Here is a 72,089-nt window from a genome sequence, read left to right on the forward strand (position 1 = left end):
CCTCTGCAGACCGCTGGGGGCAGCCGCATGAAAAATGCTCGAGTTTCCCATAGACTTACATTGGGCTCGTTGCTCGGGTCGAGCACCCAAGTATCCCAATTTGTTCAACCCGAGCATCGAGCATCCAAGCATTTTAGTGCTCTCCCATCACTAATTATTATGTGGGGCAATAAGAGGAAACTCTATCTGTGCTTCATAGCAGGTGCAGTAATTGGGAGACACGGCAGTAGCTGCTCAATTTTGGGGTATCAAGAGTAAGAGGAGATTGTGCAGGTTGGAAATAGATGAGGACAGGCTGGAAATATGAGAAGTCAGATGTGTCTGTGCTGTAATCTCTGCAGACAAGTCCTGTCTGGAGAAGTTGTCATGTCGGTCTGGGCCAGATGGAAAAGATGGGAAACGTGGACAACTTCATCAGAAAGAATTTCACCTGTAAGTCAATATGGTGATAATATTGGTGTTGGTCTTTTGTATAGTGATTCATTTTCAGAAACGCCATGGTTATCTGCTGAGGTTACCCTTTACCAATTTTTAGGGTATGCCACCGTAGTTGTAAACATAGTTACCTGGATAGGGGGCCCACTCAGACATTTCAACCCCCCCCCACCCAAGCTGAACTCTGCGTTATAGTAGAGGGGGATGATATCACATTGAACAGGCTGTGCTGGCGTAAATGAGAAGCCTTTTGTGTTCCAACATTTTTTTTATTGTCCCAACATGTTTTGGCACCAGAATAGCGCCATTCTAAACGTAAAAAACAAATAATTTCTAGATATGCCTCCGTGGCTCAGATGCGCATGATGGAAGACCAGCCCTGAGATGCTGAAGGAAGAATGTTTAGGCCACGCAGGCTGCTCATAGTATCAACAGCAACATGTGGCCTGGCATTATTGTGATGAAAAATGGATCACGGGACACTTTGGAGAAATGGCTGCACCACTGGCTCTATCACCAAATCAATCAATCAATTAATCAAGGTGTTAGTGTACTTGGAATGAAGAAAATGAAGACTAGAGGGGTCCAGCTGTCATACATTATACCACTCCATGCTGTAATCTCAGGAATAGAACCAGTGTGGTGATCCTTCAAGAAGGTTCCTTCAAGATATTGTTCAGATGGTCTCCAGATCGATCGCCGGTTGCATCCAAGACTCATCGCTGAAGAGGATGAAGACCTTAATTCCTACCATCTTGCTCTGCCCCACAATAGCCTTTGAAAGCTGTGTTTGAAGTCAATAGAACACATTCACAAAAGAATGTCACACCAGTCCTATCCCCGGGATTATGTTGTGGCATAAAGTATGATATTTGGACACATCTTGCCTTCATTCCAAAGACCTAAAATACCAAACACATTGACAATTTTAGTAACATTAAAAATTAAATATATAAAATGTTTTATGGTGATCAATAAAAAGTAAGAAATTATATTGAAATTTGCGTTTCTTTCGAAGGTCTCACTTTCATCTTGGATGCAGACTGCAATTGAACTGGAGAAGATCAGATGACCTACACCATGAAAAGGCCTTCACGAAGGAACACCACACTGGGTCTACTCCTAAGATTATAGTGTGGGTTTACATAAGGGAGAGAAAGCCATAAAACACTGAAGAAACTGTACAGATTGTGTGTGACGGCACAACAGTAAGCAACTGTTACCATTACAGAAGAGCAAAGCTTTTGAAACTCCAATTCACCAGTTCTGTTGAATTATTCATATTGAATTGATTTGCAGCAAATTGAAAGTAGTGCAAAGCCTCTAACTGTCTTAAAAATAAATATATTACACTCTGAGGTCTCCAAGAACTGAATCTAAACCCTTTTAAGTTCTTGTAAACACAGCCTTAGTTTCTTTTATGGATCCGGGTGGTTGAACCTCTGTGCTTTGATACAAGGAGAGACCAGAGGGGTGTAACTAAGTGCTTACCCAGACCAACCCTGGCCACATGGCGGCTTAGTCAACTCCGTGAATCAAGGAGGGACCGGGAAGGTGAACCAGGTGCCACTCTGAGACAGATCTTGTGTGAGAGCAGGCGACTCCCACGGGACTGATGGCCAAAGCCGACAGGCACAGCAAATGAGCACGGCTGGTAGACAGGCAGGTGATGCAGGTAGACAAGCAGGCGGGCACGGAAGATAGGCAGGTGGGCATGGCTGATAGACAGACAGGTGAGCACGGCTGACAGACAGGCTGGTGGGCACTGCTGATAGACAGGCTGGCGGGCACGGCTGATAGACAGGCTGGCAGGCACGAGAGAGTATAAGCACACAAACAACAATTTTGCACAGGCACCTCCGTTATGGAGGAGGTGCCTTAAGTAGGGGCAGTCCTTCGGCCATTAGCCGGGGACATTTTAGGATGGCGTGCGCGTCCCCTTTAAGAGGAAGGGAGTGCGCACGCGTGCCCTAAGTACAGAGACCGGGGACCTAGGCGCGGTGCGCGCACCCCGGAAAGACGCTGCCATGAGGCCAGCGGGAAGAGCGGGGAATGCGGGAGCGGAGCCACGGTGGTGAGTAGATCGGCGTCTCTGTCGGGCAGGAGGCTGAGACGCCGACGCTACAGTTTCTCAAAGTGATCTAAACAATAATGGCTATGTGTAAATGGATTTTAACCATTATCCCCCTGCCCTCGCCCACTATATGTACAGTTTCTTCGGTGATTTATTGCTTTCTCTGCCTATCTCTAAGGTTAATCGGTGAACTGTGATGTTCTCTCACTATCCAGATTCAGAATAAAATGGCTGCTGCATTCCCTGCCTCTGCTTTTATACAGGCTATGATAGTCCCACGATTGACTGTGCTATATCATGTGATGAGATAGCTACAAGATAACCTGTCTTGTTGCAGATAAGGTTTTGTGACCCTTGTCTGGCTGATGGAATTTTATATGTAAAAAGACGGCTGCCATTTTAAGCCATTCACGCAAATCAAATTGCAAATTCAGCGAATACTTAAAAATGTGACACAAATTCAATTTGATGATTTCTAGTTGCCATCAATTTTCCCATAGCCATGCATGATAAGATCACTTTGACATTAATTTAGCTGTGTGTGAGTTAAAGAGCTTGAAAGGGGTTGGACACAGTCCTAGGAGACCTCAGAGTGTTACATACATATTTTCATTGCAATTAAACCCTTTGAAGGACATTTGATTTACTGCAAATCAAATTTACTGCCAAAATACTGCAAAGCTGATGAATTCACATTTCAAATGCATCACTCGCCTCTAATGTTGGCTCTTCAATTTCATCTTTGCTGCCATATTGATTAAAAATTGTTTTATGATATTAAGAAAAAAAATCTAATAATTTTTCATCAGCCCACTAAAAAACGTTTTGTAAACATGTGACATAATTTATGTTAATGAAGCCGTACTCCTATGTATGCTTCAGTTTATTCTCTACTCTATGAACCACCACACCTTCTTCTATAGTCTTGACTTTCATACATGGAAATTGAGACCAAGTTTGTTGCTAGTTAATGATTTGCTCAATATGATGTTTTGAGAGATCTCCAGTAGCTTCTTATTCACGAAGATTCTCTAATTATCCTTTTTATTAGCCTTGAATAATTAATGTTCTCTGTGACGCATACATCTCTGTATTTTGCGATAAACTTTCTTTTACAGCTTTACAGAAGTTTATTATCCCACTTGGCCGTTGGGTGTTAGTATCAAAGATCAATTGGATATAAAGAGGTGCTCTTGGCAGATTTACACATTTCTCTTTGGACGTGTTGGATGTGAGTTTGGCATCGGAGAAAGCGCTAGATGATATGAGAGAGCGATGAAGATAGAAGGGAAATCAGTTCTTTTTATTGTACTTGGTGTTAGTCTTCTGGTGGCGGGTGAGTGATGAATATCAGTTTTATTTTAACTTTTCCTTTTTTTCACTTTAGCACTGGTGTATTAATAATAGTTAATAATAATATATAATTATATTGTGAGAAGAGATGATTCTACCTGGCAGTGGTTTAAAGTATATTTACTGACAATACCCATAAATGACCATAGAAGGTCAGCAACTGATCTTGTGAAGGATCAACTTCTCATGATATATTATAGACTAGGGTGCTCCACATATCCAGTCCCTTCATTGACGATGAATTCTCAGTAAGAGAAATACTGTACAAAACCATCTTGTAACCATGATAACTCTTTATGGCTAACCAAAATCATCACTTTTGAAACTTCTTAGGTCTCTTTTTAGAGCACAGTTACTTTGAGAGTGACGAGACTTTGTTGCTGATGGGCTTCCAAAGTACCAAACTTTTCTCTTTTGACACCATGGTGGAGGATCACACTTTACTTTGAGAGCGACGAGACTTTTTGCTGATGGGCTTCCAAAGTACCAAACTTTTTTCTTTTGACACCATGGTGGAGGATCACACTTTACTTTGAGAGTGACGAGACTTTTTGCTGATGGGTGTTCAAAGTACCAAACTTTTCTCTTTTGACACCATGGTGGAGGATCACACTTTACTTTGAGAGCGACGAGACATTTGCTGATGGGTGTTCAAAGTACTAAACTTTTCCCTTTTGACATCATGTTGGGGTGCCTCACATTTCGCGTATCATCATTGGTGTTGGAAATCAAATTTTCATTTATGAATGTAGAAGAAAGTCCACTGGCTGAAAAAAAAGCTGAATAACTTCCATTGACTGTATTTCTTCTGAAACCCACCATAATTCCACACTTTACGAACATTTGTGAAATTGATGCGTTCTGAGTTTGTTTGCAGAGGTTTATTTAAATAGGGGTGAGAATTTATTATTATTCCTTGCGTGTAGGTTTTAGTGTAGAGTTAATACCATTACCATCTTTATCATCTTCTATAGCTTTAGTGCCTCTATGGTAATCTGTAAAATTGCATGTACAGTATCAATAGATGATAAATGAGCCATAAAAAAAAAAAAGACGGATGTATTTTACAACCCTCTTTCCACGGAGGAAACAAATGATTTTCTGAAAAAGAAAAAAAAAAACTCCTTTACAAAACTAGTGGCTTTTGACGAGCATGATTCAGTCTAGTGAAAGCGATCTTCAGATGAGGGGCAATAAATGTGTTCACAACCTTCCTTCATTTACGAGTAAAACAGTTCTGGAATCTAGGAAAATGCGGGAACCCATTGTAGCTCAGGTTCTCTTATAATCCAAAGCTTCTATATCTCGTTGGACCTTTCTAGGTTTATTTAGGTTTTAGACAGATTATATTCATAAACGCTCATTTCGTCATTGGGATCCAACAGCTTCATTAAGTTAACCAATGGTACAAACTGAAGGTCCCTTTCTCAAAGCTGCTGTTGGTCACAGAGTTTCATCACGGTGCTCACTAGAGAGAAAATTAAGGGGCAACCCATGTAATATATGGCCACTCTAAATCCTCAGGTGTGAGAATTGCTCTGGACAATGAGGGTCTCAGACAGGACGTCCTAATAATTATGGTCTTCACTCTATACCTTTTGCTTCCTTCCTTGACTATCCAGAGCTCTAAAATTCCTTTACATACTATCTCTACTTCCATTGTTCAATCACTTTTAACATTGATGGTGGACCTCCACAGTTCATAAAATCATAGAATGGTAGAGTTGGAAGGGACCTCCTGGGTCATCTGATCCAACCCCCTGCTCAATGCAGGATTCACTAAACCATCTCAGTCAGATGTCTATCCAGCCTTGGTGGTGGATCTCCACAGATTTTGGCCCCAAAAGAGTTGCTTTGTCTATTACGTTGTTAATTACACACATATAGGCACAGATTGTCAAGATTCGGCAATTCCTTAAAGAATACTTACCTTTTTTTTTTTTTTTCTGTGTTATCCCCCTTTACACATTGTGCCTATTGGTAAGGGTTCGAATACTGAGACCCCCACAGTTTGAAAAAAAAAAAAAAAACACTCAGCTCTACAGACTCAATAGAAAGTCAAAACAAAGTCCGAAGAACAATATTGAGCCTTGGGCACAAGGACATTAATTGGTGGAGTCCAGATACAGTACAAAGTAAATCCAGCAGACTATGGATACAATGGGTATTTTATTGTTAAAAAGTAGCTTCAAATGTAAAAAAACACAACAATCAGGCATAAAGTTAGGCCATGCAACGCGTTTCAATGTTGGAGTGGCGTCTTCATTAGGCAACCTCTAACTTTATGACTGTTTGTTGTTTTTTATGCTTTTAAGTTACTTTGAACAATAAAATGCCCATGGTATCTACATTCTGCTGGATCTACTTCATTTTCTATCTGGACTTCACCAACCAAGGCTCAGCTATTTTTCTCTGGACTTCATGTTAACTATTTGCATGGATTCCCAAACATCACAAGCACTCTAGAGTGCCTGCTGCAGCTGGTGGTTCTTTGTGTACTTGGACCTTTACCATACGAGGACCCCCAATATTGTGACCATAGAACAACCTCCAAAGGTGACCGACTCTGTTATTTATTGGTAGTAGCTTGGGTTGGCAGTGAGGATCAGATTTATTCAAACAAAAACTATAAAAAATGCGTTTCGCAGGTGGATCAACTCCTTCAGGAGATAAAACATAGGAAGTTACACATAGGCAGAGGTACTACACTTTTACATGTACGTGTCCATCACATACACAATTTATTATAGGGAACTTTGCAAAATTGTAATTTAGAAACTCTCTTCTCCCAAAAGGTAAAATAATGTAATTTTTTTTGCCTGTAACGTACTTATGTAGAAGTGTAATTTTTTTTCTTTGGGGGTGGGGTGGCTCTACTTAAGGAGATGAGTTGGGTACTGAATCTGTTTGGTAATGCCCCATGGGGAAAAATGCAATCTATATCTCTCTTGGAAGGATTTAGGTCCACCAAGTCAATGATCCAACCATTGAATAATATCAATGGTCAGAGCTTCTTATTGATTTTCTGAGTCGCCATGTTTCAATCATTTTTTCCAATATAGCATTCGCAGAACCAGTCAATTGCAAAAGTTATCTCAAGGGCATGTCTTTCAGCCAACCAAACCCTGCCCTTGTGCAATATGGCATCTAACACACCTAATACAGCGATTAGAAAGGCTCATTAAATTTAGCAGTACCCTTTGGCAAGTAACAAGTGTTATTTGTTCCATGATCTCACACAGTTTGCACAACCCTAAGGCTTGGACCTGACTTTCAAACATCATTTTCCTGTAATAATATCTCAAAATTGCTTTTGTAAAGGAAATCCAGCCAAGAATTACCTTCTGATGTGTCATAGCTACAGAATGTTCTTTCTTATCTTTGTTCTTGGCTCAACATATCAAAGGATGTGTCACATGAGAGAACAAGCTTTCAGGAAAAAAAAAAGATTAGGTAATACTCTGTCATGAGATGTTTCTGCTATATATGTCTATGTTGCCACCCAGTGGTTATGATACCAAATGGCAAGCTGTCAAAGGTTTTGCTAGCATGTTGCAACATTGCATTGAGGTTTTTTTTTAATTAGAGCACAAAATTTTTCGCACATTTCACATAAATCTTAATAATGTTGCACAAATACTGATGAGTGCACAGAATTTTTTTTTTCAATGTGGTGGTGTTATAGATATATACTTCCATTATTCGCACATATACAAGTAGAAGCAAATAAAATAGAGACAATAGAGCGCTCTTAATATAAAGTATTTAATGTCACCATATTATATTGACTGTATAAATAATGCTGAAATAGAAATGATACTGATACACTATAAAAATAAAAAAGAATGCTTTCTTATAGGAAATAGAAAAAATACTGTGATATTCTAAAAATAAATAATGTTATACTATGTTATACTGTAAAAATAAAAAATGTTGCCACGCAAGAAAAACAGAAAAAGATGCTGAAATATTGTAAAAATAAATAATGCTGCTATATAATGCATAGAGATTAAACTGTTGTAATTTACAAATTAAAAATACTGTCCTACAGTACATAGAAACAATGGTGTTAAATTATAAAAATAAATACTACTGCCATACAGTCAACATAAATAATGATGTTACATTATCAAAATAAGGTAAATAATGCCGCTAAACTATCCACAGAAATAATGCTATTATATAAAAAAAAAATAATGTCATAAAGTACATAGAAATGATACTGCTGTACTATACCAATGAAAAATGCTGTTCTACAGCATATAGAAATAATGTTGTATTATGAAAATAAACGATGCTCCTATACTATAAAAATGAAAAATGCTGCAATAGTATAAAATAAGTAATGATTCTTTACTTTAACATAAATAATACTGCTATATCATAAAATAATTGATGTACAGTAGCTATACACACATCCATGTGAAAACATTCAAACTAACTTTTTTTAATAAACATCAGTACAAGCAGAGCTCCCCTATACAGCGAGTGAAATAGGTATTGAACATGTCACCAATTTTCTAAGCAAATCTATTTCTAAAGATGCTATTGACAGGAAATTCTCACCAGATGTCGGTAACAACCCATCCAATCCACGCAGGTAAAGAAATCACCATAGATGCCCATAAATTAAGTTCAAAAGCCAATGTTGGTGATGAAGCTTCAAGACACCTCCTATATGGAGAAATAAGTCGCAGGCATTGCTCAGGTGTGATTTTGGCCCATTCTTCTACACAAATACTCTTCACATCCTGAAGGTCCCATGGGCTCAGTCTATGAACTCTGAGCTTTAGTTCTTTCTATACATTTTCTATTGGATTCAGGTTCCTGTGATCGGCTCGGCCATTCTAGCAGCTTTATTTTATTTTTCTGAAACCAGTTGAGAGTTCCTTGGCTGTGTGTTTGGGATCATTGTCTTGCTGAAATGTCCACCCTCATTTCATCTTCATCATCTTGGTAGATGGCAGCAATTTTTTTTCAAGAACGTCTCGGTACATTTGTCCATTCATTCTTCCTTTAATCACAAGAAGTTTGCTAGTGCCGTATGCTGAAAAACAGCCCCACACCATGATGATCTCACCTTCACACTTCACTGTTGGTATGGTGATTTTGGTGTGATATGCAGTGCCTTTTGGCCTCCAAACATGGTGTGCATTATGCCATCCAAAGAGTTCAATTTTGGTCTCGTCTGACCAGACTACATTCTCCCAGTATTTCACAGGCTTGTCTAAATGTTGTTGAGCAAACTTTAAACGTGCTTTAACATGCTTTTTGTTCTCCAATGGAGTATTGCGTGATGAGCGTGCATACAGGCCATGGAGGTTGAGTACATTACTTATTGTTTTCTTTGAAACAATTGTACCTGCTGACTGCAAGTCTTTCTGTAGCTCTCCATAGGTGGTCCTTTGCTCTTGGACAACTCTTCTGATGATTCTTTTCACTCCTCTGTCTGAAATTTTGCGGGGAGCACCTGGTCGTGGACGGATTATGTGTAAATGATGTTCTTTCCATCTCCAGATTTTGACCCCAACAGTGCTCACTGGAATCTTCAGTAGTTTAGAAATTCTTTTGTAACCAATACCATCAGTATGTTTAGCAACAATAAGGTTAGAAAGGTCTTGAGACAGCTCACTGGTTTTACCCATCATGAGATGTTCCTCGTGTGGCCCCTTGGTAATGAGACATATTTTTATAGGCCATCAGATGAACCAGCTGATATTATTTTTCACTAAATGGCAGGATTGCTTTATAATTACTGATAGATCCCAGCCGGTGTCAGGACTTTCCATGGCTTTTTGCACCTCTCTTTCTGCACGCGTACAATATTTAGCAGTATGTAAGTATAGAGTCTATGTAATATTGAAAACAAATACTTTATTTGTCTTAAATATTATTTTAACATTTTCTGTTTTCACATGTAGAAAAGTAATAATAAAAATAAATATTTCACATTTTAAGACAATATATATTTTTTATTTTATTAGTGGCTGAATGGAGTCACCATGGATGGTTAGGTCAAGATCCAGAGAAATCAGATTTTACTAAACAAGTCAAGAGTAAAGGAGAAGAGCATAAAATATATTTGGAGAATACAGATCAAAATGAACAAAATATACAAGAAGATGAACAGGAATTGGAAAAGGAATACATCTTAGTGAGTAAAGATATAATTAATGAAAGAATAGGCAACCAAGTACCACATGAAGAAAAGTATTCTATTATAATTCCAAGCAAAAAAAAGACATTGCTCACCAAAGTGAATAATGAAGAACAAAAAAAGATAGATTCATATAAAAATTCCCTCTCTGATTCCTTTCATGTATTTGGAATGTCAAAAATATTTGAGGGGTCTGGAGATGTAGAGACATCACCCACACCTGAAGGATCTGGAGACACTGAAACATCTCCAACTGATGTGCCTGAAATATCTACAACACTCGAGGGGTCTGGAGACATAGAAACATCACCCACACCTGAAGGATCTGAAGACACTGAAACAGCTCCAACTAATGTACCAGAAATATCCACAACACTTGCAGAGAATGGGGACACTGAAGTGACATACACATCTGTAACTAAAATAATCACAACTTTAAGTATTGTAACTGAAATATCCACAACAATCGAGGGGTCTGGAGACATAGAAACATCACCCACACCTGAAGGATCTGAAGACACTGAAACAACTCCAACTGATATGCCTGAAATATCCACAACACTTGAGGGGCCTGGGGACATAGAAACATCTTCCACACCCAAAGTACCTGGGGACACTGAAACAACTCCAACTGATGTGCCTGAAATATCCACAACACTCGAGGTATCTGGAGACATAGAAACATCACCCACACCCAAAGGATCTGAAGACACTGAAACACCTCCAACTGATGTGCCTGAAATATCCACAACACTTGAGGGGACTGGGAACATAGAAACATCACCCACACCCGAAGGATCTGAAGACACTGAAACAACTCCAACTGATGTGCCTGAAATATCCACAACACTTGAGGGGCCTGGGGACATTGAAACATCTTCCACACCCAAAATACCTGGGGACACTGAAACAACTCCAACTGATGTGCCTGAAATATCCACAACACTTGAGGGGCCTGGGGACATAGAAACATCTTCCACACCCAAAGTACCTGGGGACACTGAAACACCTCCAACTTATGTGCCTGAAATATCCACAACACTTGAGGGATCTGGAGACATAGAAACATCACCCACACCCGAAGGATCTGAAGACACTGAAACACCTCCAACTGATGTGCCTGAAATATCCACAACACTTGAGGGGACTGGGAACATAGAAACATCACCCACACCCGAAGGATCTGAAGACACTGAAACAACTCCAACTGATGTGCCTGAAATATCCACAACACTTGAGGGGCCTGGGGACATAGAAACATCTTCCACACCCAAAGTACCTGGGGACACTGAAACACCTCCAACTGATGTGCCTGAAATATCCACAACACGCGAGGGGTCTGGAGACATAGAAACATCACCCACACCCGAAGGATCTGAAGACACTGAAACGCCTCCAACTGATGTGCCTGAAATATCCACAACACTTGAGGGGACTGGGAACGTAGAACCATCACCCACACCCGAAGGATCTGAAGACACTGAAACAACTCCAACTGATGTGCCTGAAATATCCACAACACTTGAGGGGCCTGGGGACATAGAAACATCTTCCACACCCAAAGTACCTGGGGACACTGAAACACCTCCAACTGATGTGCCTGAAATATCCACAACACTCGAGGGGCCTGGGGACCTAGAAACATCTTCCACACCCAAAGTACCTGGGGACACTGAAACACCTCCAACTGATGTGCCTGAAATATCCACAACACTCGAGGGGCCTGGGGACATAGAAACATCTTCCACACCCAAAGTACCTGGGGACACTGAAACACCTCCAACTGATGTGCCTGAAATATCCACAACACTTGAGGGGACTGGGAACATAGAAACATCACCCACACCCGAAGGATCTGAAGACACTGAAACAACTCCAACTGATGTGCCTGAAATATCCACAACACTTGAGGGGCCTGGGGACATTGAAACATCTTCCACACCCAAAGTACCTGGGGACACTGAAACAACTCCAACTGATGTGCCTGAAATATCCACAACACTTGAGGGGCCTGGGGACATAGAAACATCTTCCACACCCAAAGTACCTGGGGACACTGAAACACCTCCAACTTATGTGCCTGAAATATCCACAACACTTGAGGGATCTGGAGACATAGAAACATCACCCACACCCGAAGGATCTGAAGACACTGAAACACCTCCAACTGATGTGCCTGAAATATCCACAACACTTGAGGGGACTGGGAACATAGAAACATCACCCACACCCGAAGGATCTGAAGACACTGAAACAACTCCAACTGATGTGCCTGAAATATCCACAACACTTGAAGGGCCTGGGGACATAGAAACATCTTCCACACCCAAAGTACCTGGGGACACTGAAACACCTCCAACTGATGTGCCTGAAATATCCGCAACACGCGAGGGGTCTGGAGACATAGAAACATCACCCACACCCGAAGGATCTGAAGACACTGAAACACCTCCAACTGATGTGCCTGAAATATCCACAACACTTGAGGGGACTGGGAACGTAGAAACATCACCCACACCCGAAGGATCTGAAGACACTGAAACAACTCCAACTGATGTGCCTGAAATATCCACAACACTTGAGGGGCCTGGGGACATAGAAACATCTTCCACACCCAAAGTACCTGGGGACACTGAAACACCTCCAACTGATGTGCCTGAAATATCCACAACACTCGAGGGGCCTGGGGACCTAGAAACATCTTCCACACCCAAAGTACCTGGGGACACTGAAACACCTCCAACTGATGTGCCTGAAATATCCACAACACTCGAGGGGCCTGGGGACATAGAAACATCTTCCACACCCAAAGTACCTGGGGACACTGAAACACCTCCAACTGATGTGCCTGAAATATCCACAACACTTGAGGGGACTGGGAACATAGAAACATCACCCACACCCGAAGGATCTGAAGACACTGAAACAACTCCAACTAATATACCAGAAATATCCACAACACTTGAGGGACCTGGGGACATAGAAACATCTTCCACACCCAAAGTACCAGGGGACACTGAACCAACACCCACTGCTTCCCCTGAAATATTCACAACACCTAAAGGTTCTGGAGATGATGATACATATCAAACTTCTGTACCTGATATTTCCACAACACCTGAGAGTACTAGAAATATTGAAACAACAGTATCATCAGTTACTGAAATTTTCACAACACCAGAAGATTCTGAAAGTGTAGAAACAACAGCTACAGGGCTGCCAGGAACATACACAACGCCTGAAAATTCTGTAGATGGCACTAAAATAACACAAACTACAATATCAGAAAGTTCTGGAGATATTGAGACAACACCAACATCTGTAACTGACATACTAACTACACCTGTAGACATAGAGACAAGGTTCCCATCAACTAATATTATACACACAACCGTATTGATTACTAAAACGTCACCTGAAGGTTCTGGAGTCACTGACACAAGAGTATCTGGAGACATTGAAACAACACCATTGCCAGCAACTGATATCTCTACAACACATGATTTCCACACCACACATGTCAATCCTCCAGAACCTGGGTCCACGCCACATACCAACACTGGACCTGTTACTACAGGGGTCTCTGAAGAGTCTAAATCAACTCAACAAATAGTCACAACACCAGCAATAAGTGTCTCTTCAACAGGAGCAGTTACAATAAGTCTCACTTCTGTAGTGACCAATGACGTTGGCAAGACCGAAGGCTCAACTTATGCTTCTACGGGAAAAAAATCTACAGCTTTGTTTACGACTTTTGGAAAAAGTTCTACTGCTCAATTAACTTCTTCAGTAACAAAAATAACCACAAACTTCCAGACACCTGGTGACTTATCAACACCATATATCACAATATCTAAAGAATCATTGATGACAACAAGAGGTTCTGAAGAAACTTTACGTACCACAGTGTCTCTGTCTACAGAACCTCCAAGCTCAACAATTCTTGAGTCTTTGAAACCCTCAACCTCAGGTCCACTCACCACCATTTCTCCCACGACTGCAGACATAACTACAACCAGAATTCCAACTACAACCAAAATTACAGCAAACCCAAATGTACCTACAATACGTAAGTAAAAAATTTTTTTCTATTTTTTTTTAAGACAGGACATTATTGTTAGAATGTTAATAGTGTTTGTCTCATGAAGACAACATCTATACATATTCCCTCACAAGGCATGTAGATGACATAGAGTGGGACCCCTGCTCATTAAAATGGCATAATAACCAAGAGTGACTAGGTCCCCCTTGTATTACTTGCTCTGTAATTCCAGTATATGCCTGGTGTGTAATATCAGTTCCCCAAGAGATATAAATTGATCTCAGTGGTTTGTTCATCCAACTGTGATTGGCAGATGTTATTCAATGTAAAAATGGGTCCGTCTGCCAACACTACAGAGTAAAAAACACAGACCTATTCAGATTTGAACCCTGGTCTCCATTATTTAGCACATGTAGACCACAGCACATCTTGTGGTCGTATGCAGTATTGCAATAAAAATTTGTAAACATCATTAACCAAGTGATAGCCAATAAACACAATAATAAGCAAGTGACAGCAATCTGCTATGTTATCCATTACATACATTGTGTCATCTATTTGACTTCAATGTATGGCAACTGGTGACAACAGCAGATCACAATTGCAAATCTTCTAAATCTTTGGTTCCTTGTGTATGTCAGGAAACTCAATGCTATCATTAATTGATGAGACTAACAAACAAAATACATGCTTATCTGTGACCGTGAAAATACTATTTTACCCAATGGCTAATGCGCATGGGTAGAGTAGCTCAGTGTTATATTAGAGTCTGGGACCAAAGGGCGGCCCTGACCTCTGGCGGCCCTGGCCTTTGGCGGCTGTGTCAATATCTGATTCCAACAACAATGTATATATATATATATATACATATATATATGTTCACAAATAAATATTCATGAATGCATTATAACCTTATATCCCTTTTCTACAGAGCCATGTCACAATGGAGGCTTTTACGATGGAATAAAGTGCATATGTCTTGACAATTTTTATGGACCCTTTTGTGAACACATCATAGACAGAGTTGGAATCGGTAAGAAATTAATCTTAGACTACATATAGCGTATGTGATTTTGGAAATGTACATGATGGGTAAAGGAGGTGGGATTCAATAAAGAGGGTGGGATTGGTCTTCCCTGATGCCTATTGCTTTCAGCGATAATTAGAGATTCTTCTACTCTGAAAGTAGTAGCAGAGCACAGGGGATTTTTTTTATATATCTTCACTTTGTACCAATATTCATGCCATCATTCTCTCTACACAGGACCAAGTGTCACCACGACTATAAATGTGTTGCTACGGTTCATTCACTTGATTTTTAATAATAATTTAATAGACGATAAATCCGATGAGTATAAAAAGTTTGACACAGATTTCAAAAACGATGTAAGTATTTAGATATTTTTCATGGATTCTGCATATTCTGTAACCTACCCTTATTGAGGGGTCTTATAACTGAATACCACTAGTATACTGTATATATCTGCTCACCTGATTCTCTATGCCTTTGTGGGTTGTTAAAGAGATTGTCCCTTTTCAGAAAATCCCAGGCACAGTTTGTTATAATTGCTTAAATTGTATTACAGGCTAGACACAGCGAAGCAACATGTCTCCTAATAAATAAAACCCAATACAGGCATCCATTATACATCTCACATCTCATATTTCCAGATATGTCGATGCAGGATGTGAGATCATCAATGTTTTTTTTAAAAAAAAGATGAGTTTATGATACTCTGACAGGAGATGTCAAAGTTATATTTCTTAATACCTAGCTACCCGGTGTATGTCAAAGAAATGCTGGCTGCTAGCATTTAGCAAAATTAGATTACTTATTCCAATTTAATAAAAGGTAAGGCTAGACCCATCTGTACAACTATTGGTCTGTTGTGACTGTGACCTGATCCTAGTTTTGTACTTGTGGCCTTTAACTAGGTCATACAATTGAGAAATATGCAACTCAGCCATCATCCATGAATAAGCCTCCAAAATGTCAGAAGTTCTGTTAGGATCCCTCGATACCCAGAGAAATAATTATTTAGGACACCCCTTTACCCAGATACCGGTTATAGCTATTCTCAGAGGTGGGACCCAATATGATGGGAAGGGCTTGAAAATAGCCAATATCAATAAGTTCCACTACGGAAAGAACAATGAGCCGGGGAAGCAAAGTAAAAAAGGGCATAGGTTATTTACTGAGATAAGGCAGAGCCAAAATGTACAATGGTAGGAGAGGCAAGGACTAGTCAAATAAGTAGTCAGGTAATGAAGGTCAGCATAGTCGGAATTCACTGGGGCTCACTGGAGATCAAAGTGTAACCTTGCTCCCTTTATTTTCACCATAACAGATGAAAGTTGTCTACAAAGATGTTCCAGGTTATAAGGGTGTGAAAATTCTGTCGATCAGGTAAATAATTCCGTGATTGGAATGAAAGTTCTAAAACATTGGCCTCGCCCATAACAATGGTCTCCTCCATAATCCCTGGGGTTTGCTCAGGAGTGTATGGAGTTACAATAGTTGTAACACAACAAAATATTACATTAATGGTAACGTTAGCACTATAGGAAATGTTCGGATTAACATCTGACCATCAGCAGAGAATATGGGGCACAGTAGCTCGATTGTCCACAATGGTGGAATTCATATGATGGAATATGATGGATTCAAATGTTAGTTAAGCTTTTATGACAAGTATGGCAAGAAGTATCATGGAACTGTTGAGGTGATGAACTTTTTCAAGTTTTACCTCTTAACTTTACTAGAAAATTCTAGATCTGGATGGGATGCAATTTAGGGGTCCAGAAGTTGTGTTTCTGGTAGGATAACATGTTATACCTCTCATCCACAGTAATGGAAGTGTTGTGGTGGATTATGAAGTTATTGTCGAGATAGAATTCAAGTCCGACATTAATGTAACTCAGCAATATAAAGACGCCATCAAAGATGTAGAAGAAGGGCTGAGCAGTATCGTATGTAACAGTCCTGGTAAGTAAAAGCGTACAAGACCTGATTCTCTCGCATGAAAGCTCCAGTATGCGCCCTTCCTCCATATATCCGACACTGTGCAAAAGTTTCATGCAGGAGTGGAAAAAATTCTGCAAAGTAAGAATGTTTCCAAAACTAGAAGTGTTATTAGTTTTTTTTTCAGCTAACTTCTTCTAGATACACATGCACACAGTTTTTGAAAGAACTCAGCAGGGAGGTTGTTCTAAAAATCTTGGAGAACGGACCCCAGATCTTCTGTATATGAGGATTGTACAGATCCTTCGGTCTCTTTGTAAGGTGCCCCAGTGAGGTAGTCGTGGGTGAGCTGTGGCCCCTGCTCATTCTGGCACCCTACAGACAAGGTGTGTCCTCCCTCTGATGTGCTGCAGTGTATGTGGTGCTTTCCACGTACTTCTGACCAGCCAGTCGCATCTGTCTCCAGGCATTTCTCTTCTGGAACCAGGCAGCAATAAATTTAGTGGACACGAGGTTCATAACCATAACTGGGACTTTACTTGGGGAAACGGAAAATGTACAATATTTACAGGCAGATATAATGGATAAGGCCCAACGGGTTGTCATCTTCCCCACAGGTACTTAATACAACTTCAGCCCTGGTTCCCTCTTCAAGTGAAGCATCTCTGTTGCCTTGTTCTCTAGCCCTAGGGAATCTTCCTCACCAATGACAGTATATCCGGATCCTAGTTCTCCCCACATCTTAGGTTTGAGTCCTAACTTCTTCTGCAGCCTGCTGACAGAATGTGCCCCCCAGTCCTCAATGACTTTCTTGAGTTTCTCCGGCCGGCTAAGGGGACTCTTGTGGGGGTGATCTTCACTCTGATGATCCTACTGTCTGGAGTATGGGGCTCACGTCTGCCCTAGCAGCCACTACACCGAGGCAGCCCGTACTATCCCAGTACTACTCTCACAATGAACTGTCTCTGGAAACTCACCACAGGCTTCCTAAAGTGCCCACTCTCTATGGGCTGTATTCACACACAATTAACCCCTTCACTGTCATACATGTCTGCAATCCTACTGGCAGACTTAATCTGTAAACTGCACCCTGGACAGTGGCATCTTGTGGCTGGTTACCAATACTTCAGCCCACAAAGAAGCATATTCACATTCTATGCTCAACCAAAGCACTGGCTTCCCCTTTACTCTACTGGGCTGGATTATCACAGCTAACTCCTTAACTGGACCTAACTGCAGCCCAGAGAGATCTAACTATTGGGAATATTGTCTTTTAACTCTTTCAGTGCCAGAGGGAAGCTACGTCCTTCCCCACTACTACATCTTCATGTCATCCCAGATAGACGGGAGGATGTGAGATCAGGGCTCTGTGGGACCGGATCATCTTTTCCAGGGCTCCTTGTTCCTAATGAATTTTGCTGTATATTTGCTGTCGTTTTGCTGCTGCAGAAATAATTTTGACCTAAGCAGACACCTCTCTGATGATCTTACATGATGGCATGATGGATAAGTATCTACCTGTTTTTCTTAGCATTGAGGACACCAAGAAAGGGGCAACATTGAGGACTGCAGATGTAGTTGTAGGCCAAAAATCTTAGTACAGTAGACAAAAGACACATCTTGCTTTCTTGCTTCGGAAGTCTAAAGATGTCCAGTAGTGCCATTAGTTCAAAACTGCCAGCAACCAGTGTACTTGTATCTACTGTTTGGATATATCTGGCTAAATGTGGTCTTCATTGAAGAATTTGTGGCCAAAAACCAAACCTTCTATATAGAAACTTTGAGGACTCCAAGAATTGGCCAGCAATAATAGTTTCATTTTGACAGCATTCTTACTTTGCAGCATTTTATTTTTACTTTTGCACCGTATTGTACATAGTCTATCTGATCCTTGTCTATGTACAAATAGGCAAAATGCTCCTCCTCAATGAATTTCAGATGAAAATGACCTTTCAAAATGTAACCTGGACATATTAATAAATAAAGATGATATTGTCCCCTTCCCGCATCCAAAAACTTTAACTCATAATTTTTATTGTGAGCACCCAAGTATATGTAGCTGAAATAGGAACCCTAGAGAGAAAGATCCCATCTTGGGGTTAGCCTCCTTATCCAATCGAATACCCCTCTGTCTCTTTAGTAAAGGGTGAACTAAAGGAGCTATATTGTAAATGTTATTTCACCATACAGTTACATTGAAGGTAAATTACATTTATGAACCATATTGGGAGCAAGGACTTTGTTTTATTCTGTAGGTGAACAGTTGAATCAATGCTTTTTTTTTAATTAACAGGAGATTTGCCGATTGGTAATTGCATTTCTGATGAATTCCAAATTACAGAGACTGAAAATCTGGAAAGTGAAAAAGGTAAGCTCCGGCTCAGTCAGATTTAAGCTTCTGCGTTACCAGGACATGTTCTTTCATCCAAATAAACACCACCTAGAACTATAATCCCATTGTGGTGGCCACAGCTAGGGAAATATCTTACTAGAAAAGGGAACTCTATGGCAAAATCAGCTTTATACAATGTGCATGAGAACGCTGACCTGCAGCAATGATCTATTCCCTTGGAGCAGATCCTAAAGAGCTCATCTCCATGATGCTCACATTCTAGAAAGAGGTTATCTCAGCAAACACACCCCTTTAACCATGCTTTTAGCTAGGGAAAAGTCAAGTCCTTTTTTTAAAATGATGTCTAGAAGGTTGGGGAGGTAATTGACCTTAGTGCTTGAAAAATTAGGTGACGTAGCACTTAGCGAGGCACATAAGGATTGGTTATATTTTGCCTAAAATGTTTTGCTCATCTACAGAATTGTGCTCCCATAAAATCCCAACTGGTTTTCAAGACTTTTACGAACCAGTAGTTGATGGGACAGGACTGGTTTGCGTTTCTCAGTGTGACGCAGTGTCAAGAAAATATACAAATTGTCAAGATGGAAGCTGTCAAATCCTGAATAATACTGGTCCACATTGCCTGTAAGTCTCTGTTTAAAGGAAATATTCAATAATGAATTTTACTTGGCTTCAATTTGCGATTTAGTACCTAACTCTAACGCTGTACATTGTGTCTTCTCTTTGCCATCCTAACCATCCACTTACATAATTCTTAACTTCAGTCAGAACACTATGAACTTTATAATATTTATCATCATCCATATTTATGTACAGCCATGAGAACATATGAGCCCTTGGGGCTTCTTCAGTAGTACTATTTGGCTACTGTATATCTTCTAGTTTTAGCTTCAATGACAACTCATGTGGGAACTCTCATGGTGACCTTGATGGTTGTCAACCAAGCTGAAATCGGAAAAGATAGATCTCATGGACACTGTGATCACAAATATGCATGGTTATGTAGAGAAATGTCATATAGTGCCATCTCATTTCATAATTAGAAAAAGTTGCCATTGCGGTCTTCATACAGGTTGTTGAGATGCAACACATGTCATTGTATTCTAGTCTCCTCACATTCACTGCCTTCTTCATTCATCCACCCATCTCCGATGACTTTCCACTCCTCATTAAGTCTTCAAACTCCTGCCAATTTTTAAGAGAGTTGTCCACTTTGGATATTTAAACCTTGCTTTGGTTCCTTCTAGTGCCCCCACTGACCACCTGTAATCTATAGGGAAACCTGAAAGTAAATTCTCAATTTCGCTACAGCAACATCAGAGGGAAAATAAGACATTGTGTAATTCCGGTCAAATCAATGGGTTGTCAGTGTAGTGCAAGACAGAACTGGTCTTTCAGATTGAGAGATGTTCTTCAGAACTGTTCTGCACTCTGCCAAAAAGATGAGGATACTGATTAGGGAACATCCTTCTATTGACCCTAAAAGGGTTATGAAAATGGGTTTCCCGAATCAGACAATTCCTCTTTGTAAATTGTAGTTTATCCTAGCAGGAAGGTCTTCTCTACTAAATGTGTTAACTTGTGCTCCAATCATATTAAGGTAATGTACCACCTGCGAGGAACCCCTTAACATTGAGCAAAGAATCTCTGGTATCAATTCAGTATATTGTCAATGCCTGTTGGTAGCAGGCACATTACACTTTCGTCAAGGAATAGTGGATGATTGTTTTTTAGGATTTAAATTTAGACGTATCTAGAACTTCCATGTGTAGATTCCTAGATATTTTTCCATGCTTCAACATCCGTACTGTATTATTCCTATTTGCCTATTATATATTTAATCTCCTGGTGTCAACTCTCTCTAGATGTCCGAGAACAGATCTATACATCTACACGTCATCCAACTGTAACGGGAGGATATTAAAGTCAGGCGTCTATGGAGGGGTCGGAGCGGCCATCGTAGTCCTGTTGATTATAATTTGTGTCGCTGTTGTCTATTTCATTAGAATGAAAAGAAACAAAAAATGGTGAGTATGGCATCCAGAAGGAAACGTTGTATTTCACAAGTGAATTAAAAAATGAAAAGTTTGAATGCAAGAAGGGGTTACCAGTGGGATTTTGTTGTGTTGGAGATGGATTGGGACTACATAAATCAATCCTGTCTGGTGGATAATTGTGATCTGGGTGGAATTTCTATTGTCACCTTATGGTCAATATCTTGAGATGCTCCGGATAGGAATCAACCAATATTTATTTTATAAATCAACAATGCACATGAAAATAATAAACTCTGTAATATATCTTATCACAAAAATCTGCATCTTCCTCCTCTTCAACTGATCTTACGCTCTCAATTGATGGATAAAATCTGTATTCAGTGAATCAGTGAAGACAGATGTTCCCATTACCGAGAAAGGTAATGTCATCTCCTTTCTGTTATGTTCTGCTACCAAAGCTAAGGAAAGAGAGGAGATCTGTCCCTACTATGAGACTCAGCTGAATCCCTACGATGTAACAGGGAACCTGATCCTGCGATCAGACCTGCTAAAGTCCTAATCTAGTCTGTACGAAGACCTATAGATGTGGGGAGGGAATCCCTACAAGTACTAAGGACTGGGAGGAATATGGGACACCTCCTAACAGAAATAGTAGCAGACAGACGAACAAACAAAATAGATAGAACATAGAGGTCCGTAGACCAAGCAAACTAACAGAGCAAGACACAGAGCACAGGCTAGCTAGAAAGTAGATATACAATGAAGTCCAGCAAAGCCAGAAGGGCGGAGCAGGACTAAATAGGCCAACAAGGTCATGTGACCAGCAAAGGAAAAAAAAACTAACAGCAAGGTTCTAACAGTACCCCCCCTTCTAAGAGGATCCTCCGGATCCCCTAGGACCAGGCTTATCAGGAAATCTCCTGTGAAACGCTCTGATAAGTCTGGACGCGGAAACATCATCTGACCTCACCCAAGAGTTATCCTCGGGTCCGAAACCTTTCCAGGCCACAAGATACTGCAAACTACCTCTATACCGTCTAGAGTCAAGGATGCGAGAAATTTCATATTCCCCGTCCTCCACCACCGGAGGAACAGAGGCAGAGGCGTCACCATCCGACACAACAGCTTTTTTTAACAGAGAGACATGAAAGACCGGATTAATTCTCCAGGAGGTAGGAACCTCCAACCTAACAGCAGATTGGTTGACAACCTGAAGCACCTTAAAGGGCCCTACAAACTTGGGACCCAATTTCTTAGAAGGAATCCTCAACCGCAGATTCCTAGAGGACAACCAAACCATGTCACCAACAGCGAACAAAACCTCCTGTCGTTTCCTATCAAAGTAGTCTTTAGATTTTCTGTTGGCCTCCTGAAGATTACCACGCACATCCGTCCAAACTCTTTCCAAATCACCGGAAAAATTCTCCTCCTCAGGCACGGCAGATCCCAACTTGGAGAACGACCCAAACGACGGATGTCTCCCAGAACAACAAAAAAAAGGCGAACAACCAGCAGAAGAAGATGTATGATTGTTCAGAGCAAATTCGGCAAGTGGCAGAAACTCAGACCACCCCTCCTGATTGTCTGCCACAAAACAACGCAAGAACTGCTCAACATCCTGGTTTTTCCTTTCTGTCTGGCCATTAGATTCAGGATGATATCCGGACGAAAACGACAAATGAATTCCCAACCTGTCACAAAAGGCACGCCAAAAACGAGCCACGAACTGAGGACCCCTATCAGAAACAATGTCAGTAGGAACGCCATGAAGTCTGACAATTTCCTTGACAAAGGCCTTAGCGAGAGTTTTAGCGCAGGGCAGTTTGACGAAGGGAACCAAGTGACACATCTTGCTAAAGCGGTCCACGACCACCCAGATGACAGTAAAACCCTCAGAGGGGGGAAGGTCAGTTATAAAGTCCATAGCCAAATGTGTCCAAGGAGCACTGGGGACCTCCAAAGGACAAAGCAACCCCGCAGCAGGAGTATGTGAGGACTTAGATCTAGCACATATAGTACATTGGCGCACCCACTTAATGACTTCCTTCTGCCATCCAGGCCACCAAAAACTGCGACCCACCAGTCTCTTGGTCTCAGAGATTCCGGGATGACCTGCCAACCGAGATTCGTGACACTCAACAAACAAATCTCTCCTAAAGGTCTCAGGCACAAACAACCTCCCATGAGGAGTGTTAGATGGGGCATTCTCCTGAGCTTTAAGAATCTCATCTTCCAAAACGGAGTCTAAAGCAGCTATCACAACACCTTCTTGTAAAATGTTTTCCTCTTTCTCAGCACCGACTATGGGAGAAAAACTGCGAGACAAGGCATCCGCCTTAACATTCTTAGTACCAGGGATGTAAGCAACGGAGAAATTAAACCGCGAGAAAAACAGTGCCCACCTAGCCTGACGGGCATTCAGGCGCTTGGCAGCATCAAGATATATCAGATTTTTATGATCCGTAAGAACCTGAACGGGAAATTCCGCACCTTCCAAGAAGTGGCGCCAGTGTTCAAATGCGAGTTTAATAGCCAATAATTCCCGATTACCAATATCGTAATTCAATTCAGTCTCCGAAAATTTTTTTGAAAAAAAGGCACAGGGATGTAATCCATCCCCGTTATCCTGAGACAATACTGCGCCAACCCCCACAGAGGAAGCATCAACCTCAACCAAAAACGGCCTAGTAACATCAGGCTGCATAAGGATGGGAGCAGAGGTGAACCTCTCCTTGAGATACACAAAAGCTTCAATGGCCTCAGAAGACCACTGAACCGCATCAGCACCTTTCCTGGTGAGATCAGTCAGAGGTTTGACAATACTAGAAAAATTTTTTATGAACTTTCTATAGTAATTGGCGAAACCCAAAAACCTCTGTATCGATTTCAAACCAATAGGCCTAGGCCATTCCTGCACAGCCTGAACCTTAACCGGATCCATCTCAAAACCTTTGCTGGAGATAATGTAGCCCAAAAAACTAATTCTCTGTACAGCGAACTCACATTTCTCCAGCTTAGCAAAAAGCGAATTGTCCATTAATAACTGTAATACCTCACGCACGCTCCGCCAATGAGACTCCAGATCTGGCGAATAAATCAAAATGTCATCCAAATACACAACCACATTTTTACCGATCAAAGGTCTAAGGATGTCATTAATCAGATTCTGAAAAAATGCAGGAGCATTAGTGAGACCAAAAGGCATAACCAGATTCTCAAAATGACCCACAGGAGTGTTAAAAGCAGTCTTCCATTCATCACCCTCCTTCATGCGCAACAGATTGTATGCCCCCTTAAGGTCAATTTTAGAGAACCACTTGGCCCCCAATAACTGGTTAAACAGATCAGGAATCAATGGCAGTGGGTAAGGATTGCGTACCGTAATTTTGTTAATCTCACGAAAATCCAGACAAGGACGTAAACCGCCGTCCTTTTTTTTTACAAAAAAAAAATCCAACCGCCACAGGAGACTTAGAGGGCCTAATGTGACCGGCGGCCAAGCTTGTCTGTATGTATTCCTCCAAAGCCTTCCTCTCAGGAATAGTAAGGTTAAATAAACGACTCTTAGGAAGAGTCGCTCCAGGGACAAATTCAATAGAACAATCATAGTCTCTATGGGGAGGCACAACCTGCGATTCCTTCTCAGAAAAAACTCTCCAAAAATCCTGAATAGGAACAGGCAATTCTCCCCTATCCAAAGCTGCAATACGCCCGTTACAACACTTGTCATAACATTTATGGCTCCAGGATTTAATTTCACTGGTAGACCAATCCAGTACAGGATTGTGAAATTTTAACCAGGGCAAACCCAATATTACTGGAGAAGGCAAGTTATTCAACACTACCAAATCCAATTTCTCATGGTGAACACCATTAATAGTGAGAGGAAATTCACTGACCTTGAGAGTAATATTCTTCAAAGGAGAGCCATCCACAGAAACCACAGCAATGGGGGATGACAAAGGTTCAGGTTTTAAATTGAGTTTTTCCACGAATCCCCCATCAATTACATTCAGTGTAGACCCGCAATCAACAAACACCCGAAATTCCATTAATTTTTCCTGAGCAATCGTGGAAGCAGCTAAAAATATACCCTTGGAATTTAAACAGGCAATACGGGCGTGACTGACCATTTTTTTTTCTTTCTTCATACGAAGCTCACAGCCTTTAATCAAATGACCAGATTTTCCGCAGTAGAAACACAAGCCTTGCGAAAAACGACGGTCTTTTTCTTGGGAGCGAGGTGCCACCGATCCAATCTCCATCGGTTCACCACTGTTAGTACACACATTATCATAACCAGAAACTGACATAGCAGAGGATTTGCTCTCATTAACCCTAGCACGCAGTCTCCTATCCACCCGTATAGCTAATTGCATAGCCTGTTGCAAATCCTCAGGTGTAGGATAAGCAATTAGCAGGTCTTTAACCCTTTCACTGAGCCCAGCAAGAAATAGACTTTTCAGAGCAGAATCGTTCCACCCTGTTTGAGTGGACCAACGACGAAAATGTGTACAATATTTTTCCACATTACCCGATCCTTGTTTTAGACGTCTCAACTCAGTCTCAGCTGATGCGACACGGTCAGGATCATCATATAATAGTCCCAAAGCAGAAAAAAAACTATCCACTGATCTGAAGCATGAATCACTAGGTTGCAAAGAAAAGGCCCACTCCTGAGGCTCTTTGCGCAAAAGTGACATTATGAACCCTACGCGCTGGGATTCATCCCCAGAGGACTTAGGTCTCAAACGAAAATACAATAAGCAAGCATTTTTAAATGAAAAAAATTCTCGGTGTTCACCAAAAAACAAATCCGGCAAACATACCTTAGGCTCCAAGAAATGTGCTCCAGGACAGTTACTCACGTGCTGACGGAGCTCGGCCACTTCCAGAGAGAGTCCCTGCAGGCGATGAGCCAAATCCTGAACCGACACCATGATGGAACAGAAAAATCTTTCCTTAGAGAATTTGCTGGCTGGACTTACTGTTATGTTCTGCTACCAAAGCTAAGGAAAGAGAGGAGATCTGTCCCTACTATGAGACTCAGCTGAATCCCTACGATGTAACAGGGAACCTGATCCTGCGATCAGACCTGCTAAAGTCCTAATCTAGTCTGTACGAAGACCTATAGATGTGGGGAGGGAATCCCTACAAGTACTAAGGACTGGGAGGAATATGGGACACCTCCTAACAGAAATAGTAGCAGACAGACGAACAAACAAAATAGATAGAACATAGAGGTCCGTAGACCAAGCAAACTAACAGAGCAAGACACAGAGCACAGGCTAGCTAGAAAGTAGATATACAATGAAGTCCAGCAAAGCCAGAAGGGCGGAGCAGGACTAAATAGGCCAACAAGGTCATGTGACCAGCAAAGGAAAAAAAACCTAACAGCAAGGTTCTAACACTTTCTCAGTAATGGGAAGATCTGTCTTCACTGATTCACTGAATACAGTTTTTATCCATCAATTGTGAGCGTAAGATCAGTTGAGGAGGAGAAAGAAGCAGATTTTTCTGATAAGATATATTGCAAAGTTTCTTATTTTCATATGTACTATTCATTTATTCAATAAAAATTAAAACAACGGTTGCGCACTAACTCCCTTTAATACCACCGGGCCGTCCATAGACTTTTTACTTTCTATTTCTAGTGACTTTCTAAAATATCACTATATAATAATGCATTTTCAATCGATCATACACTACTACAAAGTTTATTACTGTCTCTGCCTTCTCTTTCGCTGCCTTCACAGTGCTGAACAAGCACTGTTTATACAGTATAGGAAGCACTAATGGTGCTGACTTCACCGGAACCAGTGGTTATGTGAATGCTGGGTGTAAGGAGGGAAAACAACCCTACTAAATCCTAGGAGGCCCAGTAAGCTCTGCTATGCAGTCAGTAGGCTGCATATCCACTGTAACTGGGGCTAATATACTTGTCCCAGTTACAGGGGATATCAAATTAATAAAAAAGGTTTATTGTATTTAAAGTTTGAAATGCCCCTGTCAAAACAACACCCGCCTGCCACCAATTTGTCAGAGAGATCACGACGATGTTCCACCATTGCCACCAATTTGTCAAAGAGTTCAGAAAGATATCCCACTGCTGCCACCAATTGTCAGGACAATCACACAATTGACTGACGATTGAAAGACAAGACAATGGCTTCTATTGTTGCTACTGGGCAGATTATTGGGCACTTTCAAAGTGAATGTATATTATATACACATCTGATTCCACCCTTGTCCAGCAACTGACCAGAGATGATCCAAAATATGGGTATATATATATATATATATATATATATATATATATATATATATATATATATACTTCGGTATGGTCACTGCCAAGTTTCGCAATAACAAAAAATAACCTAGCTGCCAAAATCAAATTGTTTTATTACATGCCGATTGGACATGATAACGTTGAGCCTTACGAGGCTTCAGTGGTGCAACTTGTAGAGCAAGAGGAACAAAGCTATTACATTTTATATATTTATTCTAACAAGTAGGCAGTGCTTATAAAAATATACAAGAGATGTTACAAAAGGGAAAGGACAATACAGTATATACAGTCACATCAAAATAAAAGCGATAAAGATAAGAAAGTTACTAGTCCTGTGGTCACAGGAATGGTGGAGATCTTGCAAAGGGGAGCACTCAGTTTGGAGAATGCCGCTGTCTTTACAGCGCACTGTATCATCCAGTACTGAACATGGGTTCTAGGTCAGAACCTGCTTTACCTAGTACCAGCCATTACCACCTACCTTCCCCAGTAACCACAGATGGGGCTGGCAAATGAGATGGGCATCAGCTTTACCTTTGTTGGAGTACTGGTTCTCCAAATTTATATAATTTATAAGCATTTCTAATCCTGACTGCCACAAGTAGAAAGATGAAGGTTGACCATCTCTACCAATAATACTTGGGGTGGGTTCATGTTCCACTGTTAAAATGAGATGTTTACAAGGGATCTCCACTTGGGACAATCCCTACTTGTTTAGAAGAGCAAATAATCTATATACTGTATATAATTGTCTAATTCTGTCTGTTTGTCTGTAACGAAAATCCCGCATTACTGATTGGTCACGCCAGCCGCCCGCGACCAATCAGGGACAGGCGCAGTCCAGCTGCGAATTAGCGTGGGATTTGAACCATGCTTCGCTGATTGGTCGCGCCCGGCCGGCCACGACCAATCAGCGATATTGGCGCGGCTACTTTAAATTAACCCCCCAATGTATCCCCCCGGGGCCCCTAATGAATTTCGTAAATACCTCATGTTGCCAATACTGCCTGTGCGCGGCGCTATCGCTGACCGCGCACAGGCAGCATGTGACCCCTGACTGCAGCCGGCTCTTGCTTCCGCTTACGTCACGAATATTTGGGGCTGCAGCCAGGGGTCTCCTGTTCCCCGTTCCACGGTGAGTGACAGGTTGTGGACGGGGTTATCCCCCATCGTGTCACACCCAGCATCCACCACGCGCTCTATCAATGAATAGACGCGGATATTGGCGCGGAATTTAACCCCCTGGAAAATCCTGTGTGTTCATTGCATTATTCTTAAATCTTCATAAATAAACTACATACATATTCTAGAATACCCGATGCGTTAGAATCGGGCACCATCTCTACATTGGGAGTTAATTTAAAGTAGTGGACAACCCCTTTAAACCCTGCTTCGCTGATTGGTCACGGCCAGCCGGACGCGACCAATCAGAGATATTGGTGCGGAATTTAACCCCTCGGAAAATCCTGTGTATTCATTGCATTATTCTTAAGTCTTCATAAAAGAACTACATACATATTCTAGAATAACCGATGCACTAGAATCGGGCCACCATCTAGTAATAATATAATAAGCTGATCCCAAATTATCCCCATGATTGGACAACTAGCGATCAACTGAGATCTGTGGGGAAATCAGGCAGTGATTGTTCAATATCCCTACAGTGCCATCACATGGGATGTGAAGAATTACATAGTGTCCATTCAGATCAATGGTTTTTATGTGAATACAGGACAGGACAGGTTCTCTAGTGCAGAAGACACTTTTTGCTACCATGCATGACGCGTTTAACTCAGAATTCCCTAGTAGGGTATATGAAAGAGGGTTTTCTAAACTGAACTATCCCTTTAACTATTCTATTTGTATAACCATTTGGTTTAGTTATTTATTTTGTTGGATTTATGACATCATTTCAGGGATCCATTTGCAAATGATGAAGAAGAAAACTGGTATGATGACACAGTAGAAGACTGGCATGTTGGTATCAACAATCTGGACGTCAATGTAGATAACATAGATCAAGGTACAGTTGCCTCATTATTTATCATAAAAGGATCCTTCACTTTTTAGAGGGGAGAATGTAAATTAATTGGTTCCTTTGCTGTGTGAGATCCCATACACTTATCAAAAACATCATCTGATTTGATTAGAACAAGACCATTTTGTTTAGGTTTAATATAAAGAGGATCAAATCAATTTGATGCACATCGAATTCTCCAAAAATTGGGTTTCACCTGAATCCAAATTTTCTGTGACTTGCTTCATGCTAATCCAGGAAGATGGCAGACGTCCGCCATTTTGCTGAACTGCAGAGGGCCAGAAAAGGGGTTAAAAAGTAAAAAAAAACAACTTTTTTTCACCTCATTACTCACCTCTCTCGCTGTCACAGCTCCACACTGGTGCTACTCTTGCTTCATCTGCTCTCTCTGTTCTTTATGGCAATACTCTGTTCCAGGCTGAGTAAGGCTCCGGCAACAAGTATCATGATGTCGCAACATCATGACAAGTCTCACCCCCGATGCTGACTAGGTCTTAGGCAATGCATCTTAGGATGAACAATAAAACTTCCTATATAAAAATAAAAATGTTCTCCTTAAGATGGAGAAGCATTCACGATCTCCCTATCTATGAAGCCACCTGAATGTTTTCTTCATCTTCACTTCTCTGCAGATTCTTCCAAGGACAGTTTTTCATCTAAGAAGGAGAAATTTAAGCCCAATTTAGAAATGATCGATACCACACATGAGGTGAGATCATTGGTCAATGTCTTTGCTCTATCTCATGTTCATCAAGTTGTCTCCTGGTCTTCTTAACTCTTTACACTTTAAGACTTCAAGTAAATAGTCACCCGTCCAATGGTGCCAAGCCCTGGCCTTTTGTGACCTCCATGTGGTTTAATAGGGCATATAAAAAAGTGGCTACCAGCTTGAGACAAGACCTCTTAAACTTAGTCTGTATATTGAATCTATATTCTTTGAACTTTTTATCTAAACATTTTTAGTTGATCTTTTCTCAAAAACTCATATTATTTATTTTTTCTCTAGGTCAAGATTCAAAGACCACAGGTGACTCTTGGCTAAAGTGACCTTCAGGACAGTATGGGAATGGAGTCCAAAACTGCTAGTTATTTACAACATTCCTTAGTAATGGACCATATTACATGTCAATAACCAGAACTGGACTGATCTACCAGGACACCACACAATTATCAAGCTCTGACATATTGTCCAAAGGCCACTAGTCAACATTCTCTTTTGGAATTGACTTTGGAACCATTCACTTGTCATTAAGCTCTATTTGTCATGGGTAAATCCACAAATAAGTAATTAGACCCTATTAATAATTGTGCAAGAACAACCACTAAAATTATAATGGAAATCAGGTGGCCATCTACATGTTTTTCTTTTGGATCTCCTCTGGAAAGCCCAATGAACAGCGAAACCAACATTGGCAATACCAATAAGTGTGAAGGCTCAACCACTGAGAAGGTCAATTCTACAACAATAATGTCTTTTTCTTAAATGATGTCTTACGTCATCAGTTGGGAGGGAACAGTTCATCAAAGTCCTGAATTGTGTTAGATACATTTCTAGCCAACTTTTACACCATAAGACTACATTATAGCCTTAGTACAAAGGTTTCATAGTCACCAGAACAGAGGTAGCCAAACCATCGCACTGTAGCCAAATTATAATAAGGCATCTCAACTGATTATTCCATTTCTTCTCTTCTTTGACTGAATATTTCCTCCGTGACATGTTCTACATCGCTTTGGAGTATACTTTTGGACTTATTTTTCAGTTCACGGACTCTCCTCTCACATGCCAATATTCCATCCCGTCCTGTCCTGAATGATCTCTTATGCTCCTATCACTTTACCTCATTTTTATTTATTCCTTATTAGTGTAAGGCTTTTAATTTATTTGATTTTCAATATTCTTTATATTAAAGAAAGGCTCACAAAGCTATTGGCTGTGAATTACTGTAAGACAAAACCTAAAATGCATCTCTTGAATATTTGTATCTAAGATACATTGAGGGGAAAATGAACCAAAAATAAAATAAAAAATAAATACCATCTAAATGCCGCCAGGATATTTTATTTCCTATATTTAGAAGAATCCAATTTTTTTTTATTAGACTTGATGTAAATAATTGTATGTTCAAAAATGACAAAAGTATTCTCGGTGTGATACCTTTGTCATTTTTTGGGCATAAAAGTACTTACATCGAATTTTCTGGCTAACACAGTGCCACAATATAATTTTATTAGACTCATAACATATATTATAGATGTTTGGATGGATCTGATTACGGTAGGAGTTATGGCCTCAAAGACAGAGTGTAGACGATGCCAATTCAAACCTTAATTTAAATATTCTGAAAATGAAAGAAAACCTGTAACCAAAAAAAAACATTGCATTGCATGCAAGATAATTGTCAATTCTTCTAACGAGCGCAGTAATCAGCTTTTACACCCCAATACGTGGACCTTTTATCTCAATTGTTTTGGAAAAAATTAAAATCACAATTAAATGAGCAATGGGGGAATAAAATCAATATAATGCAATGATCGTTGTGGGCTTGTGTTGTGATATTAAGATGAAGTTTAAATATCATTAACTACTTCCACAAACTAAGTTTGGATGGCGTAAAAGTGTTAGACAATGAAGGCGTAAAAGTTTACCTTGGATTAGTGATGAGCGAGTATGTTCTGTTAACCCTTTCGGCGAGCATGCTCGGGTGCTCACCTAGTATCTTCAGCATGCTCAGGTGTTACGTTTTAGTCGTGCTGTGTGCATGATTTGCGACTGTTTGACAACTTTAATACATGTGAGGAATGCCTAAGAAACAGTCATTCCTCACATGTATTAAAGCTGTCAAACAGTCACAAATCATGCACACAGCGCGACTAAAACATAGCACCCGAGCACGCTGAAGATACTCGGGAAAAACCCGAGCATGCTCGTAAATCTCGAGTAACGAGCATGCTCACTCATCACTACCCGGGATATAAAAATAGCCTTTGTTGAAAAAGTTGTCATCTTCCTCAAATTTACTTGTTTGTATTGTTCTGAAAATGTAATCTAGTATAAAACATGCAAATGAATGGAGCAGAAGGTGATTCTGAGACTGCATGCTGTGAGAGGGAAAAGGGAGGAGGGATATGGAAATGTAGTTCCCTTTTCTGTGGCTGTGAGACTGCATGCTGTGAGAGGGGAGGGAGGAGTAGAATTGCTGTGACATCTTATTGGCTTAAAACAGACAGCACAGCAGAAAGATCCTGGTCAATCAGGAGACAGGAAGAGAAAAAAATGCATTTTTAAAGGACTGAGGCAGAACTGTAGTTATACTTGTTTATGGCCCTATTTACATATTTAATTTCCCAGATAAGCATTGCATGGCTTATAAGCCTCCTCACACTGTCATGTCAAGCATCTCATTCTAGACATGGAGAAAAGTTACCCTTTGGCCTTGTTTCTAAAACTTTGTGGTCAAGAGAAAGTGACTTGTTGATACCACCTCTGGCACCAAGGACATGTGCCCCCTGAAGCCTCGCCTAACTAAGCCCGCTATTCTACAAATGAACTTAGTTATTGAAGGTTTCCAGGGCACATATATTAGAAGAAGAATGAGGAAAAACTAGATGGGCATAACTAGAGATGAGCGTTGTTCTACTCGAACTGTTCGCCAATCTCAAATTCGAGCTGTTTTGGGCGGTGTTCGAGCCGTTCGGAGAACACGAACAATTTGAGAAAAATTCGGCTGTGCGAGGTTATGTTCGATAACTGTTCGTGCACCAAAATCATAACTGGATTTTTTCTCAGTAATGATGAAAATTAATGTTAATACGCAGTTTGAGTGTACAGCGGGGCGGGGGGAGGGGCAGGGGATGGATCTCTGCAGGAACAATGAAGATCTCCATTTTTTTTTTCTCTTTCCCGCATTTACAGTGGGGAGGTGCAATCTGTCAGCCTATCAGCAGCGCACACACGGAGCGAAGTGCTTTTTTTCACACAAGCAAGGGCATGTGTCATTGGCAGTGTATGTCACATGTCCTTGCCCTATAAGACCAAGCCATTTTCCCCGTCGCCACCATTTTCTCACTGCTGCAGCTGCGTGTTAGACGGCACCGCTGTTGCTGTGTGCGCTATACCTTGTTAATTTCAAGCCAATTTTCGCACAAATCTACAGATAGCTTGGGAGTAGGGAATAGTTGTGATTGCAGTCCTTTTAAGGACTAGGTTACAGCATTTCCTACGACTTTTATCAGGCAGGTCTGTGCTCTTAAATAGATAGATTGTGGGAGTAAAGACTAATTGTAATTGGAGTCCTTTTCAGGACTAGGTTACATCAGTTCCTATCAGTTTTTGCCAGGCAGGTCTTTGCCAGTGCTGTGCAAGTTTTTTTCACAGCATTTGGCTGAATCTAGCAAAGCTAATCCTTTTTGGCCTATTGCAGAGTGTGTTAGTCAGTGGAGTAGCCTATCTGTGTTGCAAGATATACCACCTGTGTATAGAATACCAATTTTTTTACTGCACCTAGTGAAGTAAAATCTTTTGGGCATAGCATCATTCTATTAGTCCATCTATACTAACCTCCATCAGGTTGCAAATTGAATATAATTTTTTTCTGCATCTAGCTCTGAAAAAATATTGGGCTTCTAGCTGTGTGTGGGACTTGTTCTATTAATCCATCTATACAGACCTCCATCAGGTTGCAAACTGAATATATTTTTTTCTTCATCTACCTCTGAAAAAATATTGGGCTTCTAGCAGTGTGTGGGACTTGTTGTATTAGTCCATCTATATTGACCTCCATCAGGTTGCAAACTGAATATATTTTTTTCTGCATCTACCTCTGAAAAAATATTGGGCTTCTAGCTGTGTGTGGGACTTGTTCTATTAATCCATCTATACAGACCTCCATCAGGTTGCAAACTGAATATATTTTTTTCTGCATCTACCTCTGGAAAAATATGTGGCCTTCTAGCAGTGTGTGGGACTTTCTCTATTAGTCCATCTATACTGACCTCCATCAGGTTGCAAACTGAATATAATTTTTTTCTGCATCTAGCTCTGAAAAAATATTTGGCCTTCTAGCAGTGTGTGGGACTTTCTCTATTAGACCATCTATACTGACCTCCATCAGGTTGAAAATTAAAAATAATTTTTATCTGCATCTACAGTACCTCTGAAAAAATATTTGGGCTTCTAGCTGTGTGTGGGACTTGTTCTATTAGTCCATCTATACTGACCTCCATCAGGTTGCAAATTGAATATAATTTTTATCTGCATCTAGCTCTGAAAAAATATTTGGCCTTCTAGCAGTGTGTGGGACTTGTTCTATTACTCCATCTATACTGACCTCCATCAGGTTGCAAACTGAATATATTTTTTTCTGCATCTACCTCTGAAAAAATATTGGGCTTCTAGCTGTGTGTGGGACTTGTTGTATTAGTCCATCTATACTGACCTCCATCAGGTTGCAAATTAAAAATAATTTTTATCTGCATCTAGCTCTGAAAAAATATTTGGCCTTCTAGCAGTGTGTGGGACTTGGTCTATTAGTCCATCTATACTGACCTCCATCAGGTTGCAAATTGAATATAATTTTTATCTGCATCTAGCTCTGAAAAAATATTTGGCCTTCTAGCAGTGTGTGGGACTTTCTCTATTAGTCCATCTATACTGACCTCCATCAGGTTGCAAATTAAAAATAATTTTTATCTGCATCTAGCTCTGAAAAAATATTTGGCCTTCTAGCAGTGTGTGGGACTTTCTCTATTAGTCCATCTATACTGACCTCCATCAGGTTGCAAATTAAAAATAATTTTTATCTGAATCTACAGTACCTCTGAAAAAATATTTGGGCTTCTAGCTGTGTGTGGGACTTGTTCTATTAGTCCATCTATACTGACCTCCATCAGGTTGCAAACTGAATATATTTTTTTCTGCATCTACCTCTGAAAAAATATTGGGCTTCTAGCTGTGTGTGGGACTTGTTGTATTAGTCCATCTATACTGACCTCCATCAGGTTGCAAATTAAAAATAATTTTTATCTGCATCTACAGTACCTCTGAAAAAATATTTGGGCTTCTAGCTGTGTGTGGGACTTGTTCTATTAGTCCATCTATACTGACCTCAATCAGGTTGCAAATTGAATATAATTTTTATCTGCATCTAGCTCTGAAAAAATATTTGGCCTTCTAGCAGTGTGTGGGACTTTCTCTATTAGTCCATCTATACTGACCTCCATCAGGTTGCAAATTAAAAATAATTTTTATCTGCATCTAGCTCTGAAAAAATATTTGGCCTTCTAGCAGTGTGTGGGACTTTCTCTATTAGTCCATCTATACTGACCTCCATCAGGTTGCAAATTAAAAATTATTTTTATCTGCATCTACCTCTGAAAAAATATTTGGGCTTCTAGCTGTGTGTGGGACTTGTTCTATTAATCCATCTATACAGACCTCCATCAGGTTGCAAACTGAATATAATTTTTTTCTGCATCTAGCTCTGAAAAAATATTTGGCCTTCTAGCAGTGTGTGGGACTTGTTCTATTAGTCCACCTATACTGACCTCCATCAGGTTGCAAATTCAAAATAATTTTTTGTCTGCATCTAGCTCTGAAAAAATATTTGGCCTTCTAGCAGTGTGTGGGACTTTCTCTATTAGTCCATCTATACTGACCTCCATCAGGTTGCAAACTGAATATATTTTTTTCTGCATCTACCTCTGAAAAAATATTGGGCTTGTAGCTGTGTGTGGGACTTGTTCTATTAATCCATCTATACAGACCTCCATCAGGTTGCAAACTGAATAAAAATTTTTTCTGCATCTACCTCTGAAAAAATATTTGGGCTTCTAGCTGTGTGTGGGACTTGTTCTATTAGTCCATCTATACTGACCTGCATCAGGTTGCAAATTGAATCTAATTTTTTTCTGCATCTAACCCAGCCAATAGTTTTGGCCTAATACCACAGTTTGGCCACTCAGCTCTGCTCGGTTCCCATCCATTGTTTTTTTGTGCAAACAACTCCAGAGTTGTGAATTAGTTAACCACCAAAATGAGTGGAAAAAGGCCTGCTGCTGGTGGAAAGGGGAATAGGCGTGTTGGGAAGGGGAAAAAAGGTTGTGTCCGTGGGGTAGGTGTTAAAGCAACAGTAACATCTGCAGAAGAAAGACCATCTTCCAGCCAAACTAAAATGTCTACTTCTTTTAGCGGACAATGTGAGAAGATCCCTTTCTTACGGCCACGCCAATCGCTACAAATTCCAGATGAGGCACAAAAACAGCAGGTGCTTCAACGGATATCAAGTGCTCCTTTAAGTGGGCTCTCCTCCACATCAACTTCAACATCACAAATACTCCAGTCCTCAAAGGTGTCACCCCAATCGCACTTGCTTCCTCACAGCTCCCAAATCTCCAGCTGCCCGTCTGAGTATGAGGTAGAACAGATGGTTGAGTCTGCAGAGCTGTTTACTCATACTATAGCCTGGGAATCAGAGGTCGACTCCAGCGCTTCTGTGAATCCAGACGAGGAAATGATCTGCACTGATGCCCAGAATCTTTATGAGTCGGATCCAGGACCAGACGCAGAAGGTTCTGACCATAATGTAGACCCTCATTCCCAAACTGTAACTCCTGTTGGTGGAGACAATGAGGAAGACGATGAAAAGACTCAAATACCTGATTGGAGCGACAACTTTAGTTTTTTGTCAGGGCAGGAACAGGTTGGCTCTGAGGACGACGGGTGTGATAACGCACAGGGTGATGATGATGAGGTTGGAGATCCCACTTACTGTCAACCCACAGTCAGCCAAGAGATGAGGTCAGCAGAGGAGGTGGAGGAAGATGCTAGTGACGACGAGGTCAGGTTGCGCCTTCCTGGACAGAGACGTAGTACTGGAAGCACGTCAACAACTGCATCCTCAAACACAACTCTGCCTCTCACCACAAGTCGTGGTGGCTCTTCAGGTCGCATGGGTGCTAAGCCTTGCATAGCCTGGGCATTTTTTCAGATCGATAAAGATGACCCAACTCGTGTTATCTGTAACATTTGTCAGCAAAAACCTAAGTAGAGGCCAAAAAATACACAGTTTGAGTACTTCATGCATGAACCGGCACATGGACATGAAGCATAAGTTGCAGTGGGAAGCTCAGTGTGCTACAATGCGGCCTAGCCGGCCGGGCCAACCACCGTCTGCCATATCTTGTGCATCCGCGGCCTCTTCATCCTCTGTGACTGGGGGGACAGCAGTCACACCTGTTTTGGGGCGCAGACCTGCCACCTCTTTACCCGCAACAGCCAGCGTGATTGGCAGGTCATCATTTTCTTTGGAGGTGGTAACACCAGCTGGTGTTGAGCGCTGTCCGACATCGATAGGACCACCTTTGGATCAAGGCAACCTAACATGTCCGCCTGCATCTTCCTCACAGACCAGCAGTTTGCCGGGGACACCCTTATCAACCCCGTCTAAGCACAATAGCAAGCCCTCGGTCCCTCAGATGTGGACAAGTAAAAGACCATTTCCTCCTAGCCATGAGAAAGCTAAGAGGTTGAATTTCACCATCTGCAAGCTCTTGGCTACAGAAATGCTGCCTTTCCGCCTGGTGGACACAGAGGATTTTCGAGACCTTATGTCCGTCGCAGTGCCCCAGTACCAGATGCCCAGTCGGCACTACTTCTCAAAGAAAGGTGTGCCTGCGCTCCACCAGCATGTCGCACACAACATCACCGCTTCTTTGAGAAACTCTGTGTGTGACAGGGTGCATTTCACCACAGACACTTGGACGAGTAGGCATGGACAGGGGCGTTACATGTCGCTGACTGGGCACTGGGTAACTATGGTGACAGCAGGACAAGGGGCTGCTGTCCAAGTCTTGCCATCCCCACGAGTTGTGCGTCAATCCTCTTTATGTCAAAGTTCCTCCACTGCTTCTGCCTCCTCAACCTCCTCTCGGTCTTCCACCTGCACCCAAAGCCTGTCTGGTCATGCCACAAGCTTTCTAACTGCGCAGAAGGGATCCTGCATACCTCCTTACTATGCTGGCAGTAGGGCTCAACGTCATCAGGCGGTTTTTACATTGAAATGTCTGGGAAATGTGAGTCACACAGCTGAGGAGTTGTGGTCAGCTCTGGAGAACCAATTTCATGAATGGTTGTCTCCACTGGACCTGAAACCAGGGAAGGCCGTGTGCGACAATGCTGCAAGCCTGGGTGCGGCCCTTCGCCGGGGCAATGTCACACACGTGCCTTGTATGGCTCACGTGTTGAACCTGGTTGTCCAGCAATTTTTAGCCCACTATCCCAGACTAGATGGCCTTCTGCAGAGGACACAGTCGCTGTGTGCTCACTTCCGCCGTTCGCATCCCGCAGCTCAGCGACTTACATCTCTACAGAAGTCGTTGGGCCTGCCACTTCACCGGCTAAAATGCGATGTGCCTACCCGGTGGAATTCAACTCTGCACATGTTGCAGCGACTGTGGCAGCACTGACAAGCCCTGGTGCAATACGTTCTGACGTATAGCCTGGGCCAACGAGATCCAGAGGTGGGGCAAATCACGCTGGAGGAGTGGTCTCAGATCAGGGACCTATGCACCCTTCTGCACAGTTTTGAAATGGCGACGAAGATGTTTAGTGCTGACGATGCCATTATCAGCATGACTATTCCAGTGATTTACATGCTGGAGCACATGTTAAACAGAATTCGGAGTCAGGTGGTGGCACAAGAAGAGGTGGAGGAAGTAGAGGAGGAGGAGTTGTATGCAGAAGTGCTAACATCTGCAAGGTCCAGACGGTCGGCAGCACCAAGGCGGCAGGCATGTGAGGGTGGGGGAGATGGTTTTACCAGGGCGCATGGTAGCAGCCAAACTAGTGAGGAAGGTGCAGGAGCCCAGGAAGAAGTGGAGGACGAACTGATGGAAGACTCATCAGATGAGGGAGACCTTGATCACATTTCTGTTGTGCGAGGTTGGGGGGAGAGGACAGAGGAAGGAAGCATGATTGTTACCTCGCCACCAACACAACAGGGACTTGGTGCTCCTGGATGCGCAACACACATGAGTGCCTTCTTGCTGCACTACCTGCAACATGACCCTCGAATTGTGAGAATTACAAATAATCCTGACTACTGGGTTGCCACACTGTTAGATCCCCGGTACAAAAGTAAATTTGCAGAAATTATTCCTGCCATAGAAAGGGATGCACGCATGCAGGAGTATCAGCAGAGACTGTTGCAGAATCTTACATGTGCTTTTCCACAAAACACCAGTGGTGCACGTAGTGAATCTCACAGTTCCAACTTGCCAACCGTGGGACCGTCAAGTGTTCAGCACTCAAACCGTAACAGAACCACAGTATCTGCTGGTAACATCAATTTTGCGGAATCATTTCACCACTTTTTTAGCCCATCCTTTGCAAGGCCACAGGAGACAAGAAGTCTGACACATAGTCAATGCCTAGAGACGATGGTACAGGAGTATCTCCAAGTAAACATTGAAGCCATGACTGTGTCACTGGACCCTTGCTCTTTTTGGGCTTCCAATCTGGATAAATGCCGGAGCTAGCCACTTACGCCTTGGAGATCTTGTCATGCCCCGCAGCCAGCGTTCTGTCTGAACGTGTGTTCAGCGCTGCTGGTGGTGTGCTGACAGATAAGCGCACGCGGCTCTGCACTGATAATGTAGACAGACTCACGTTCATAAAGATGAACAAATCATGGATCCGAAACGACTTTTCTACCCCTGTGTCATCCTGGGGAGAATAAAAGCTTGATGATTGGTTAAAATCACCCTACCAACCGTTTTAATCTTTCAAATTACTAATCATGTTTATCTGTATCTTGGCTGGAAAATAATTTGGGCTTTGTAGCAGTGTGCAGCACTGATTCTATTAGGCCATCTATAATAAGCTCCACCAGATTTAAAATTACTAATCATGTTTAACTGTATCTTGACTGGAAAATAATTTGGGCTTTGTAGCAGTGTGCAGCACTGATCCTATTAGGCCATCTATACTAAAGCTTCACCAGATTTAAAATTAATAATAATTTTTAGCTGCATCTAGCCTGGAAAATAATTTTGGGGCTCCGAGATGCGCAAGACACATAAGTGCCTTCTTGCTGCACTACCTGCAGCATGACCCTCATATTGTCAGAATTCGAAGTAATCATGACTACTGGGTTGCCACACTCTTAGATCCCCCAAACTTTTCGATCAACCTTTTCATTTTAATAAAGACCAAAAAAATGGTCATTTTTGAAATTATAAGCATTAGCAGGTTGTTAGAAACTGAAATCAAACAGTTTTCAACTCAAAAATTTATTCTAGGTGATGTTATATTTTCACATAGGACCCCTTGTTCGAAAGGAGCTTCTGAACTCTCTCGTCCATTGAATTTGTCAGGTTTTGGATGGTTTCTGCTTCAATTGTTTTGCATGAGGACAGAACACCCTCCCAGAGCTGTTGCTTAGATGTGAACTGCCTCCCGCCATCATAGACACTCCTTTTAATGATGCTCCAAAGGTTCTGAATGGGGTAGAGGTCAGGGGAGCATGGGGGTCACACCATAAGTTTGTCACCTTTTATGCCCATATCAGCCAGAGATGCAGATGTTTTATGTGCAGCATGAGATGGTGCATTATCATGCAAAAAAATGATCTTGCTGTGAAATACACGGTTCTTCTTCTTGAACCATGGCAGGAAGTGCTGTTTGAGAAAATCCACATACATTATGGAGTTCATCTTTAGCGCCTTCAGGGATCCTAAAGGGGCCGACAATCTCTCTCCCCATGATTCCAGCCAAAAACATTACTCCACCTCCTCCTTGTTGGCGCTGTAGCCGTGTTTGCGTGGAGTGTCCATCAACCAGCCATCCTCCACTCCATCCATCTGGACCATCGAGCGCTGCACGGCACTCATCCGTGAACAAAACAGTTTTGAAATCAGTCTTCATGTAATGTTTGGCCCACTGGAGCCGTTTCTGCTTGTGTGAAGTGGATAGAGGAGGTCGACAGGATGGCGTATGCACAGCTGCAAACCTCTGAAGGACCCTGCATCTTGTTGTTCGGGGGACGTTGGAGGCACCAGCAGCTTCAAAAACTTGTCTGCTGCTATGACAAGGCTTTTTTGCCGCTGCTCTTTCAACCTGACGTAATTGCCTGTAGGAAAGAGTCCTCAATTTGCCCTTATCAGCACACACACGTGTGTACTGTGAATCAGCTACATACTTCTTGATTGCCAAGACACTTCATCCTGATCATCGCACAATGTTGATTGTAGTCATGCCTTGACCTAAACACTCCACAATTTGTTGCTTCTCAGCAGCCGACACATCCTTTTTCTTTCCCATTTTGGCAGAAAATGTAGGCTGCTTAATAATGTGAGACAGCCTTCTTAAGTAGTCTTGCCTTTCATTGGACACACCTGCCAAACTAATTAGCACAGGTGTCTGCAATTGCTTACAGTGATATAAAGAGCCCTGACACACATCACCATCAATGAGTTTAACTGACAAACAAACAAATTCTTCCCTTATCACTCCTAAACACTTTTTGCATAATAATTTGGAACACAGTGTACATGTGCCTTTCCACAAAACACCAGTGGTTCACGTAGTGAATCTTACAGTTCTAACTTGCCAACCGTGGTCTGTATGGAGTTGTTCAATAAAGGGCCCAAAATTAAGATAACATAGATGGGAGAGGTCTCTATGAATAGGAATTCCTAAGTATTTGATACCCTGTGAGGGCCAGGCAAAGGGAAAGTTGGACTGGATGGAATCCTATATGGATTTGGGGAGGGAGACATCGAGGGCCTCAGACTTCGCTGCATTGATTTTAAAATTTGACCATGTAACAAAGTGATCTATTTCAGCCATAACAGCATGGATGGATATATGTGATTGAGTGATATATACTAGGACATCATCAGCAAATAGAGAGCACTTGTACTCGGTGCCTCCCACCTCAATCCACCTAATATTGGGGTTATGGCGAATTGATGAGAGCAGGTGCTCCGTCACTAGGATGTATAAGAGAGTGGACAGAGAACATCCCTTCCTTGCCCCATTGGTGATTGTGAAAGGTGATGAAAATGTTCTGACGCGCCCCCTGGGCCTTGGGACACCCGGAGCCGGACCCTTTTTGGTGGATGCTGGTGGTTGTAGTCTCCGTGGCGGCGACCCGGTTCCGTGGCTCAGGGCGGTCAAACCAGTGGCGGAACTATTTATGTGGTTTTGATGTTTAAATGTCCGACTACGCCACCCGTGGATTGTGGTCAGAGTGAACCGCCGCTCCAGGGCAGACCGCTGAGGCTGGTGTTGTGGGTGCAGCAGAGCGTAGCATAACTCCCCACGGGAGGAGTATAGCCTCAGGGCAGTGTATGCGGAGGATGGGGGTGATGGTGCAGGGCAGCAGCAGTAACGACACGGAGTCAGTGATGCAGTCCAGGGCCTTTACTCACAGTTCTTATTATCCAGACCACGTCTGCAGGTAACGGCTGCCCACGTCGTACTGTGCTCACCAGGTGAGGGGCTCAGACAACTCCCAGATAACTTTGGAGCGCTTCACAGGACCCCCTTTGTGTGTCCTTTGTCTGGCCTTTCTTACCAACCCTTCTGTCCGGCTGCCTCGGGCCTCCTCTTGGTAAACTTGGTGCCAGTTTCCCTGACCCTATGTGGTGCCTTCCTAGCGGGTGTAGCGAGGGGCTGCGCCACATAAAATGTCACAGCCTCCTGTTTCTAGCTGAGGGTCGTTTCCTGCCTCTACTAGTTTCGGGGACCGGTCTCCGCCTTTGGCCTGACCCCTCCACGCAGGTGGATTCGGGCGTGCGGTGGCGACTCGCCCGTCCGCACCCCTGGGATCCCTTCGTTCCTCGTTCCTGGAGCCTTCTCCGCTCCTCTTCCTTCCTTCTCCCTCTTCCAGGCCTGGGCCTCTGTTACTAGGCCCGCCTCCGGAGCAGAGCTCATGCAGAGCCCCTGCTCCCTGCCACTTCTGCTCAGACTTCTCTGCACTGAACTAAGATGGTGCCCACCTTTTATACTCCCTTCTCAATGCACCCAGGAACTGCTTCCTCCCTGGTCCTGCACTACAGGGTTCCCCTTCCTTAGTGTTCCCTCCCCCCACTCCAGCCAGGGACAGGGACTGTCGTGCCCATCTCAGGGGCATATTGGTCGCCCTGCCCCACGGCAATGTGGTGTAATGCATGCAGGTGTCGGGTCCTGATCCACACTACATCCTTACCTGAGAGTGAGATATCACACCTCTGGGTGAGGTGCAATACCTCTGTAGCAACCGAGCCCTCAGGGTGCTACAGTTCCATTTATCTTCAGCCTAGGTGACGTATTGCGATACAGGGCCATGATTTTGGCTATAAAAGGGTCCCCTAGACCCCTACCCCAAGCTTTTTAAGAGAATCATATATGGCGTGCCAGGAGACTCTATGGAATGCTTTCTCAGCATCCAACGAGAGTATCTAATTACAAATTTTTAACTGCATCTAGCCCAGGAAACACTTTGTGCCTAGTAGCAGTGTCTGCTAGTCAGCGGATTATCCCGGCTGTTAAGCAAGCTACACCACCTGTAGTTTGGACACTTAATTTTTTCAAAGGAAATGCTTCGGGACCACGGATACTCAGTGAAGAGCATCAGGAGGCACCCCAAGGCATAGGGGCTGGGACTGGCAGTAGGATGCCTTGCGGTGGACAGCCGAGCTCGATCCTTATAAAAGCTTTTTAACTGCAGCAGCTTTAGTGGACGCTACTGGAGCTGGAATTACGCGGCTGCTGGCATGAGACTTGCCCTCCAATAGATCCTTGTAAATGGATTTAAAGTGTATTCATTCAAATTAGAGAGACAATTTAAATTAAAAAGCTTAGAGCTGCCTCCACCACAGGGGGGCTCGCTCGACCCACCAGCGGACAGGCACCAGTATTGGGAGAGGGGGGCTGGCCGTCAGGGTTCACCGCGGCTCTGGCACAAACCCGGCGACGCGGAGGTGGCACGGGCAGGAGCGGACTGAACGTGTCGGCTTCTCGCTTTTTGGATTTTAGAAGGGCATGACATGCCTATATCTGTGTCTCCCCCTCCTTTTACTCCTCCACCTCTTTTCTTTTCGCATGACTATATGTACTTGTCACTTTTCCATGTGTTAGTTGTGTCTTCAGAGCAGTTTGTCAGCTTTTGGACACCTTTGAAGGTGTTTTCTATGTGTTTCTATGTGTTTTTGTTTGCCTGCCATTGGTTTTAACAGTGTTCGAAGGTGTTCGACGAACAGTTCGACGAACAGTTCGGCGAACACACGGGTGTTCGACGAACCGAACCGAACTCGAACACTACGGGGATGGCTCAGCACTAGGCATAACATGACAAACTTGCAAAAATCAGAAAAAAATAAAATACCTCCAAAACTGTGACACTATTAATTCTTCACTCAGAGTATAAAATTATAAATCTTTATAATAAATATAAATCTACAAAAACCTTAAAATATGAGAAAATAATGTAAATTAAAAACTATAATGTGAAAAAACTAAAAAAAAAGCCCTGAAATAATTAGGAAGAAGTGATAGCCAGGTCTGGTCACGTGCTCCACCACAAGCAGTCACTTTGGGAACAGAAGCATTTGTTGGAGGGCCTAACAATGGTCCCAACTAGTGTTGAGCGAGCATGCTTGACACTGCTCGGTACTCGCTCGAGCATCTCACTACTCGAGATGTTCGGCGAGCACCGAGCATTTCCGGGTTACTCGGGCGGCAGCTCGGGTCTCCACCCTGCATGTTTGGCGCTCTTTACAGAACATGCAGGGATTGCCAGCCAGTCACTGTAATGCTGCAGCCATGTTGGTTGTGGGCATTACAGTGATTGGCTGGCCGCACAGCGTCACCTCGAGTATTTAAAACCAGGCGCCGCCATCTTGGACACAGTCGCTCCGGATCAGACAGTGTAGGGAGAGTGGTGCAGAGCTAGGGAGAGATTTATACTGTGAAATAGGTAGTGTAGGGTCTCTAAAGCCTGCAAAATCAAACAAACAGTCCTTCTGAGGACTAATATCCATCCCAGATATCAGGCAGGCAGGATGTATAGGACACGCAGTGGTTATACAAACAAACACTGCATTACAGTCCTGTGTGCTACCACTGCTCAAATTGCTAGACTTAGCCCCAGGTCTCAGGGGCCAGGAAAAATCCTTTTTTTTTCATCTAAATCCTCTTTTTTTTTTTTCCTCAGTCAGACTGTACAAATACCCATCTTATTAACCTTTTGGTGTCCCCACCCCCCAAAAAAAAATTTGAGTGCGTCTGTGAGTGTTCAGACACAAATATATCTGTTTAAAAGAGTCTGGTTTCGGCCAGATAACTAGAGCTGTGGTTTTGCAGTTCCACGGTTCAAATCTCTGTATTATCTACTTTTTTGCCTTTTTTTCCATAAAAACAAACAGTTTGAGTGTCTCGCTGACTGTTCAGACACAAATATATCTGTTTAAACGATTCTGGTTTAGGCCAGAGAACTAGAACTGTGGTTTTCCTCTTCCACCGTTCAAATCTGGGTGTAATCCACCATTTTGCATAAAAAAAAAGTTTCAGTGTCTTGCTGACTGTTCAGACACAAATATATCAGTTTAAAAGATTCTGGTTTAGGCCAGAGAACTAGAACTGTGGTTTTCCTCTTCCACGGTTCAAATCTGGGTGTAATCCACCATTTTGCATAAAAAAAAAGTTTCAGTGTCTTGCTGACTGTTCAGACACAAATATATCAGTTTAAAAGATTCTGGTGTAGGCCAGAGAACTAGAACTGTGGTTTTCCTCTTCCACAGTTCAAATCTGGGTGTAATCCACCTTTTTGCCTTTTTTACATTTAAACAAACGTTTCAGTGTCTCGCTGACTGTTCAGACACAAATATATCTGTTTAAAAGATTCTGGTGTAGGCCAGAGAAATAGAACTGTGGTTTTCCTTTTCCACGGTTCTAATCTCCTTGTTATTACCCTTTTGCCATTGATAGTGCGAGTGTAAGCTATTTTACTTATTATATATTATTATATTTGGGCCCCTCGCCTGCTCCGCTTGAAGTGGTGGAAGAGGAGATCCCATGTAGCGATGGCCAAATATTTGAACAGCCACGGCCACAGGAAGGCGACGCTGGCAATTTGTCACAAGACGTGGACGATGACGAGACACAATTGCCACGAAGTGAGGAGGAGGACCGTGGTGCGGAAGTGGAAGAGGAGGAGGAGGTGGTGTATGATCTAGTAACTGACCCAACGTGGCAGGAGGACACACAGAGCGAGGCCAGCAGCACACAGGGGGAGAGAGGCAGAGTACCCCAACAGACAGGAAGAAGCATTGTGGTGGCCGCACACAGAAGGCGAGCAACCAATCGCCGTAACATCAACACAAGGGACGTAGCCAGTACAACCTGTAGGTCTTCCAGAGTCTGGAATTTTTTAAAGACTCTGCTGATAACCCCAAAAAGGCCATTTGTACCACCTGCCAGGCCAGCATCAGCAGGGGTGACAAAACTACCAGCCTGACCACCACCAGCATGATCAGGCACAGGGCAGCAAAGCACCCGACTTTGTGGGGCGAACCCCAGGGTCCACGACCAGTGTCAGCGAGTGTCACCACTGCTTCTTCCGCTGTTGTACGTGTAAGAGAACCCCCTGTTGTGCGTGCAAGGCAATCCCCTGTCCATACTGCATGCAAAGATGCCCCCTCCTCTCAGTCTTCACTTGTTATGGCAGTTTCTCAAGAAACAGTATCAACGTCTGTTGGGGTACTTTTTGGGGTTATCAGCAGAGTCTTTAAAAAATTCCAGACTCTGCAAGACCTACAGGTTGTACTGGCTACGTCCCTTGTGTTGATGTTACGGCGATTGGTTGCTCGCCTTCTGTGTGCGGCCACCACAATGCTTCTTCCTGTCTGTTGGGGTACAGTATCAACGTCCACATCCACGTCCCACAGCAGCATTCAATTGTCCATATCTCAGACCTTTGAATGAAAGCGGAAATTCGCAGCTAACACCCCACATGCCACAGTCCTAAATTCGCACATTTCATGACTGCTTGCATTGGAAATGCTGCCTTTTAGACTGGTGGAGCCGGAATCCTTCCGCAACCTTATGGCGGTGGCCATCCCTCGGTACTCGGTCCCCAGCCGACACTAATTTGCCCAGTGTGCCATCCCCGCACTACACAAGCACGTGTCCCAAAACATCTGCCGTGCCCTCAACAACACAGTTACTGTGAGAGTCCACCTGACGACGGACACGTGGACAAGTGCTTGTGACCAGGGATGGTACATCTCCCTGACGGCACACTGGGTAAACATAGTGGAAGCCGGGACCCAGTCGGACCTTGGGACGGAAAACATCCTTCCCACACCGAGGATTGCGGGCACTATGTCAGTCAGAGTTGCCCCCACAGTGTACAGCTCCTGCGCATTATCCTCCTCTTCCTCCCCATGGTCAGCCTCCATCTCAGATATGACCACATCAGTTACAAGCTGGAAGCACTGCAGTACTGCCTCAGCCAAGCGGCAACAGGCTGTGCTGAAACTCATAAGCTTAGGTGATAAACCTCACACTGCTTGTGAGTTGTGGACAGCTGTGAAAGAGCAGGCAGATCTGTGGTTGAGACTGTTGAACCTACATCCGGGCATGGTCATGTGTGACAATGGCCGTAACCTGGTGGCAGCTCTGAGGCGAGGCGAGATCACACACGTACCATGCCTGGCTCATGTGCTTAACCTCGTGGTTCAGCGGTTTCTTAAATCGTACCCCGAGTTGCTAGATCTTCTCGTCAAAGTACGCCGCCTGTCAGCTCATTTTCGCAAGTCGGCTACAGCTTCCGCCGCCCTTGCTGTGTTGCAGCAGCGTTTGCAGTTTCCGGCACACCGACTAATGTGTGATGTCCTCACACATTGGGACTCTACCCTCCACATGTTGCAAAGGATTTGTGAGCAGAAGAGAGCAGTTGTGGAGTAACAGCTGCAACAAGGCTGTCGATATTCAGGTCAGACTCCACACATAAGACCTCAGGAGTGGACCTGGATGTCTGACATATGTACCATCCTGACAAACTTTGAGGAGTCCACCAAGATGGTGAGTGGCAATGATGCCATCATTAGCGTCAGCATCCCACTTGTCTGTCTTTTGCAACGCTCTCTGTAGAGAATTAAAGAGGAGGCATTGCAGCCAGAGTATGATGAGATTGATCAAGAAGCCGTAGCGGGCGATTACACACAGCCCAGCCTCATCTCATCCCAACGTGCATTGGGGGACAATGAGGGTGAGGAGGAGGAGGAGGAGGAAGAACAGAAGCTGGTATCATGCGCTGCAGACGGTAGTACCTGTACAACTGTCATACCGTCGGTTCAGCATGGGTGGCCTGAGGACAGGGGGGAGGAAGAGGAGGAGGAGAGCATGGTCAGTCATCATCTTTGTAAGGACACGGAAGTCTTGCCTGTTACCAGTCTGGTATGCATGGCTGACTTTATGTTACGCTGCCTTAACCGTGACCCTCGCATTGTCAAAATGTTGGGTGACAGTCATTACTGGTTGGTGACACTTTTAGACCCCCACTACAAGGAGAACTTTCACTCTCTTATTCCTGAGGTGGAGAGGTCTACAAAAATGGAGCAGTACCAGAAGGTCCTTGCTGCAGAACTTTTAAAAAAATTCCCATCTGAACACGCTAGCGGCAGAGGTCACAGTTCATTGCCCAACCAAGGCATAAAGGCGAGAGAGACACAGCTCCAATCCAGCAGAGGCAAGGGAGCACTGTCAACATTCTGGGACAGTTTTCTGTGACCCACCAAGCTTACAGGCCCTGAGGCGCAGTTACTCTCACAAGGAGTGGAAAGTTTCAAAAGATGGTGAGGGAGTACCTTGCCGACCATACCAGCGTCCTCCATGATTCCTCTGTTCCTTTTAATTATTGAGTATCCAAGCTGGACACTTGGAGTGAACTCGCTCTGTACGCCTTGGAGGTCCTGGCCTGCCCTGCCGCTAGCGTGTTATCGGAGCGTGTTTTTAGTGCCGCTGGGGGAGATATAACTGATAAGCGCCCTCGCCTGTCAACTGACAATGTTGACAAGCTGACCCTTATCAAAATGAACAAGGGCTGGATTGGGCCAGACTTCTCATCACCACCAAATGACAGCAGAGTAACATAAAGTCAAATCCACTTTGTTATTTCGGAAGATGTATTCCCATGCACCGCTTCACACCCACACATGGGTATACTCTTCCTCATTTCGGCTGTTTTTTGCTCTTCTCCTTATCCTCATCCTCCACCACTATACCACCAGGGTGACCGTGGTCCGTTTTGCCAGCATTTCAAGTTCCTCCGTCCTAATTTTTGGCAGCTTTTGCTTGGAAGCCATAGACAAAGACTATGGGAGACCCACTCCCCAATAATGGGAATAATGTTTTAATATGCTGTACTGCATGGCTCTTGTAAGGGGCATTGCAAGTTCCTCCATCCTAATTTTTGGCAGCTTTTGCTTGGAAGGCATAGGCTAAGACTATGGGAGACGCACTCCCCATTAATGGGAATAATGTTTTTAATATGCAGTACTGCATGGCTCTTGTTTGCCAGCATTGAAAGTTCCTCCGTCGTAATTTTTGGAAACTTTTGCTTGGAAGGCATAGGCAAAGTCTATGGGAGACCCACTACCCAATAATGGGAATGATGTTTTTAAAATGCTGTACTGCATGGCTCTTGTAAGGGGCATTGCAAGCTAATCCATCCTAATTTTTGGCAGCTTTTGCTTGGAAGGCATAGGCAAAGACTATGGGAGACCCACTCCCCAATAATGGGAATAATGTTTTTGTGGCGCCCAGCTGCGCTGGGCACCACAGATCCTAGAAGGGTGTATTACTGGAATCCTCCACAAGAGGCCCCCATAAACATTCACACATCTCCACCTTCCACCTCAGACCAGCAGAGGGAGCCCGTTATTGATATAAATAGGGAAGGTGGAGCTAGGCAGTTCAGTTCCTAGCCTGCTAGAGTACAGAGTGATTCAGCAGTTCCTCTGAAGAGTTCCTGCAGTAGAGAAGCCTGAGAAAGTCTGTCTGCAGTGGAGCTCATTCTAGTTTTGAGAACTCAGTTGTAGCTCAGTTAGAGCTTAAAGTGTGCCGACGCCATAAGAGCGGTGAAGAGCGGCAAGCTGCCGTTAGTGTGAGTAGCCTAGTGAGGGCCCGAACGTGGCCGAACGCGAGTGGAGAGTGAGTAGCAGTGGGGGCAGAGGAGCTTACCCAGCTCACCCCGAAACATATACCGGACACCGGGTCCGAGCTTACCAGGATCTCTACGACCCAGTAAGGCATAACCGGAATCCCTGGAGAGCTACAGGTCCCAGGTTCACCAAAGAGCTGATACGTAACAGAGCCAGGAGACTCATAGGCCCCGCAAACTGGGAGCGTGCACTCCAAGAGAAGGCCCTACCACGTCAGCCAGTGCAGGACAGAGATAAAGTTAGGCCTAGCTTCAGGCAGGTCAGAAACTTACTATGCAGAGGCAGGAATCAGGAGGCCCTACACCCGCTCATTGGGGAGAATCCTGATATGCACCCTTCACCCTACAGTGCTCCAGGATGTGCCTGAACTACCACCAGTAAAAGGTACTGAAGTGACTACCATGTCTGTCCCTGTTCTTGCTCTGACCCGGTTGGGTCTCACCTGTCCTGCATCCCCCTCTCCGTACGCTGCCCTGAGGCCTAGCTCCACCTGTGGGGAGCTATACCATCGAGCTGCCTTATCACCGGCCTCAGTGGACTGCCGCAGCGCTGGTGATTCTCACCAGAAACCACAGGTGGCGTCACGAACTTTCATAGAGTTAACAAATAATCCCTTTTTAAAAGCTGAACCCAGGGTACGGGCCCAGGAGCCCCAAGGCCAGGCAAAGGCCCGGGTACCAAGTCGTCCCCATCCCCCTGGGCATGTAATTTTTAATATGCTGTACTGCATGGCTCTTGTAAGGGGCATTAAAATCATCTTGTTAAGCTACTGTGACCTCCACGTCTCTTCCAAGGGTCATTGATATTGTCTTTTTATTGAACTGTGACCTCCACGTCTCTTCCAAGGGGCATTGATATTGTCTTTTTATTCCACTGTGACCACGTCTCTTCCAAGGGGCATTAAAATTGTCTTGTTAAGCTACTGTGACCTCCACGTCTCTTCCAAGGGTCATTGATATTGTCTTTTTATTCCACTGTAACCTCCACCACTCTTCCAAGGGGCATTGATATTGTCTTTTTATTCCACTGTAAACTCCACCACTCTTCTAAGGGGCAATGATATTGTCTTTTTATTCCACTGCGACCTCCACCACTCTTCCAAGGGGCATTGATATTGTCTTTTTATTCCACTGGGACCTCCACCACTCTTCCAAGGGTCATTAAAACAGTCTTGTTAAACCACTCAGAACTCCACAGCTCTTCCAAGGGGCATTGAAATGTTGTTTTTAATTACCTCTAACCTCCACGACTCTTCCAACGGGCATTGCATTTCCTCCTAATTTTAGTCAGCTTTTCCTTTTCAATGCATAGGCGAACACTAAGGGAGACCCACTCCCCAATAATGGGTAGAAGGTTTTTAGTACGCTGTAATCCACGTCTGTTTCAAGGGGCATTGCAGTTCCTCATAATCTTTGGAAAGCCTTCCATTAATTGCTTAGGTTAACAGTGTACAGGAGACCCAGTTGCTATAAATGGAAAAAACGGTTTAGTTAAGGCTCTTTGACCTCCATGTCACTTCCAAGGGGCATTGGAGTGCCATGAAATTTTTGGCAGGCATTGCACTCACTGTATGCCCTATAACTGTGTAGCCGAACCGCTCCTTTTGGTACAGAAACATATCCTACAAGATATGTGTGGTTGACTGGCCTGATATTGATGTGAATGGTCCCTGTTCCTCCTGCTCTTTCTCCTTTGCCACCACCTCATCCATCATTCATCACCTGAAGCTTTGTTTTAACGGGAGTCATAGAACTGGGATAGTAGCAGGAAAACATCCAGCAATCCTCGGAGGAGGTAGGATATTTGCCAAAATGCTGACCACCTCAGGCCCAGCCGCTACTACATAAATGCTCTTGCATTACAAGAAACAGAAAGCTTAGGAGATGGATGGCCTCATAATCATGAATAATTTACTCGTTGTGTAGGAGGCCGACCACTGCTGCTGCCTACCTTCTGAACTTTGTGTTGAAGCCTGATTGACCCAGGACATGCAATCCTCTATGTCTGGAGGATGTGTTGCATCCCAGTGTCCAACTGTGTCCTGGCTTCCACAATACTATCCCAGTGTGAAGGCTTCAGTGAGATGGACCATCCCTGGCCACATTCACTTGTTCACGTGTTTGTGGTTAGGCTGTCCTTCCCACTAAATGCACTGGGGAGAGCACAGGTAATGTTTTGGTATGCATGCTTGTGTATAAGGCGCACCGGGACAAATAGGGCGGCTGGGGACCGTTTATGGACACCCGGCCACCCACAGGCGGCTGGGGACCGTGTGTGGGCACCCGGCCGTGGGGCGGCTGGGGACCAAGTATGGACACCCGGCCGCCCCCTGGTGGCTGGGGACCAAGCGTGGACACCCGGCCGCCGGGCGGCTGGGGACTGAGTATGGATACCAGGCCGCCGACGCAGCCATGACGTGGTGGTCAGATTCCGCCTCCACATGCCTAATAGGTCCAATTTCAAGTGCAAGCAAGCAAGCAGTATGGTATTGCAGCCTGGGGGTGGGTGGGTGGCAGGATACATACTTGCGCTTGCATTGCAAGGAATGGGGGAGGTACAATTGCCCTGGGACAAGGACTTGCATGGGGATAGTTGCAAGTCTGCATCTTCAGATGCGTCAAGGATCACTTCTGATGGGTACACTTTTAGGAAGTGACCTGGGTGTCAGAGATGCTTCTAGGGGTCTTCCCCATGCTGTTCCCATGTCTTTTCAGCACTGTATGCATGTGTTACCCAGCACATGGCCAGATAAGGTTGTAAAATGTTGAAATGACATTTTCCAGTTAATGCATTTGTCACGGTTGAAAGCAATACAAAAGTGCAAAAACGCATAAAAAATGCTACTTGTGAACAAAGACCAAGGTGTGGAGGAGTATTTTTGTTTTGGTTATTTATTTTATCTTATACACAAGTCTTTACCCTGGAAAAGAACTTCCTTAACATATTTCACAGGAAAACCGTTTCAGTTTCGTTTTTGAACGTTTTATTGTGAGCCCGCAAAAGTGGCTTAATACCTCTGACCACGTTGTTGACAGCAGTGACCTGGGGGTCAGAAATGCTTCCTGGGGCGATCCCCATGCTGTCCCCATGTCATTTGAGCACTGTCACTATCGTTTTGGGCACTTTTTATGCTTTCTACAGACTGCCGGGGGAGCCGCCGCAAAAATGCTCGGGTCTCCCATAGACTAACATTGGGCTCGTTACTCGGGTCGAGCACCCGAGTATCACAGTGAGCTCGGCCGGAGCTTCGAGCACCCGAGCATTTTAGTGCTCGCTCAACACTAGTCCCAACAAGTTATGAGTCAAGCTGCTGAAATTTGAATACAGCAGATTTGCTTGAATTTGAACGAGAAATGTATTTTGCATGGTGAATTTATTTGGAAAAATGTGAGGGCTGAGCGAATTTATTTTTTGACCCCTTCCCTTTTCTCTCTATAAACTAGAAAAATAACGGCTACCATTTTGCTGGATTTGCTCTGCAGCAATTTGCAAAAAAATTGGATTCTGATGAACCTGAATTTTTTTTCCTTATCTTTTGTCACAACCGCCTTCTGGCATAAAAAAAACACACCACACTTGCAAATTTTACAATTCTCATTTGTTGTATCAATATAAACAATCCATATGTACAGAAATGATGTTTCGACCAGTGTAGACCTTTATCGAATGATACATGATAGACCATAACAAAAAAGCATGGAATTTCAGAGAGTAATGCAGTATGTTCATAGAGGTAGAGGAGTAACATATGACTTAGTAGTGTAGAGTCCCTTATGAGAATTGCGATACCACCAAAAAACCTTAAAGGGTTATTCTTAACTTCTGGGTAAAATTGCAAAGTGCTTGTCAAAATAAGCAACTTTGCAGAGTATGCGTTATTAAAAATCATTCCTATTCTCAATAAGAGAGAGATTTTTCATGGCAGTACTTACTTACTTCTATGTTACCGGACACCTGTGCAGTCTATCAGTTGAGATCGGTCTCCTAGGCAAGGAGTGTAGCTCTTACAAGCTCTTTCTGTGCAGCTTGTAAGCGCTGCTCTGAAGCTAGCTGGACATAATAGAAAAATATAATAGAAAAATAGAAAAATATACTTTTTTTGTAAATATTTTCCAAAAAGCGTCAGGAATTTGAGTTTAGGCAGCACTCGCACTTGACAAGTAATCGCCATCAATCAGCATCAGAGATAGTTCTGGATATGGAGGGTGTAACAATATCCTGTAATGCTCAATGCTGCAAATTTAAGTAGCAGGATAGGAATTTTTTCGGCGCTCTCCGGAATACAAGATAAAAATAAAATTGTGAGTTTATTGCCAATGCATTTCTGAGTCCACTGACTCTTTCTTCAGGACACCCATACATTATGTTGTCCATTATTGTTAAGCGAACGTTCTCGGATGCTAACAGAGTATCTTCGGCATGCTCGAAAAATATGTTTGCGTCATCACAGCGGCATGTCTCATGGCTGTTAGACAGCTACAACACATGCAGTGATTGCCTAGCATACAAGCAATCCCTGCATGTGTTGCTGCTGTCTAACAGTCATGAGACCTGCAGCCGTGGCGACGCAAACATATTTTTCGAGCACGCCAAAGATACTCTGTTAGCAACCGAGTGTGATTGGTTAACACCTTATCCGGCACATTCGCTCAACACTATTATCCATACATCATGTATGGACAACTAGACATTACGTATGATTGTCATGAAGAAGGAATCAGTGGACTCTTTCATGGAAGCTTCGGCATCTGGTTCCCAGGGTCTATAAGTGTTGTGTCTCACACAACCACATAAGGTGAGCGGTTCTACTTATAATTATCAACCTTTTTAACGTAGATAAGAACCTATTGCACTTTTGCATTTCTTTACAATCGATGCTGCAAAGGCATAGCAGCTCTAGAGAGTGCACAGTTGAAAGTGCAGAACCATCAAGTAAACAAGAAGCCAAGAGGCAGTAGAGGGGTGCACTCCTGAAACTAACTATTGAGATAACCCCGGTAACATCTCCTGGCCTTCCAACTCTAAGGCTGCGTGCCCACTATGCATTTTTCAAGCGCTTTTGCTGCGGAATTTCCGCAGCGAAAATGCTTAAAAACGCTTGGTAATACATGCCCCATGGTCCCCAATGATAATCCGCATGTGCTGTGCACATACTGCAGAAATTTCCGCTGCGGATTATCATTGCGGAAAAATACGCAGCATGTCCATGTTTTTAACTCCCATGAAAGGGTGTGTCAATCAGCAGAAGAGGCAGGTCGCCACTGGGTCCTAAAGGAAGAAGGGTTAAGAAGAGGTCTGCAATGTCAAGCGCAGTGACCTTCTACAGCTAGATCCAGAGTGACTGTCTATTACACCTGACACACCCATGACAGTACCCCCTTCTACGAATGGCCTCCGGACACTCAGGACCAGATTTCTCAGGATAAGAGGTGTGAAATGCACGAACCAACCTGGGGGCATTCACCTCGGATGCTGAAACCCACATCCTTTCCTCTGGACCATAACCCTTCCAGTGCACCAAGTACTGTAGGGAATGATGCTGGAGATGAGAATCTATAATCCCCGAATTCTGAAACTCCAAATTACCATCAACCATGATTGGGGGCAGTGGTAGGGGAGAGGACTCAAGAGCTTCTACATATTTCTTGAGCAGAGACCTGTGAAAGACATTGTGGATCTTTAGGGCCTGAGGAAGCGCAAGATGAAACGCTGCTGGGTTAATCATGGCGGTTATTTTATAGGGACCAATAAATCTAGGTTTCAGCTTCCAGGAAGGAACCTTCAACTTGATATTTCTGATAGACAACCACATAAAGTCATTCACACTCAGATCCGGACCTGGTGAGCGTTTCCTGTCAGCCATATACGTTTGTACCTGTCTCCCATGATCTTAAAATTAGTCAGCACCCCCCGCCACAGAGAGGAAAGCGATGAAGCAAAACGTTCCTCCTCAAAAATTCCCGAAGCTCCTCCTCCACTAAAAGTACCAAACTGTGGATGGAAACTGTTATGCACACGCCCAGACTGACTGGCATGAGCGTGGTTAGTGATCCCACTAGACCATGGACTGAGGAGTGCCTGGAGGGGCTTGACTAAGTAACAACTCGGTCCGACCAAGGTCGCACGGCAGCTCAATCGACTCCGTGAACCAGGGAGGAACCGAGCAGAGAGACCAGGTGCTACTCCAGGTCAGACCCCCGTCACAGCTGTTGACCCACACCGGGTAATGCAGGAACAGGTTGGTTAGGCTGGCATACTGACAGCTGGGTACTGGCAGGCACGGCTAGTATGCAGACAGGTGGGTACTGGCAGGCACGGCTGGTATGGAGACAGGTGGATACTAGCAGGCACGGCTGGTATACAGACAGGTGAGTACTGGCAGGTAGGAACGCAGACAGGATAGGGACCAGTACAGACTGGGATACAGGAACAGAGCCGCAAGTGCGGCAGACAAGCAGAACAGAGCAAAACCCGCAGGTGCGGTAGACGAGCAGAGCAGAGCAAAACCAACAAGTGCGGTAGACAAGCAGAGCCGAGCAAAACCCGTGAGGTGCGGTAGACAAGCAGAGCAGAGCAAAACCCGCAGGTGCGGTAGACAAGCAGAGCAGAGCAAAACCGCAGGTGCAGTAGACAAGCAGAGCAAAACCCGCTGGTGCGGTAGACAAGCAGAGCAGAGCAAAACCTGCAGGTGCGGTAGACAAGCAGAGCAGAGCAAAACCCGCAGGTGCGGTAGACAATCAGAGCAGAGCAAAACCCGCAGGTGCGGTAGACAAGCAGAGCAGAGCAAAACCCGCAGGTGCGGTAGACAAGCAGAGCAGAGCAAAAACCGCAAGTGCGGTAGACAAGCAGAGGAGAGCAAAACCCGCAGGTGTGGTAGACAAGCAGAGCAGAGCAAAAACCGCAAGTGCGGTAGACAAGCAGAGCAGAGCAAAACCCGCAGGTGTGGTAGACAAGCAGAGCAAAGCAAAACCCGCAGGTGCGGTAGACAAGCAGAGCAGAGCAAAACCCGCAGGTGCGGTAGACAAGCAGAGCAGAGCAAAACCCGCAGGTGCGGTAGACAAGCAGAGCAGAGCAAAACCCACAGGTGCGGTAGACAAGCAGAGCAGAGCAAAACCGCAGGTGCAGTAGACAAGCAGAGCAAAACCGGCAGGTGCAGTAGACAAGCAGAGCAGAGCAAAACCCGCAGGTGCGGTAGATAAGCTGAGCAGAGCAAACCCGCAGGTTCGGTCGACAAGCAGAGCAACGCAAAACTCGCAGGTGCGGTAGACAAGCAGAGCAGAGCAAAACCCGCAGGTGCGGTAGACAAGCAGAGCAGAGCAAAGCCGCAGGTGCAGTAGACAAGCAGAGCAAAACCCGCTGGTGCGGTAGACAAGCAGAGCAGAGCAAAACCTGCAGGTGCGGTAGACAAGCAGAGCAGAGCAAAACCCGCAGGTGCGGTAGACAATCAGAGCAGAGCAAAACCCGCAGGTGCGGTAGACAAGCAGAGCAGAGCAAAACCCGCAGGTGTGGTAGTCAAGCAGAGCAGAGCAAAAACCGCAAGTGCGGTAGACAAGCAGAGCAGAGCAAAACCCGCAGGTGTGGTAGACAAGCAGAGCAGAGCAAAAACCGCAAGTGCGGTAGACAAGCAGAGCAGAGCAAAACCCGCAGGTGTGGTAGACAAGCAGAGCAAAGCACAACCCGCAGGTGCGGTAGACAAGCAGAGCAGAGCAAAACCCGCAGGTGCGGTAGACAAGCAGAGCAGAGCAAAACCCGCAGGTGCGGTAGACAAGCAGAGCAGAGCAAAACCCACAGGTGCGGTAGACAAGCAGAGCAGAGCAAAACCGCAGGTGCAGTAGACAAGCAGAGCAAAACTCGCAGGTGCAGTAGACAAGCAGAGCAGAGCAAAACCAGCAGGTGCGGTAGACAAGCTGAGCAGAGCAAAACCCGCAGGTTCGGTCGACAAGCAGAGCAACGCAAAACTCGCAGGTGCGGTAGACAAGCAGAGCAGAGCAAAACCCGCAGGTGCGGTAGACAAGCAGAGCAGAGCAAAACCCGCAGGTGCGGTAGACGAGCAGAGCAGAGCAAAACCCGCAGGTGCGGTAGACAAGCAGAGCAGAGCAAAAACCGCAAGTGCAGTAGACAAGCAGAGCAGAGCAAAACCCGCAGGTGTGATAGACAAGCAGAGCAGAGCAAAACCCGCAGGTGTGATAGACAAGCAGAGCAAAACCAGCAGGTGCGGTAGACAGGCAGAGCAAAGCAAAACAAGCAGGTGTGGTAGACAAGCAGAGCAGTTCAAAACTCGCAGGTGCGGTAGACAAGCAGAGCAGAGCAAAACTCGCAGGTGCGGTAGACGAGCAGAGCAAAACCGCAGGTGCGGTAGACAAGCAGAGCAGAGCAAAACGCGCAGGTGCGGTAGACAAGCAGAGCAGAGCAGAATCGCAGGTGCGGTAGACAAGCAGAGCAGAGCAAAACCTGCAGGTGCAGTAGACAAGCAGAGCAGAGCAAAACCCGCAGGTGCGGTAGACAAGCAGAGCAGAGCAGAATCGCAGGTGCGGTAGACAAGCAGAGCAGAGCAAAACATGCAGGTGCAGTAGACAAGCAGAGCAGAGCAAAACCCGCAGGTGCCATAGACAAGCAGAGCAGAGCACACAAGGTACTTACAATGAAGTAGCGAGTGGACACTAAACTCACAAGCAGAAGTACAGCGACAACGAGTTGGATTTAGGTGCAGGTTCAGACACTGCAGGAAAAGGAAAGATACAAACATAGAGACAAACAAGTAACGGGCTAGGACACTGTTCAGACAGGAACAAGATACAGGAACGAGCCTGGGAATTCAGGCCCCAGGGTGGCGGAAACAAACTAGAAGTCACAGATACAGGCAATGGGCCTGGGTATACAGCCCCCGGGTGGCGGAACAGACTTGAAGTCACAGATACAGGTAACAGGCCTGGGTACTCAGCCCCCAGGGTAGCGGAAACAAACAAGATGCAGAACAGGAACTGGCAACTCAGTTGCACAGAACACACTGAAAGAAAGTGTTGCTTAGGCACCTCCTACTGGGTGGAGGGGCTTTAAGTATCCAGTGACTCACAACAATAGGCTGGGGACGCATTAGGAGTGCGCACACAGTAACTATAAGAATTAGGCAGTAACCGCGCAACCGCCCTAAACAATCAGACAAGAGACATGCACACAGCAGGTACTGGAGCAAAGTGTGCAGTCTTGCATGGTGGGAGGTGGTAAACCATGCCAGCACGCCGCCAGGGATGTTACAGAAACCGTATGCACCAAAGAACGGTGACCTGCCGGTATATTCTTGGCTATGATTATCAATAGCAAATTCTACCAGCGGTAAGTAAGATGCCCAATCCTCCTGGTTTTCAGAGACAAAACACCTGAGGTAAGTCTCCAGATTCTGGTTAATGCGTTCGGTCTGCCCATTCGACTGAGGGTGGAAGGCAGAGGAAAAGGACAGTTGCACCCCCAGTCAAGAACAGAATTGACATCACATCGGAGGGAACCCCGTGAAGCTTCACAATCTCACTTATAAACACCTGAACAGGAGTTTTGGCATTCGAAAGTGCCGGTAATGCAACGAAGTGAACCATTTTACTGAACCTATCTACAACCACCAAAACCACCGTTTTGCCTGCAGATACTGGTAGGTCAGTAATAAAATCCATGGACAAGTGTGTCCATGGCCTGCTAGGAATAGGTAGTGGAGGAAGAGTACCAGGCGGACGGGTATGCGATACTTTAGAACACACACAAATACTACAAGCAGACACGTGTTCAATCACATCCCGATGAAGCCCTGGCCACCAAAAACAACGAGAAAGGAGGTCTGCAGTCGCCTACCACCTGGATGACCAGCAAGCACAGAGTTGTGATGTTCCCTAATTACTTTACGGCACAGATTAGACGGTACAAATAACCTTCCTGAAGGGCAGGCAGCAGGGGCGTCCCCCGGAGCCTCCAACGCCTCACCCTAAATGACTACCCCCTTCTGCAAAATTGGTGCAGGATTCTCATTTTCACCACCACCAGGGAAGCTTCGGGACAAAGCATCAGCCTTGACGTTTTTGACCCCTGGATGGAAAGTGATAACAAAATTTAACCTAGTAAAAAACAAGGACCATCTAGCTTGCCTAGGGTTGAGACGTTTAGCTGATTGAAGATATGACAGTTTCTTATGGTCTGTGATAGGACAGTAACAGTAATAGGATGGACAGCCCCCTCTAGCCAATGTCGCCACTCTTCGAACGCCTATTTAATCGCCAAAAGTTCCCTATTACCCACGTCATAATTTCTCTCAGTCGAAGATAATTTCTTAGAAAAGAAAGCGCTTGGACTCCATTACCATGGGACAGTCCCCGAGACAACACAGCCCCAACCCCCACCTCCGTCAACTTCCACAATAAAGGATTGGGAAACATCGGGTTGACTGAGTATAGGTGCAGTGGCAAAACAGGGAGGAAAAAGGCTGCGGGGCGGCATCCGACCATTTAGAAAGATCAGACCCCTTCCTTGTCATGTCAGTGAGGGGTTTCACAATTACCGAATAATTTTGGATACATTTCCGGTAAAAATTAGTAAAGCTCAGAAAATGCTGTAGAAACTTCAGGTACTTGGGTCCCAATCAAGGACTGTACAGATCTTCTTCGGATCCATCCGAAAACCCGAAGATGACAACAGGTACCCTAAAAATGGCACCTCCTGGACAGCGAAAACATACTTTTCTATTTTGGCACATAGTTTGTTATCCTTTAATATCTGAAGCACTTGTTTAACATGCCCCTGATGTGTCTCAAAATCAGGTGAGAAAATCAAAATATCATCCAGATAGACCACCACAAACCTGCCCACCAAATGATGGAAAATATCACTAATGAAATGTTGGAACAACACAGGTGCATTGCTCAGTGGCGTACCGTCAACGGCAGCAGGCTACGCGACTGCCATGGGGCCCGTGAGCTGCTTGCACTATCTTCAGGCATGACTACACGCTGTGCGGCTGTGTCTTGTAGTAATGACTCGGCAGGGGCAACACTGCACCTATAATTGTGCTTATGTCGCCCCTGCCGCGTCATTACTACAAGACGCAGCCGCACAGCGCACGGCCATGCCTGAAGATAGTGCCGGCCGGCGGCAGCAACCAAGCACAGGAGTGGGGGGTGAAGGAGGGGTGCACTGCTGAAGAGAGGCCTCGAGGGATGCCCTGCTGAATGATTGGGCACCCGAGTGGGGCCCTGCTGGAGGGAGGCCCTGCTGAATGGAGGCACTCAGGGAGGCCCTGCTGAAGGGAGACCCTACTGAAGGGGGGCCCTGCTGAAGGGAGGCTCTGCTGAAGGGAGGCTCTGCTGAAGGGGGGCCCTGCTGAAGGGGGCCCTGCTGAAAGGAGGCCCCGAGGGAGGCTCTGCTGAAGGGAGGCCCCGAGGGGGGCCCTGATGAAGTGCCGGCAATCAAACACCAATGGAGGTCCTCCCTGCGGAGATGCTGGGGGAGCGGCCTGGGCCCCGATGGAGAATGGGCCCCTGTGATTGTCTAGGGCCTGTGATGGCCATCAGACAAGCCAGCGGCCCCGCACAGCTGGACCGGACACAGGGATCGTTGCCAGAATCCCCAATCCCCATATGAAATATATTTCTACTGTAATGTGTCTAGTGAATATGACTGTGTATATATATTTATGTCTGATTTATGTGTTTTTAAGAATGTGTTCAAATATGTACGTATCTGTGTATGTGCATGTCTGCGCAATGTACAGTACAGACCAAAAGTTTGGACACACCATCTCATTTAAAGATTTTTCTGTATTTTCATGACTATGAAAATTGTACATTCACGCTGAAGACATCAAAACTACGAATTAACACATGTGGAATTATAAACTTAACAAAAAAGTGTGAAACAACTGAAAATATGTCTTATATTGTAGGTTCTTCAAAGTAGTCACCTTTTGCTTTGATGACTGCTTTGCACACTCTTGGCATTCTCTTGATGAGCTTCAAGAGGTAGTCACCGGAAATGCTTTTCACTTCACAGGTGTGCCCTGTCAGGTTTAATAAGTGGGATTTCTTGCCTTATAAATGGAGTTAGGACCATCAGTTGTGTTGTGCAGAAGTCTGATGGATACACAGCTGATAGTCCTACTGAATAGACTATTAGAATTTGTATTATGGCAAGAAAAAAGCATCTAAGTAAAGAAAAACAACTGGCCATCATTACTTTAAGAAATGAAGGTCAGTCAGTTTGAAAAATTGGGAAAACTTTGAAAGTGTCCCCAAGTGCAGTTGCAAAAACCATCAAGCGCTACAAAGAAACTGGCTCACATGAGGACCGCCCCAGGAAAGGAAGACCAAGAGTCACCTCTGCTTCTGAGAATAAGTTTATCTGAGTCACCAGCCTCAGAAATCGCAGGTTAACAGCAGCTCAGATTAGAGACCAGGACAATGCCACACAGAGTTCTAGCAGCAGACACATCTCTTCAACAACTGTTAAGAGGAGACTTTGTGCAGCAGGCTTCATGGTAAAATAGCTGCTAGGAAACCACTGCTAAGGACAGGCGACAAGCAGAAGAGACTTGTTTGGGCTAAAGAACACAAGTAGTGTTGAGCCACCCCCGTAGTGTTCGAGTTCGGTTCGGTTCGTCGAACACCCGTGTGTTCGCCGAACTGTTCGTCGAACTGTTCGTCGAACACCTTCTAACACCGTTAAAACCAATGGCAGGCAAACAAAAACACATAGAAACACATAGAAAACACCTTCAAAAGTGTCCAAAAGCTGACAAACTGCTCTGAAGACACAATTAACACATGGAAAAGTGACAAGTACATATAGTCATGCGAAAAGAAAAGAGGTGGAGGAGTAAAAGGAGGGGGAGACACAGATATAGGCATGTCATGCCCTTATAAAATCCAAAAAGTGAGAAGCCGACACGTTCAGTCCGCTCCTGCCCGTGCCACCTCCGTGTCGCCGGGTTTGTGCCAGAGCCGCGGTGAACCCTGACGGCCAGCCCCCCTCTCCCAATACTGGTGCCTGTCCGCTGGTGGGTCGAGCGAGCCCCCCTGTGGTGGAGGCAGCTCTAATCTTTTTAATTTAAATTGTCTCTCTAATTTGAATGAATACACTTTAAATCCATTTACAAGGATCTATTGGAGGGCAAGTCTCATGCCAGCAGCCGCGTAATTCCAGCTCCAGTAGCGTCCACTAAAGCTGCTGCAGTTAAAAAGCTTTTATAAGGATCGAGCTCGGCTGTCCACCGCAAGGCATCCTACTGCCAGTCCCAGCCCCTATGCCTTGGGGTGCCTCCTGATGCTCTTCACTGAGTATCCCGTGGTCCCGAAGCATTTCCTTTGAAAAAATGAAGTGTCAAAACTACAGGTGGTGTAGCTTGCTTAACAGCCGGCATAATCCGCTGACTAGCAGACACTGCTACTAGGCACAAAGTATTTCCTGGGCTAGATGCAGTTAAAAATTTGTAATTAGATACTCTCGTTGGATGCTGAGAAAGCATTCCATAGAGTCTCCTGGCACGCCATATATGATTCTCTTAAAAAGCTTGGAGTAGGGGTCTAGGGGACCCTTTTATAGCCAAAATCACGGCCCTGTATCGCAATACGTCACCTAGGCTGAAGATAAATGGAACTGTATTACCCTGAGGGCTCGGTTGCTACAGAGGTATTGCACCTCACCCAGAGGTGTGATATCTCACTCTCAGGTAAGGATGGAGTGTGGATCAGGACCCGACACCTGCATGCATTACACCACATTGCCGTGGGGCAGGGCGACCAATATGCCCCTGAGATGGGCACGACAATCCCTGTCCCTGGCTGGAGTGGGGGGAGGGAACACTGAGGAAGGGGAACCCTGTAGTGCAGGAGCAGGGAGGAAGCAGTTCCTGGGTGCATTGAGAAGGGAGTATAAAAGGTGGGCACCATCTTAGTTCAGTGCAGAGAAGTCTGAGCAGAAGTGGCAGGGAGCAGGGGCTCTGCATGAGCTTTGCTCCGGAGGCGGGCCTAGTAACAGAGGCCCAGGCCTGGAAGAGGGAGAAGGAAGGAAGAGGAGCGGAGAAGGCTCCAGGAACGAGGAATGAAGGGATCCCAGGGGTGCGGACGGGCGAGTCGCCACCGCACGCCCGAATCCACCTGCGTGGAGGGGTCAGGCCAAAGGGGGAGACCGGTCGCCAAAACTAGTGGAGGCAGGAAACGACCCTCAGCTAGAAACAGGAGGCTGTGACATTTTATGTGGCGCAGCCCCTCGCTACACCCGCTAGGAAGGCACCACATAGGGTCAGGGAAACTGGCGCCAAGTTTACCAAGAGGAGGCCCGAGGCAGCCGGACAGAAGGGTTGGTAAGAAAGGCCAGACAAAGGACACACAAAGGGGGTCCTGTGAAGCGCTCCAAAGTTATCTGGGAGTTGTCTGAGCCCCTCACCTGGTGAGCACAGTACGACGTGGGCAGCCGTTACCTGCAGACGTGGTCTGGATAATAAGAACTGTGAGTAAAGGCCCTGGACTGCATCACTAACTCCGTGTCGTTACTGCTGCTGCCCTGCACCATCACCCCCATCCTCCGCATACACTGCCCTGAGGCTATACTCCTCCCGTGGGGAGTTATGCTACGCTCTGCTGCACCCACAACACCAGCCTCAGTGGTCTGCCCTGGAGCGGCGGTTCACTCTGACCACAATCCACGGGTGGCGTAGTCGGACATTTAAACATCAAAACCACATAAATAGTTCCGCCACTGGTTTGACCGCCCTGAGCCACGGAACTGGGTCGCCGCCACGGAGACTACAACCACCAGCATCCACCAAAAAGGGTCCGGCTCCGGGTGTCCCAAGGCCCAGGGGGCGCGTCAGAACATTTTCATCACCTTTCACAATCACCAATGGGACAAGGCAGGGATGTTCTCTGTCCCCTCTCTTATACATCCTAGTGACGGAGCACCTGCTCTCATCAATTCGCCATAACCCCAATATTAGGTGGATTGAGGTGGGAGGCACCGAGTACAAGTGCTCTCTATTTGCTGATGATGTCCTAGTATATATCACTCAATCACATATATCCATCCATGCTGTTATGGCTGAAATAGATCACTTTGTTACATGGTCAAATTTTAAAATCAATGCAGCGAAGTCTGAGGCCCTCGATGTCTCCCTCCCCAAATCCATATAGGATTCCATCCAGTCCAACTTTCCCTTTGCCTGGCCCTCACAGGGTATCAAATACTTAGGAATTCCTATTCATAGAGACCTCTCCCATCTATGTTATCTTAATTTTGGGCCCTTTATTGAACAACTCCATACAGACCACGGTTGGCAAGTTAGAACTGTAAGATTCACTACGTGAACCACTGGTGTTTTGTGGAAAAGCACATGTACACTGTGTTCCAAATTATTATGCAAAAAGTGTCTAGGAGTGATAAGGGAAGAATTTGTTTGTTTGTCAGTTAAACTCATTGATGGTGATGTGTGTCAGTGCTCTTTATATCACTGTAAGCAATTGCAGACACCTGTGCTAATTAGTTTGGCAGGTGTGTCCAATGAAAGGCAAGACTACTTAAGAAGGCTGTCTCACATTACTAAGCAACCTACATTTTCTGCCAAAATGGGAAAGAAAAAGGATGTGTCGGCTGCTGAGAAGCAACAAATTGTGGAGTGTTTAGGTCAAGGCATGACTACAATCAACATTGTGCGATGATCAGGATGAAGTGTCTTGGCAATCAAGAAGTATGTAGCTGATTCACAGTACACACGTGTGCGTGCTGATAAGGGCAAATTGAGGACTCTTTCCTACAAGCAATTACGTCAGGTTAAAAGAGCAGCGGCAAAAAAAGCCTTGTCATAGCAGCAGACAAGTTTTTGAAGCTGCTGGTGCCTCCAACGTCCCCCGAACAACAAGATGCAGGGTCCTTCAGAGGTTTGCAGCTGTGCATATGCCATCCTGTCGACCTCCTCTATCCACTTCACACAAGCAGAAACGGCTCCAGTGGGCCAAACATTACATGAAGACTGATTTCAAAACTGTTTTGTTCACGGATGAGTGCCGTGCAGCGCTCGATGGTCCAGATGGATGGAGTGGAGGATGGCTGGTTGATGGACACCCCACGCAAACACGGCTACAGCGCCAACAAGGAGGAGGTGGAGTAATGTTTTGGGCTGGAATCATGGGGAGAGAGATTGTCGGCCCCTTTAGGATCCCTGAAGGCGCTAAAGATGAACTCCATAATGTATGTGGATTTTCTCAAACAGCACTTCCTGCCATGGTTCAAGAAGAAGAACCGTGTATTTCACAGCAAGATCATTTTTTTGCATGATAATGCACCATCTCATGCTGCACATAAAACATCTGCATCTCTGGCTGATATGGGCATAAAAGGTGACAAACTTATGGTGTGACCCCCATGCTCCCCTGACCTCTACCCCATTCAGAACCTCTGGAGCATCATCAAAAGGAGTGTCTATGATGGCGGGAGGCAGTTCACATCTAAGCAACACCTCTGGGAGGGTATTCTGTCCTCATGCAAAACAATTGAAGCAGAAACCATCCAAAACCTGACAAATTCAATGGACGAGAGAGTTCAGAAGCTACTTTCGAACAAAGGGTCCTATGTGAAAATGTAACATCACCTAGAATAAAGTTTTGAGTTGAAAACTGTTTGATTTCAGTTTCTAATAACCTGCTAATGCTTATAATTTCAAAAATGACCATTTTTTTGGTCTTTATTAAAATGAAAAGGTTGATCGAAAAGTTTGGCGGATCTAAGAGTGTGGCAACCCAGTAGTCATGATTACTTCGAATTCTGACAATATGAGGGTCATGTTGCAGGTAGTGCAGCAAGAAGGCACTTATGTGTCTTGCGCATCTCGGAGCCCCAAAATTATTTTCCGGGCTAGATGCAGCTAAAAATTATTATTAATTTTAAATCTGGTGGAGCTTAGTATAGATGGCCTAATAGGATCAGTGCTGCACACTGCTACAAAGCCCAAATTATTTTCCAGTAAAGATACAGATAAACATGATTAGTAATTTTAAATCGGGTGGAGCTTATTATAGATGGCCTAATAGAATCAGTGCTGCACACTGCTACAAAGCCCAAATTATTTTCCAGCCAAGATACAGATAAACATGATTAGTAATTTGAAAGCTTAAAACGGTTGGTAGGGTGATTTTAACCAATCATCCATCTTTTACTCTCCCCAGGATGACACAGGGGTAGAAAAGTCGTTTCGGATCCATGATTTGTTCATCTTTATGAACGTGAGTCTGTCTACATTATCAGTGGAGAGCCGCGTGCGCTTATCTGTCAGCACACCACCAGCAGCGCTGAACACACGTTCAGACAGAACGCTGGCTGCGGGGCATGACAAGATCTCCAAGGCGTAAGTGGCTAGCTCCGGCCATTTATCCAGATTGGAAGCCCAAAAAGAGCAAGGGTCCAGTGACACAGTCATGGCTTCAATGTTTACTTGGATATACTCCTGTACCATCGTCTCTAGGCATTGACTATGTGTCAGACTTCTTGTCTCCTGTGGCCTTGCAAAGGATGGGCTAAAAAAGTGGTGAAATGATTGCGCAAAATTGATGTTACCAGCAGATACTGTGGTTCTGTTATGGTTTGAGTGCTGAACACTCGACGGTCACACGGTTGGCAAGTTGGAACTGTGAGATTCACTACGTGCACCACTGGTGTTTTGTGGAAAAGCACATGTAAGATTCTGCAACAGTCTCTGCTGATACTCCTGCATGCGTGCATCCCTTTCTATGGCAGGAATAATTTCTGCAAATTTACTTTTGTACCGGGGATCTAACAGTGTGGCAACCCAGTAGTCAGGATTATTTCTAATTCTCCCAATTCGAGGGTCATGTTGCAGGTAGTGCAGCAAGAAGACACTCATGTGTGTTGCGCATCCAGGAGCACCAAGTCCCTGTTGTGTTGGTGGCGAGGTAACAATCATGCTTCCTTCCTCTGTCCTCTCCCCCCAACCTCGCACAACAGAAATGTGATCAAGGTCTCCCTCATCTGATGAGTCTTCCATCAGTTCGTCCTCCACTTCTTCCTGGGCTCCTGCACCTTCCTCACTAGTTTGGCTGCTACCATGCGCCCTGGTAAAACCATCTCCCCCACCCTCACATGCCTGCCGCCTTGGTGCTGCCGACCGTCTGGACCTTGCAGATGTTAGCCCTTCCGCATACAACTCCTCCTCCTCTACTTCCTCCACCTCCTTTTGTGCCACCACCTGACTCCGAATTCTGTTTAACATGTGCTCCAGCATGTAAATCACCGGAATAGTCATGCTGATAATGGCATCGTCAGCACTAAACATCTTCGTCACCATTTCAAAACTGTGCAGAAGGGTGCATAGGTCCCTGATCTGAGACCACTCCTCCAGCGTGATTTGCCCCACGTCTGGATCTCGTTGGCCCAGGCTATACGTCAGAACGTATTGCACCAAGGCTTGTCGGTGCTGGCACAGTCGCTGCAACATGTGCAGAGTTGAATTCCACCGGGTAGGCACATCGCATTTTAGCCGGTGAAGTGGCAGGCCCAACGACTTCTGTAGAGATGTAAGTCGCTGATCTGCGGGATGCGAACGGCGGAAGTGAGCACACAGCGACCGTGCCCTCTGCAGAAGGCCATCTAGTCTGGGATTGTGGGCTAAAAATTGCTGGACAACCAGGTTCAACACGTGAGCCATACAAGGCACGTGTGTGACATTGCCCCGGCGAAGGGCCGCACCCAGGTTTGCAGCATTGTCGCAGACGGCCTTCCCCGGTTTCAGGTCCAGTGGAGACAACCATTCATGAAATTGGTTCTCCAGAGCTGACCACAACTCCTCAGCTGTGTGACTCACATTTCCCAGACATTTCAAAGTAAAAACCGCCTGATGACGTTGAGCCCTACTGCCAGCATAGTAAGGAGGTGTGCAGGATCCCTTCTGCGCAGTTAGAAAGCTTGTGGCATGACCAGACAGGCTTTGGGTGCAGGTGGAAGACCGAGAGGAGGTTGAGGAGGCAGAAGCAGTGGAGGAACTTTGACATAAAGAGGATTGACGCACAACTCGTGGGGACGGCAAGACTTGGACAGCAGCCCCTTGTCCTGCTGTCACCATAGTTACCCAGTGCCCAGTCAGCGACATGTAACGCCCCTGTCCATGCCTACTCGTCCAAGTGTCTGTGGTGAAATGCACCCTGTCACACGCAGAGTTTCTCAAAGAAGCGGTGATGTTGTGTGCGACATGCTGGTGGAGCGCAGGCACACCTTTCTTTGAGAAGTAGTGCCGACTGGGCATCTGGTACTGGGGCACTGCGACGGACATAAGGTCTCGAAAATCCTCTGTGTCCACCAGGCGGAAAGGCAGCATTTCTGTAGCCAAGAGCTTGCAGATGGTGAAATTCAACCTCTTAGCTTTCTCATGGCTAGGAGGAAATGGTCTTTTACTTGTCCACATCTGAGGGACCGAGGGCTGGCTATTGTGCTTAGACGGGGTTGATAAGGGTGTCCCCGGCAAACTGCCGGTCTGTGAGGAAGATGCAGGCGGACATGTTAGGTTGCCTTGATCCAAAGGTGGTGCTATCGATGTCGGACAGCGCTCAACACCAGCTGGTGTTACCACCTCCAAAGAAAATGATGACCTGCCAATCACGCTGGCTGTTGCGGGTAAAGAGGTGGCAGGTCTGCGCCCCAAAACAGGTGTGACTGCTGTCCCCCCAGTCACAGAGGATGAAGAGGCCGCGGATGCACAAGATATGGCAGACGGTGGTTGGCCTGGCCGGCTAGGCCACATTGTAGCACACTGAGCTTCCCACTGCAACTTATGCTTCATGTCCATGTGCCGGTTCATGCATGAAGTACTCAAAGAATGTATTTTTTGGCCTCTACTTAGCTTTTGCTGACAAATGTTACAGGTAACACGAGTTGGGTCATCTTTATCGATCTGAAAAAATGCCCAGGCTATGCAAGGCTTAGCACCCATGCGACCTGAAGAGCCACTACGACTTGTGGTGAGAGGCAGAGTTGTGTTTGAGGATGCAGTTGTTGACATGCTTCCAGTACTACGTCTCTGTCCAGGAAGGCGCAACCTGACCTCGTCGTCACTAGCATCTTCCTCCACCTCCTCTGCTGACCTCATCTCTTGGCTGACTGTGGGTTGACAGTAAGTGGGATCTCCAACCTCATCATCATCACCCTGTGCGTTATCACACCCGTCGTCCTCAGAGCCAACCTGATCCTGCCCTGACAAAAAACTAAAGTTGTCGCTTCAATCAGGTATTTGAGTCTCATCATCGTCTTCCTCATTGTCTCCACCAACAGGAGTTACAGTTTGGGAATGAGGGTCTACATTATGGTCAGAACCTTCTGCGTCTGGTCCTGGATCCGACTCATAAAGATTCTGGGCATCAGTGCAGATCATTTCCTCGTCTGGATTCACAGAAGCGCTGGAGTCGACCTCTGATTCCCAGGCTATAGTATGAGTAAACAGCTCTGCAGACTCAACCATCTGTTCTACCTCATACTCAGACGGGCAGCTGGAGATTTGGGAGCTGTGAGGAAGCAAGTGCGATTGGGGTGACACCTTTGAGGACTGGAGTATGTGTGATGTTGAAGTTGATGTGGAGGAGAGCCCACTTAAAGGAGCACTTGATATCCGTTGAAGCACCTGCTGTTTTTGTGCCTCATCTGGAATTTGTAGAGATTGGCGTGGCCGTAAGAAAGGGATCTTATCACATTGTCCGCTAAAAGAAGTAGACATTTTAGTTTGGCTGGAAGATGGTCTTTCTTCTGCAGATGTTACTGTTGCTTTAACACCTACCCCACGGACACAACCTTTTTTCCCCTTCCCAACACGCCTATTCCCCTTTCCACCAGCAGCAGGCCTTTTTCCACTCATTTTGGTGGTTAACTAATTCACAACTCTGGAGTTGTTTGCACAAAAAAACAATGGATGGGAACCGAGCAGAGCTGAGTGGCCAAACTGTGGTATTAGGCCAAAACTATTGGCTGGGTTAGATGCAGAAAAAAATTATATTCAATTTGCAACCTGATGGAGGTCAGTATAGATGGACTAATAGAACAAGTCCCACACACAGCTAGAACCCAAATATTTTTTCAGAGGTAGATGCAGAAAAAAAAATATTCAGTTTGCAACCTGATGGAGGTCAGTATAGATGGACTAATAGAGAAAGTCCCAC

General features: G+C 44.6%; 1 protein-coding gene across 1 annotated transcript; it reads left to right on the plus strand.

Annotated features, from left to right (window-relative positions):
• The first annotated feature begins 3,657 nt into the window (after positions 1-3,657).
• On the plus strand, positions 3,658-31,749 carry LOC141167070 (uncharacterized). Its single transcript, XM_073654411.1, has 12 exons — positions 3,658-3,845; positions 9,847-14,088; positions 14,993-15,094; positions 15,326-15,447; positions 16,410-16,468; positions 16,911-17,047; positions 19,317-19,391; positions 19,835-20,000; positions 21,242-21,403; positions 29,582-29,688; positions 30,336-30,412; positions 30,710-31,749. Exons 1-12 carry the CDS (start codon positions 3,785-3,787, stop codon positions 30,743-30,745), a joined length of 5,346 nt encoding a protein of 1,781 aa, XP_073510512.1. The 5' UTR covers positions 3,658-3,784; the 3' UTR covers positions 30,746-31,749.
• Positions 31,750-72,089: the final 40,340 nt, after the last annotated feature.

The sequence above is a fragment of the Phyllobates terribilis genome, unplaced genomic scaffold (assembly GCF_046119375.1).
Source record: "Phyllobates terribilis strain yellow unplaced genomic scaffold, ASM4611937v1 Scaffold_11__3_contigs__length_659146591, whole genome shotgun sequence".
NCBI classification, from domain to species: domain Eukaryota; kingdom Metazoa; phylum Chordata; class Amphibia; order Anura; family Dendrobatidae; genus Phyllobates; species Phyllobates terribilis.

Excerpts from the sequence above, each read along its gene's own strand:
- LOC141167070 (XM_073654411.1), top strand. The coding sequence starts at position 3,785 with ATGAAGATAGAAGGGAAATCAGTTCTTTTTATTGTACTTGGTGTTAGT. Across the intron at positions 14,089-14,992 it reads CCCAAATGTACCTACAATAC|AGCCATGTCACAATGGAGGC; the intron begins GTAAGTAAAAAA and ends CCTTTTCTACAG. Across the intron at positions 16,469-16,910 it reads GTGAAAATTCTGTCGATCAG|TAATGGAAGTGTTGTGGTGG; the intron begins GTAAATAATTCC and ends TCTCATCCACAG.